Source organism: Bidens hawaiensis, unplaced genomic scaffold (assembly GCF_021521415.1).
Source record: "Bidens hawaiensis isolate Kalapana, Puna unplaced genomic scaffold, B.hawaiensis_p1.1 tig00005523_1, whole genome shotgun sequence".
NCBI lineage: Eukaryota > Viridiplantae > Streptophyta > Magnoliopsida > Asterales > Asteraceae > Bidens > Bidens hawaiensis.
In genome coordinates, this window is record NW_027491356.1 from 658,988 (window position 1) to 731,076 (window position 72,089).

The window sequence follows — 72,089 nt, forward strand, 5'->3', positions numbered from 1 at the left end:
AATTATTCCAATTCTACCAGCTTCTTTGTGACCAGCTATATGGATAACTTTCTTATTCGGTGTTAGTATATCGATGGCTTTCTCGTCGTATAAAATACAGGCTTGGTTGGCAGAAAGCCAATCCATTCCTAAAATTACATCAAAACCTACTAAATCCATGGGTAACAGTTGTACTAGTATATCGTACCCAGCTAAGGATATATAACCTTAAAACTTTGGATATTTTGATTAAGTTTCCGTTAGCAGTTTCTACTTCATAGTGATTGTTTAATAGCTAGAGGTTCGTTTAAAAGACTACAAAACGTATAATCTATAAACCTCTGATTGGCTCCTAAATCAAATAAAACTCTAGTATAAACGTTATTAATAGGAAACGTACCAGTGATCACGTCTGGTAATTCTCCCACCTTCTGAGTATTCAGCATAAAAGCTTGGGCGTTCCCTTTCCTTCCGTCATTCTTGGAACCACTTCAACTGGTGCCGCTAGCTGTCGGTTTCTTCTTAGTGCATTCAGCACTAAAGTGCCCTCTCTCACCACAATCAAAACAGGCTATCAATATCTTCCTGCAATCCTCTTCTTTGTGACCAGACCTCTTATAGAAATTGCAAGTTTAAAATGGATCAAACTTGCGAATGTCAATTTTAAGTGTAGGCCTCAAACATCTCCCTTCATGTCTTATCCTGTAGTTTTTACACATTGGTCGGTTAAATGCAACCGACCCTTCTTTCCCCTTCTCAAACTTCTTTCTTCCATCACCTTCTCGCTTCTTATCACTCACATTCTTTCTCTTTTATTCCCGATTTCTTATTATACTCTCCATAAGATACCCTGCGAGTTCAATCGCAAATTCAGTTATAGATGACATATGTGATCGCACGTGATCGCGAATTTCCTTGGGTAACCCATAGATGTTCGGGTCACCTACTCAAGGGTAACCAGATGAGGTACTAATCTATAGTACTCAAGAAATTTGGTATTGTATTCCCTGAGATTTGTGCCAATTACTTTATGATTCTAGAGTTTTGTTTGGAACTGATCAATTTCATGTACTAGACAAAACTTTTGCTTGATTAATTCTTTGAAAGTTCTCCACTCAAGATTATATAAATTTTTCCTCCATTTCACCTCGATCAAGGTGTTCCACCATTCCAAAGCTTCACCTTTAAATAGTTGGGAAGTATACTATATGCTTTCCTCCTCCGTGCGCTTACTGATTACGACAATAGATTCCATCTCCTCCAGCCATCGGAGAGTAACTATTGCCCCTTTATCCCCATAAAACTCTTTCGGCTTATACACTTGAAAATCTTTAAATGTACAACCCGTGCTGACTTTTATTCTTTTCACTTTGCTTGGTACATGGTCAATAGTTGAAATTTCATACCCGTCATCTTTCTTGTCTTTTACTTATTTTGTCAATTTAGTTTCCTTCTTCGAATGAACAGAAATACTTTGACTCGTTTGTGCATGTTTGGACGATCTTGCAATACTTTTCGAATTTGCAGTATTATCTTGTATCATTTTAATTATAGGTGTAACTGCTTCTTTAATCAGAGGTGTAACCGCTTCTTTTATCATTTCACGGATTCCACCAACATACTCTTCAGGTATGACTTTGTTATTTTCAAGAATCTTTGTTTGTTTATTAGCTTGACTCCCTTGACTCTCTTGATTTTTTTGTTCAGACATTCTATAGTTCAATAAAATACACAGATTTAAAACACAATATACACGTTGCTTGTATATTACATTATTTATATTACATAGGGATATAAATAAAAACATGATCAAACAACATATATTCCTAACCACTAGTCCATTTCTTAACAAGATTTTTCATCTTGTCACATTTCTTAATAATCTTATCGCTTATATTCTTTTTCTTGATTCTTTCATTCCTTAACTCGTCCATCACCGCGTTTGGTTGGTTTGGATACCCCACAAGTGCGGATGCTGACGGAAAAAGATAAGCGGTTTCTTTTGAATACAGATGTCGATTCGCCACAGAGGCCTTTATTTCCTCATCGGGATTATTTGTTGTGTAGAATTCCTCTGCCAGTCAGGTTTCCTCCAGAATTTCATTTGCCTGTTCATATATTTTCGGTATAGGACCTTGGTACGGTGGGAAGTGAGGAACTTCAGAATAATGGGTCGGTCCATAACTCGGTCCTGCTACAGTGTGTGGATTTTGATAGCCTGGGGTGGCGACCTGAAGTGTCACATGCTCTTGTCAGATTGGCATTTCATCCAACTGGATAAAGTTGTACTAGTTTCTTGCTAGATTATACTTTGAACTCCACCTCATCAGACGGATGGTAGGTCGGAGCTTCGGACAGATAATATTGCGGAATGCTCTTAGAAGTATCGCCTGATATTTCTATCAGCATTTGCGGACTACCAGGAGTATATATCGGTTGGCTTCCATAAGTCAAATAAGGATTTATTTGATCTATCAGATTCATCAGGTTTGTCAGATTTTTCAGTTCAGCCAGATTTATTGGAATCACCGGATTCATTGGATCAGTCAAATTTATTGGATTTGTCAGATCAGTCGGTTGCTTGTGACCAAAGTTACAGTTATTGCTGGCCATATCAAATGGCTCATGTTCAGGTGCAGGTTTAGATCGTCTTGCTACCCGGCACCTTTGCCCGTAGTAGTTTGTATACGACAACGGCACAGATTATTACATAGGGATAGTAGAATACCAATCATAGCTTATCCCTACGTATCAAATAAATGGTTAAAGCTTAGGTACTAATATGATAATACCTAGTTCGCTGAAACCGATTGCTATGATACCAACCTGTCACAACCCGAATCAGGGCCTAGGAACGCGACTACCCGGTTTGTACCTGTTTTGTAAATATATGAGAGTAGCGGGTTCATTTTACGGAAGTATTTTTATAAAATATTAATTTACAATGAAAATGCACTGGAGAATTAAAAACCCGAGTATTCGGTTACAAAATATTGTTGTATTATTATTACAAGGATTTTATTCAAAAATGGGCCATCTTGAGCGATCTTCCATTTTCATGACTCCTAATCCTTGTCTATCGATATCAGCACTTAATTACCTTCAAGGGTTGGAAAAATACATCGGCTATGTGCTGGTAAAACGTTGACTCGATAAAATAATTTATAACAGTCGTTAAATATAAACATAGTTCTTTGTTTCACAATCTCAACAGGAACGCCTATCATTCCCGGGATTTATACCACTTCCCTGCACACACAATTCAAAGGTTCCCCGAGTTACATAACCCCTGTTCGAACGAATTCTTTCCCTAAGGCTATGTGACCCTGTTGGAGAACTGGTTATGACTGACTTGGTTTTGTATGCCAATTATCAGTTACGTATGGATCCAGACACATATGTATTCGGTCTGAGTTGCTTTTTATTATCTATTTCGTATTATAACGATTTTAGAGACAATTAATCTCATGTAAACATTTATCAGACTCTTTGCAATAAACAACATGTTTATTACAAGAGTAAAATAAGTTCATTTGGTAAAAGGTTTAACGTATTCACCTGTTGTTGTCAGTTCAGTGTCGTTCAGAACCTTTTCCTTTCAGTATGCTATTAACCTATATTTGTAACAGGTTTGCATAAGTACCTTGATGGTGTTTCTTGATTAATCAACAAACTTTAAGTCTGATTTAACTCAGCAGACCTTAAGTCTGACCTAACCTTAATAGAGTTATAGTCGTTCTATGAAAATATACTTGTATTTACGTAAGACGTTTGGGATATCATGCTTTGGCTTAATAGGTTATATCACTTTGGCAAACTTATCCAGGTAAGTAAACGGGTCCCGCGTTTGATTGGGATTTGTACAAATTGCTTACCTTAGGGAAGAAGAATCTACTAATGATATCCCCCCTTACAGTTACTACATGCCCGTCACAATATATAGTTTTGATAACATTTCTTCATTTAAAAGTAACGTCATTACTTTACTAAAAACATAGTTTGGAAATCATTTATAGTTTAGCGACTATAATCTTAACTAGGTTCTACATAGCTATGTAATCCCTACCTTAAGCGATTACTCGAGAATAAGAACAATAATAGATTAGCTACTCGCCAATGGAACTTCACTTATCAAGAAGGCTGGTCGTTAATAGGGCTTCAGAACCTCGTTTCTTGAAGAATCTTCACAAAAACAAGCCGTTGGAACATCGGGAAACGCGGGGGACGTATTTCTAGGTTAAGTGTGTGTTTTAGAAGGTGTTTTGGGATGAGATGGTTCAAACCCGAAGCTGCCCTATCTGGTCATTCGCATCACGCAAAGCAGTGGTCTGACATGTTAGGCCACGTAGCTTACCGGAATGTGCCACGTGTTAACACTTACTTGGACATGTGTATCAGATTACATAACGAGGTTTCGCATAGCGTGAAGTACTCCTTCGCATAGCGCGCAACAACTTCTTCCTTGATTTCAGTTCCAGCTACTTCGCGTAGCGCGAAGTAGTTTCAGTTCAGCTTCGCGTCGTGCGAAGATTTATGAAAGCTAGAATTTTCATTTTAGTACTTTATATTTCAGAATTGACATATTTAGCCCAAAATTAGATGGGGTATTTTCATAGTGTTATACTTTTATTTATACTAGGTTTTTAATACTCGACTGAGTTGGTTGATAATACGCAAGGCGTAAAGATCATATTCTATCGAATGTGGATCCCGCGCCATGGGAATCTCAGAAGTCGAATCCTAGACGAGGCTCATAAGTCTCGATATACGATTCATCCGGGATCTAACAAGATGTATCAAGACTTGAAGAAAGACTACTGGTGGCCGGTTATGAAGAATGAGGTAGTTGATTATGTCAGGAAGTGCTTGACCTGCCTACAATTTAAAGCAGAACACCATAAACCGTATGGGAAGCTATAGCCACTAGAGATACCCGAGTGGAAATGAGAACACATCACCATGGATTTCATAACCAAGCTACCGCGCGTACAGCTAAGAATCATGATACCATCTGGGTGATTGTGGACCGTTTGACTAAGAGTGCTCACTTTCTGCCTATACGAGAGGCCATCTCGTCAGAAACGTTAGCGAATGTGTTCATTTAAGAAGTGGTGACTAAGCATGGGGTGCCGTTGTCGATCGTATTCGACAAAGATACCCGTTTTACTTCCCGATTCTGGAAGAGGTTCCATGAAGCTATGGGAACACGATTGAACATCAGCACAACGTATCATCCTCAAATAGATGGGCAGTCTGAGCGGACTATCCAAACCCTTAAGGATATGCTACGTGCATGCGTGTTAGATTTTGGTGGAAGTTGGGATGATCATCTTCATCTAGCAGAGTTCTCGTACAATAACAGCTATCATTCTAGCATTGGAATGCCTCCTTTCGAAATGTTGTATGGTAGACGTTGTAGAACTCCTGTATGCTGGGGAGAGATTGGTCAGAAAGAGATTGGTAGTCTGGAAGTTGTGCAAGAAACCTCCTCGAAGTTTGATCAAATCAAGGCAAGGATGAAAGCTGCTCAAGATCGTCAAAAGTCTTATGCCGATAAATGACGACGACCGATCGAGTTTAACGTTGGCGACAACGTGATGCTTAAGGTCTCGCCATGGAAAGGCATCATTCATTTTAGAAAGAGAGGAAAGTTGAGTCCAAGGTATATTGTACCGTTTAAGATTATCTCTCGTGTAGGAGAAGTGGCGTATAAGCTCGATATACCTGCAGAACTGGAAGGCATTCACTCTACCTTTCACGTTTCTCACTTGAGGAAATGTCTCGCTGACGACACCTCTCACGTGCCATTGATGGACATAGAAGTTGATGAGCGATTGAATTATGTTGAGCAGCTAGTCAAAATTGTTGACCGTAAGAATAAGCAACTTCGTTAAAAGGTTATCCCCTTAGTTAAGGTAATCTGGAAACATCGCAAGGAATCCGATGCGACATGGGAACCAGAGGAGGAGATGCGTAAGTCCTACCCGCAATTGTATATGTAATAGGCAGGTTTCAGGGACGAAACCCTTTTAAGGGGGAGAGACTTGTAACGTCCTCGTTTTATAAATAAATAAAATATTCCGGATTCATTTTAGTGGACGTGTCGAGATGTGTCAATTTAATTAATTAAATAATAGGTGGAATATGGATAGGATTAGGAGATATTAATGGACTTGGGTATGATTATGGGCCTAAAAGCCTTTGGGCTTAGCCTGTTTAAACCCCTAAAACCCTAATTTATCTCTATCATTTCACCATCACCATCCCAATCATTGGCACACATACACACAACATAAATCTCCTGTACACCAAAAGTTTCCAATCCAAGTTCATCCATCCTAGATCTAGCTCAAACACACCAAAAGGTAACAATTTATATTCGTTCTCGTTTCATTTCTTGAGAAAGTTCGATAACAAACGAGCCAAAGATTAAAAGCAAATGAGCTCGAGCCAAAGCAAACCGACATAAACAAATCTAATACAAACAACATTAAATATGAGATTTGACAAAATAATACAATTAATAAATATATGATGAAATTGGGATTAGGTAGATACGTGTATATCGGTGTGTGTGTATATATATATATAACTATATATACATGTATGTGTATATATATATATACACATATGTATATATGGAGGTGCGAGTACATACATACATAGGTATATACATATATATACGAATATGTATTCAGTCACGGGAAGTTAATGGATTGAGAGTCCGGCGAGACCCGAATCCCGTCAGCTCAGCCCAATTTAAGACCCGAATCTGAGTTTCGGCAAGCCATGTCTCCGGTGAATGGCAGATCTACACAAAACCTGAGGTAAACCCGGAATGAAGCCCGAACCAAATCCGCCTCCAGTAGGCGCATGAGAAACCCTCTATGAGAAATTGTGAGTTTCGCGTCTCAAGCGAAACCTCCGTGCGAAAATCTTAAGCGAAACCGGTCGCGAAAAAGCTATGCGAAAAAGATCCAAGCGAAAAAGCTATGCGAAAAAGATCCAAGTGAAATCTTTGTGCGAATTCCTTCTGTGCGAAAGGTTTGGGGCTGGAGCTATGGAAGAGGGGAGGTGACGACGGTGGTGGGGTGGTGTTAGTGGCCAGCGCCGGTGGCCGGATTTCTTGTGGCGGCTCCGGTGAGAGAGAGAGGAAGTGAGTGTGAGGAAGAAGATGGGTTGGGTGGGTTGGGGTTGGTTTTATAATAATAATAATAATAATAACAACAACAACAACAACAACAACAACAACAATAATAATAATAATAATGATGTAAGTTGGACATGAAAACTTAAGCGAGACCCGAACCCGAAACCCGACTCGTCTAACGAACCCGAACCCACTTAAGGACGTTAACTTATTGACACGAGATGAATATGAACTATAACAAAACAAGAATAATATATATGTAAATAATGATAATAAATAAGGATTAAAATATATTAAATTAATACCAACGGTTAAGGAATGTTACATGTCGGCTCGATTAACTTAAAAGGGTATCCCCGTTAACTTTAAAAATTAACGAGAAATTATAGAGGATTAACACATGTACGTTATTAACAGTTAGTCGAGCGCAGTTGAAGAAAGGAATTACTATTAACGGAGAGCGTAACCGAATCCAAGTGAGTTCTAGCCCCCTTTTATGTGTTATGTTTTCGGGGCTGTGTGCATACTACGATGTGTTTAGATTTATACACTTAACTTAAATGGTAAGTGTATATTAGATATATGTTTGTGTATGAATGTGAACGTCATGGATTGATTAATTAGTATGCACGTAATGTTATATTAGTTATGATTGAAGGAATTAGAAGGAAATGAAATGAAGTTAGAATGGTATGGTATGTTAGAGGGCACCGGGCCCAAATAATAACCGAGGTATGTAGGGCACCGGGCCCTTATAATATCCAAGGTAAGTAGGGACTGGACTCTGTGGAGATCCAAGGTATGAAGGACACCGGCTCCTTATAAATTCTGAGGTATGTAGGGCACTGGACCCTTATAATATCCAAGGTAAGTGAGGACCGGATCTTTATAATATCCGAGGTATGTTGTCAGTAAGAAGTATGAATGTATGTACGTATGTATTATTGAATGATTGACGAACATGTAAGTATTAATACGTATTTTCGGATGCGTATTGGTAAGCAAGTGAATGTATTGTATGTTAATTAACTAGAACTCACTCCGCGTAGCTGACTTTTAGTATGCACGCAACCAAGTAGAATGAGACAAGTTGCTTGATGAGGACACGTGGTAAATAAAAGGAAGACTGGCATCGCTATGAAAAAGACACCGTGTCGTTTTATGTTTTATGTTTATGGATTTATGTTATGATATTTTAAGATAAGAAGGTTATGTTATGAATGAATGAATGACTTTTGTTTCCGCGAAATGTTTAATTAACTCTGATTTTACGAATTATGTGAATGAGTAAATCCAACCAGCGAGAAAGTAGGGTTCCCGGGTAGGGGGCTTTACACGCACTTTGCACTTCGTACGCTCCCATCACCGCGAGCCGCATAAGGGCCATTTTAGTATTTTTGGAAAATGGAAGTATGATCAAGAAATGACAAGTTATCAAAGACGAGGGACTAAAAATGGAAATATGAGTTTTGAAACCCATCGCGCTACGCGATGAGCCCGAACTCAAGACTATCACGCTACGCGACGGTCCATGATGACGCAGCAACACGTGTCGCGTTAGGGGGACACGTGGCAGACGCTAGGGCTGAGTCATCATGACACGCGTCAACTCCTGACATCTCGCTACGCGATGCCCTATGTGAAGGGGCCATCGCGCTACGCAATGGTGCCCAAAATCAGCTATAAAAAGGAGGGGTCACGGCATTCATAACTCACACCTCCAACACACATTTTCACACACTATCACAGGTACACTAGTCTCGGTTTACGTGCCGACCTCATGAAACGTGCCAAGCTCCAAAACTCTGACGGTTTAAGGTGTGGTACGCAGTATAGAGTAGAAGTACCGCTCGATCAATCGTAGATAACCAAATACCCGTACGAGGTAGGGGTTCTGATTAAGTTATTATTTTATTATTATTATAATAGCTTAGACCATAGTCAGAGGTATAGCCTGAACCTTGATTACTGATAAGCATAATATAACTTTTCATAAGCAAGGGTTATAGTTAAATTATTGTTTCTTCACGATTAAGAAACATAATCATTTACATGCAAAGGTTATAGTTAAATAGTATTCTTAATGATTAAGAAAGATACTATTCATTCACACAGGTTATAGTTAAAGTGATGTTTCTTCTTAAAGAAGAAACCTGGTATAAATATTTCTTCCTGAAAAAGAAACCTAATATATAATTAACAAACAAAAGGGACTAAAAAGTCCAAATGTTTTATACAAACAAATGATTTGTCAAGGTTAAAGCTATACAAAACAGACTACGGGGTCTGAAGCTAGATCGTTGATCTAGATATTTATATAAATATTAATCTTGTACTATAGGTTCGGGATAACAATCAATCAATCAATCAGAAAGCTGAAAACAGAAACAGGAATCAGTAACAGAAACTGATTTACATACAGGGGTAAGTAGCAGAAACTGATCAATATACCGGAATCAGTGTCAGAAACTGATTTACAATCATAAAAGGTGAATACGCCCTAAACTTTTACAACTCTTTTAGAGTCTGAACTGTTTGCATGGGATTTACGGATCCTTAAAACTTTGTGTTACAATAATGAGAAACGGGCATACTCAGATTAAGAGTATACATGTGTCTGGATCCATACATACATGGTGACTCGGAGTTCCCCGAAGCCATGCTTATCATCTAACATGCCTCTGGAAGTCTACAGGACTGTTTAGAGAAAGGATATTGTGTATATGATTAATTGTACATGTACTTAGGGTAATTTTAACCCAATTGAGTTGAGTGCCTAATGAGTATTGTCACAAAGGTATTATTATTGTTTATGCAATGGTATTATTGAGTCAGCGTCATTCACCGGCTGTGTGCTGACGTATTTTCCCCCACGTTTCAGGGAACTGTAAAGAATAGAACTGACAGGCAAGACTGATAGAAGATTGGAGACATAGTCATTAAAGGTGATCTGATGGCTCAGATATTTTATTCGGAATATTATTAATAAATTATATTTTCAAAAGACAGTTAATTGAAATATCTAACGGGTATTCTGGCCCGACGTTTTATAAATGAATATCATATTTTAAAAAGATTTCCGCTAATAACCCGCAACTCTGATATATTTTCAAAACTGGATACCAGCTAACGGGTGTCGCACCCAGGCCCTAAGTCGGGGTGTGACATTTCCAATACTCGAAACCGGGTTTATCAAATACCCGATCTATACCCGAAAAATACATTAAAAAGACCCCAAAAAGTACCCCTAAAAAATGCAACCCTCTTAAAAAACTCAATCTATACCCGGAAAAGAGTCCGAAAAAACCCGAAAATAGGGTTTTTTCAATACCCGGAAATAGGGTATTCACAACCCGGTTTTAGAATACTCGGTTCTATACCCGACCCGAACCCAATGCATAGGGTATAGTTTTTAGAGGCAATACCCGGACCCGAGCCCGACTTAGGTATTGTCAATACCTGATTTTCCAATACCCGGTCATACACGAGCCCGGTTCCATAACCGGAACCGGGTATTTAAATTCTGATTTGTGCACCTCTAATTGTGAGAACATTTGTATTAATATATATTGTGTGTATATTTTGAGGGAGTAGAAGACAACCTGTTTTCAAGAAATGAGAAAGGCTTTCAATTTATAAAGAAATATTTATATTAAGTTGGTTAACCTATTTATATTAGGCCCATTTAAATGGGGCTGATTTGTTGGACTTTGACACACTTACGGGTGTAACTCATCAATAATAGTAAATAATTAGTAAATAAAATGACAAAACCAACAAAAAAAATCTAAGGTAAACAAACGTGTTGGAGTTTATTCATATTAGTTAGTTAGAATTTGTTATCAATTACTTAGAATTACTTGGTTAGAGTTTGTCTATAAATACTAGTTTGTAATCACATTTACAATTTGAATGAGAATCATGATTTGAATTTTACATGGTATCAGAGTATCTTGCTCGGTCCGATTCCGCATCATCTTCGGTTCATCATTTGATCTCGGTTCTCATTCCATTTGATCTCATTTCTTTGTGATCATCTTATCATCTTCATTTGATCTCATTTCTTTAGTGATCATCTTATCATCTTCATCATTTGATCTCATATTTTGGGATCATCTTATCATTTTCTTCTCGATTCTTGAATCGAATTCACTTCATTCATTCCGATTTCGGTTTGAATGTCAAAATCACCATCATCAACAAAATCTATTCTGATTTCATTAATTTATTTTTCATTTTCATTATCGTTTTCTCTTGATTTAGCGTTTCAAATTTAGAGATTTCGAATTTTCAGTTCGGTTCATTAAATCGAAATTCACCTCATTCAATCCTCTTTGGTTCGAATTTTCATTATTTCAGATTGAATTTCGATCGATTCAGATGTTAATGGGTTGTTGTTTGACGTCTACGATTGTTTATGATTCATCTACGAGTGATTGCGAGTCTGAATCTGTGATCAATTTGATATCCGATGTGTTTTTTGTGTTTTCCGGTGAGAAAACCGTTTTACCGGCGAGTAACTGAATTTTCCGGCTAAGTATTCCGGCTAAAAACGGTTTTCCGGCTACTATAACCGTTTTTCCGGAGACTAACTAATTTCTCCGATCATGGATACTTTGATGATGATATCACACGCATAAAATTCAGATTTATTCACGTTCAATTTGGGTGATCAGATCATGATTTTTCAAGTTTGTTATAATTCGTGATGTCATTTCCCAGAACCTCGTCGCTCCATCACCACAGTCATAATTTGCATATTGTTCATATTAGTTGTAATCAATGATTGGAATTGTGTTTTATTGTGATGTTTTCTGGTGATCAAAGTCGTTTCCATGGTTTGTTCACCAAAACCTTATGCATACACACCTATTATTAATATTGCTAGTTTATATTCTCTGCAAGTTGATTAATTAGTATTTGAAAACAACTACTTACAATTGTGGGAGCATAGGTAAAATCAAACTCCATAGTGGTTTTTGTTAGTTCTGTAGAGTGAACATATCATTCACTGGTCGTATTCTTGTTTCAATTCAATTGCAGTTTTTATTTTTAATTTTTGCCTAATGATTTGTGCTTTTAAATACTATGTTAGATTAGTTAATTGATTCCAGGAAAAAAAATTGGTAGACCATTATTTCTTTTATTAGCACAATGTTTAAGAGAGACCTACGGTCAAGAAATAAAACGTTCATTTAATCTGCATTGTTGAAGCTGATGCAAGAGTATGCATTTTAGTAACTATCAATCACCTGGAGATACAGATGCACAAATATATAATGAATATTCAACACAAATAGAATATAGTATAAATGCCACAAATTTGATTGTTGAAATTAAAATTGATTGTTAAAGGATTGAAGCTACGATTTTGTTATTGCGGTCGTTAAAACTTAAATTTGATTTGTACGATATTGTTTGTTACCGCGGTTGTTGAAGCTACGGTGTCACTTTATTATTGTATCGTATTTTTATTATGTGATTAATCGAGCAATCAAATCAACTCGAACCGACCTGAATTTTTTTATTATTATTATTATCTGACTCTATGAAATTGGAGAATCTAAAAACAGTGCACCCTCCGTGAAAAAAATTCGTGGATCCGTCACTGCCCCCCCCCCCCCCCACTCACTCGTAATATATCTATAATTTTCTCACTTATATCTTCTTTCGTCCTCAGTCACTCATATTATTTTTAGATTTCCACCGACAACTTGTAACTATATATTTGTTTTAAAACCAAATAATTTTGTAGGAGAATGTCCGAAAGAAATAAGAATGACTAAACTCGTAAGAGTAGACTTTGACGATGTCATACAAGCGTCTACTCCTTTCCTACACTGCTTCCTTTTGGTGGTCTGACCGTGTAATAGTGTTCTCTATAAAAATAAGTAGCACCGTATATCTATCTATCTATCTATCTATCTTATGATCCAAATTCCATATGGGCGATGTGCATTCCAACAAACCAACTCCTTCAACGACATCCGCTATAACCAACAACACTTCATACCCCAACCAGCAATCCACTGACAATCCTAAGGCTGGTGATACTGTTGCCGTTGACCAAAGTCCTCCGGTCAACCGTGGGTTAGGTAACTCCGGAGAGAGTGTGCAACCGCCGTCTTTTAACGCTGTGAGAGCATTGGTGCCTTCTCAACCTTCCGGAGGCGGCGATCTTTATAATAATAATAATAATAATAATGGTGGTCAGTCACCACCGTTGTTTAATGATGTAGCTCCACGAGAAAGATCTCAAGCAAGCACATCTTCTAGCACTGGAGTTCAGATGTCTAATCCGCAAGCAGTAGCCGGGATGAGTTTGACCGGAAATAATTTCAGAAAGTTTACATTCAAGGATTAAGATCACATCACATATGAGAGTTGACTTTGAAATTTTATATTTTGTTTGGATGTGTTAAATAATGTGAGTTCGGAATTTTTGTCAATGTTTCCTTTCTTTCCTTCTTACTTATTTTTTTCAATAAATGTAATATATTTCAGTTTCATCACTCATCAGGCTTTTTCCATTGGTATTGTGATCTGATTTTGTTATGTATCAAGCAAACTCCCTAAAACTAAAAATAAATAAAAATTAATTATACATATGGGTGGGATAATATACAAATTAGAGAGTTAGAGTTAGGGTGTGAAGTGCGAATCAAAGGAAAAAAAAAAGCGACACGGTGGCAATTGTGTAATTTGAGGTGGTTAGTTCCCAAAATATTGATAAAATCATCAATAGATTGGAAAAGCAAATACAAAATTTAAAGATAAATGGGATGGGAATTCAGCATATCGGGATAGGAAGAACACTCAAGATCTAAACAATCATCATATCCATTCTCTCTATCTCTATTGCCTTTATATTCTTTGACACAATCCAGCAAATCTTCTCTCTTATTGGGCACCTTAAATGGGATATTAGGTTGGAAATATATCGCATGGCCCAATCTAATAGCCCATTAATCAAGGAGTCTGACAAAAGAGAACATTTCTGAGATTGTCTCACGTATTATAAAGCCAATAGAGATCGAAGAATGGATATGATGATTGTTTAGAATACTAAGTATTCTTCCCACCCAAATTGTTGAGCCCAATGCCTAGATAAAAGTCCAAAGCTCTTTAAATCACGAACTTGATTTAAAGAGTTTTGGACTTGTAGCTAGCTAGACCTTATTGGAATTTAAAATATCCATTATATATTTTGGGATATTCTCTATTATTCTTGGCTCAATCCTTTCCTTTCTTTTGGCCTAATCATAAGCTCAACATTTATTTCTTTCCTTATTTTTGCTTCCTGCTTATTTTATATATTTGGTTGTTCATCGTTAATGATTAATGAGAAATATGAATTACTTTGACCATGGCTTTTCTTATGGTATCAAATCGGTTCATACATAAATCATAAACCTAATCAACGACCATCACCATGGCTGGTGATGAAACAAACGAAAGCAAGAACAACCGGAGCTGCTGTGTTCAAGACAGTTCTACCGGGTCGACACAATAATAGCAAGAGCCAACGACAAAATAAAGCTGCACCAAAAGAACAGAAAAGTGGAGACATGACTGAAGGGGAACCAAAGACTGCTAATATTGGTTCTTATACAAGTCCTGCTTCAGATAAAAGGGGTTGGGAGAACGAATGGATCGTGGACTCAGGTGCCACGAAACACATAACTCATGATGAAACAATCCTCCATAACAGAATTGTTTATTCAAATGAGGCACCGGTCATCATCCCTGACGGAAGTGCCATTCCCGTAAGAGGAAGGGACGAATGCACCCTAGAAGGCAGGGAAAAACTAAAAGGGGTTCTCTATATTCCCGATTTTAAATGTAATCTCTTATCTTTTAGTCGATTAAATAACAGCCTTCAGTGCTCCATGACTTTTTTTTCCAAACTTTTGTGTCATGCAGAAGCTTCACACGAGAAACTTGATTGGTGCGGGTAAATGTAAGAAAGGTCTTTACCAGATGGGGTTGTTCAACGGTGGGAGAAGAGCTATAATGACTGTCGGCAATGACGGGAATGTCTGGCATAAAAGGTTAGGACATGCTTCTGAAGATAAGCTTGCTGCAATTGATTTTCTTAAAGGTATTTCCTTAAATAAACTTTGTGACTCCTGTTCCAAGGCCAAACATACTAGGCTTCCATTTTCGAATAGTTTCATAAAGACAAATGCTTGCTTTGATTTGGTGCATTGCGACATTTGGGGAAAGTACCGGACTTTGTCTTTCTCAGGGGCAAGTTACTTTTTAACTATTGTAGATGATTACAGTAGGGCCTCATGGGTGTTTCTCTTAAAGTTCAAACATGAAGCAAGTAAGTGTTTGAGGTTTTTTTGCAATACGGTAAAAACTCAATTTGGAAGGTTTGTCAAGAGAATTAGATGTGACAACCGGGGGGGGGGGGGGGGGTTCACATCCAATTATATAATTAATTTTTATAATGAAAGGGGGATTTTGCTTTAAACCACTTGCCCCCACACACCCCAACAAAATGGAGTTGTCGATCGAAAGCACCGACACTTACTTGAAGTTGCTCGGTCTCTAAGATTTGAAGCAAACTTACATAAGAGGTTTTGGGGTGAATTCATCTTGACCGTCACCCACATCATTAACCGATTTCCATCCAAGATAATTGATAACAAAACCCCTTTTGAGTTGTTATTCGACCAAAAACCAGATTATGATAATATGAAGGTTTTTGGTTGTTTGGTGTACTATCGAAACACTGACACCAAATGAGACAAATTTGAAGAAAGGGGGAGGCCTGGGGTGTTTGTTGGCTACCCTCAAGGAACAAAAGGTTACAAAATTCTTGACATCAAAAGTGGCAAAATCATTATTTCTAGGGACACTAGATTTTTTGAAGAAAAATTCCCTTTCAAAAATGATGTGTTATAATTTATGAGGAAGTTGATGCTCTTGACCAATTAAACAAACCAATATGTGATGAAAGTGAAAGCCTAGGGAGGTCCAATGAGCACATTGTTGTTGAGCCCACCGAAAATACAGAGTCCATTGAAAATAATGATCAAAATCAAGTCAATATTGAACCAATAGCCAAGGAGACTATTGAAATAAATGACGTGGACCATACTTCAAATAATGAAGGAACATGCTCACTTCCTCATGAAGAAGCCACCGAGAATATTGAAGCCCCACCAGAAACTATCGAGCCCACTAGAATCAAAAGAACAAGGTCTCAACCAGTTCACTTAAATGACTATCAAGTGAAGCTTCCCCATAGGTTGATCATGCAAAACCTGCATCAAGTCAAGCGTCCTCAACGGTACATCCCTTATCTAACTTTGTTTCCTACGAAAAATTTTCTAAGTCTCACAAAGCTTTTTTAGCGGCCATTAGCTCCAACAATGAGCCGAAAAATTTTAACCAGGCTGTCCAAAACGAACGTTGCGTAGAAGCCATGAAAAAAGAAATAAGAGCTCTTGAAGAAAATGACACGTGGACGTTAGTTTACCTACCAAATGGAAAACGCGTTGTCGATTCAAAATGGGTATATAAAATAAAGTATAAACTAAACGGAGAGGTGGAGCGTTTCAAGGTTCGCCTCGTTGCAAAGGGGTTCACACAAATGGAGGGCGTCGATTATCATGATACATTCGCTCCAGTCGCAAAATTAGTGACGGTTAGAACGCTTCTAGCTGTTGCTATCAAGAAAAATTGGGTCATCAATCAACTTGATGTTAATAATGCTTTCCTTCATAGAGACCTAAATGAAGAAGTTTACATGAAGTTGCCACAATGATTCGCGAAGGAAAATGACACGAGAGTTTGTAGGTTAAACAAATCCATCTATGGCTTAAAACAGACATCTCGTAATTGGTACCAAAAGTTCACCTCATCTCTTCTTGAGCTCGGTTTCAAGCAGTGCAAGGCAGATTATTCTCTCTTTTTGTGGCAGCTCTTATCTATGTAGATAATGTCATTATGGTAGGGAATGACTTGGGTAAAATACAGCATACAAAGGATGAACTTAACAAACGCTTCAGCATAAAAGACTTGGGTACCCTAAAGTATTTTCTCGGTATAGAAGTTGCACATACGCCGGAAGGTCTAGTTCTAAGCCAAAGAAAGGATGTTCTCGGTATCCTTGAAGATTGTGGGTTACAAGGATGCAAGCCAAGTCCTTTCCCTTTTGAACAAAACCTAAAGTTGGATAAAGGAAGTAAAGAACCTAGGGGGTGTTTGGTACAGAGAATGGAAATGGAGAGAAAATAGAAATGGAAATGGAATTGTAGAGAAAGAGAATTGGTATGGAGAATGAGAATCATTTCTCTTGTTTGGTACACGAGAAAATAAACAGAGAACTCTACCATACCCAACCCCACCTCCACCCAACCTGACACCACTCACCACCGCAGCCCCACCACCACAGCCACACCACCACCAGCACCACCACCACAGCACCACCACCACAGCCCCACCACCACCACTAGCCCCACACCACCAGCACCACCACCACAGCCCTTTATTCAACCACAGCCCACCACCACCGGCTGCCGCCACCAAACCCCTTTCTTTAACCACAGTACACAAGAAATTAAAAAGATTCAAATTTTTGGAACATAAGATATAGAAAAAGGAGGCTCAGATCTGTCATCACTGCCTCTTTGGAGATTTTGTGGTGGTGGTTGTGGTGGCGATGATGATAATGATAATCAGAAGCCACCTGCAACCACCGCCGATTTCCACCACCACTGTCACCCACCTGCGACCACAATCAACCGGTTACCATCTCTATGTTCACCACTGCGAACGGCGGAGACGGGGTGGTGGTTGCAGACTTGGAGACGAGGTAGCGGTTGCAGACTTGGAGACGAGGACCGAGGTGGCGGCCGGAGACGAGGTGGTGGCCGGAGACGGGGTGGTGGCCGGAGACGAGGTGGTGGTCGGAGACGAGGTGGTGGCCGGAGACGAGGTGGTGACATGCAATGAGGAGGCTGCTGAGAAATGGATTTCTCTTTGTTTTAAAGAGAAATGGAATTCTCTAGTTTTAGAGAAATAGAAAGAGAAATAGAAATGAAAAGTGGAAAACAAACAAAAGAAATATTTCTAATTCCATTTCTCCCCAATCAAATCCCTCTACCAAACACCCCCCTAAAGTTGATGCTAACCGGTACCGCCACTTGGTAGGAAGACTACTATACCTACAGGCCACTAGACCTGACATTGCTTATTCGGTGAATGTTCTAAGCCAATTTGTGGCTGACCCTAGACAGAGCCATATGAACGCGGCACACCGAGTCTTATGATACTTAAAAGGAACAGCTGGATAAGGCATTCTCTTGCCTCGAGATGGTGGATGCAATCTCACCGCTTATTGTGACTCCGATTGGCTCGGATGCCCTTTTTCAAAGAGATCTAGAACATGATACATTCTTCTCCTTGGAGGAGCCTCCGTTTCCTGGAAGACAAAAAAACAGTCTGTGGTTTCTCGGTCCTCTGCAGAAGCGGAATATCGATCTACGGCCTTCACGGTTAGTGAAATTTTATGGATGAGATGGCTCCTCAAGGAGCTAGACATCATTTTGAGTGAACCGACCCCCTTATTCTGCGACAATCAAGTGGCTAGGCACATCGCTCAAAACCCCGTATTTCATGAACGAACCAAACACGTAGAAATGGATTGCTTCTTTGTCCGCGAACGAGTCGAGTCTCAAGAAGTTCAAACCTTACGTATTGATACTCGAATGCAAATCGCCGATTTACTCACAAAAGGCTTAGGCACTCAACAACTTCGGTTCTTACTTGACAAGTTGGGCACTAGAAGCCTACATGCTCCAACTTGAGGGGGAGTATTGGAATTTAAAATATCCATTATATATTTTGGGATATTCTCTATTATTCTTGGCTCAATACTTTCCTTTCTTTTGGCCTAACCATAAGCTTAACATTTATTTCTTTCCTTATTTTTGCTTCCTGCTTGTTTTATATATTTGGTTGTTCATCGTTAATGATTAATGAGAAATATGAATTACTTTGACCATGGCTTTTCTTACCTTGGGCTTGTAACAGATTGGAGCAGGCTAGTAGATGGGTTTTGGGCTCAAAGCATATAGGGATCGACAATCTTAATTATCGGTTTGAAAGAATTAGTAAAGAACATATTTAGATAGGAGGCCAAAAAATGGATGTGAGGTTGATGTGTAAACATTCACTTGAACCGTTATTACACTATATATTGTCGTCTTTATATTGTGATATCTCTGTACTCTTTACACCTTGCTTATGGTTGTGAAAATGATAATTTTTTTTCACTTGAATTACTTTCGCAGCATACAAACAGGAGGATTTAACCCTCTTGGGACCCCAATCAAAGTGAAAAATTGTGGTATTTCCCCAAGTTTCGAAGTTTGTCATAAAAAAGTTAGAACGAGTAAGGATCGTTGCCGGTGATGATTTTATTAAGGTGAAAATCCAGAAAGTTGATGTTAAAGTAAACATTTTAAAGCTTACATGTTCTAGCTACAATATGTTGAATATCGACTGAAAATGGAAGTGGGAGTTGATGGTTTGACTCTGCGCAGTTTTTATTAGTTCTTCAACTTTAGTATAAAGAATGAAGAGATCTGGAACTACCATTTTATTCATGGTGCTTTTTAAACATGTGCATCAAGATGTTTGGGATATGGTGAGCTTTTGAAAATATATGATTCATATAATTAATATAGAGTTTTGTTACTTATTTTCTTTTGAGAATAGTGTTATGTATGGAAAATCAATTAAAATTTAAAAGGGTTTGACTGTAGTAAACTCTACTCTTCATTCTTGCTGAAGCCTCTTGCCATCTGGGTTTCACGGCATTAAGAAGTTCATTGATCTTGATTTGCGTTTTTGTGTTGGATGCTCCGATCGAAAAGAAATCAGTGGGCCATGCCGGTATTACTGAATATGCGTTAGAAAGGTCAATCCCTACCCTACGACACAAAAAAAGCAGGCCAAACTTCTAGCAGCCATTTGGGCCATTAGAGAATGAGTTGATGGGGCACCACTCTTCACTCCCGTGATCTTTTTAAAGAAAAAGCCACTTACCATGATGGGACGTTTTTCCCCAAAAGGCTCTCCGTCATCTGTGGAGAAACGACATTGGGGGCGCATGTATGGACCCCATTTGCCTAATCAAACAATAACAAACTCCCGTTTCACCTTTTTTAACTTATTAATAATTTATTTGTTTTAAGTATTATTTTAGCTATATATACTGAATGCGTGAAATTATCACGTATATTCATGTGGGTTGTTTTTCATCTACGTGACAGTGATTTGGCTAGTCGTTTTTTCACTAGCACTACGGATCCCTTATAGAAGTAGTTAAACTTGTTTAAGTTTTCCTTATAATATGGATGATGGCAGATAGGAATATGAAAGCTTGTAAAAATGAGTAGGGTCGTCTCAATCTTATTTGTGGAGGTCTAAAGTGCATAATAAAATAAATGCCTTTTCATGCAAAAATGGTGTCGCCCTGTTACTCGCATGTCATTTTGTGTATGTATAAGTATAAACTACAAACTCTATTGTCAAGCAATTCAAAACCAGAAATCGCCCAAAATCGACCCACTGTACTTAGTCTTATAATGCAATATTGCAATTGGAAAAAGAAAAATTTGCAAACAAAACTCTGTGAATTCAAAGTAAAATCCTATGTTTCCTAGCACATTATTACGGAAGCTAACATTCAATAACTTTAGAATGAAGTCACCAACGAAACACAATTTTAATATTACATTACTCATTACACGTATATATTATGCAAGAGTCAACTGTTTTAGGATTTGAAGTAGGAAGTTGGTCACTGGCCACATTTAGTGACCACATTGACACATAGAAACCTTATTGTTCAAAGGCATCAAACTACCCCAACCCCCAAACCAAACTCGTTCTTTTAATGTGGGAAAAGATATCGAATGATTGACAGCAAATTGCTTTCTTAAAACTAATGCATTATTTTATTAAGTTACGTATCTTGTTATGTATTGGCAGTTTTTAATTAGTTGGACTCGGGTTCAAAGATATTGCACACATAAATCTAGTATAGAGGTGTCTGCATGATGTAGCGGGATACACAAAGACTGATAATCATGTAACATGTTACTAATTTTTTAATAAAGAATAACTGTAGAGATAGCATATCCAAACTAAAGAGAATAAAATAAAAGTTTTTTAGGTGACTTTTTTTTTAACATTGATGTATGAAAAAGTTATTGTTTTAAATGTGGGGTGTGGGGTAACTTGATTTAAGAATGAAACTAAAAGAAATATAGAAGGAAAGATAAGGAGAAAAAACATAAGCAGTCTTTAAATTTTCTCTTACAATTCTAATAAACAAAAATAATGATGCTTAGGTGTCATAACCATATTCAATATTGGCTTAAATTTATTTCTTAATTCTCTAATCTCTTCTCTCATGCATCCTAGCTATCCATGAGTCATGGATTAAAACCATTTTTGACAAAAGGGTTATAAATTAAAGAATTAAGAGAAAAATTAGGCCTTGAGTGTAAATCTAAATAAATTCATTTTATCATATTTGTTATTTTATCTAGCTCTAGAACCATGTATAAATGAGATTTGTTAATATATAAATTAATAAAATGAACTATCTGAAAGAAAAAAAAAGATACAAAATAAAAACATAAAATAAAATACGTTGTTTGTGTTTATAGTCCTAAAATATTCAATAACACCTACTTATGATAAAATTATTAATGCCATGTATAAAATATAAAGAGATTTTCTAAACTTTTTAAAATTGAGATTCCAAACTTATTACTGTTTTTACTATATATTTCAATTCTTTTTATCTATAATTTGTGTCTTATTTCAAATAATGAATCTTATTAATTTTTACCATTTGACAAATCTCATGTAATACACGGGTTCAAAAGTTAGTAGGGTAAATATAAGGAGGCAAAATTGTAAGTGCCTAAATGACACATATACACTTAAACGGTCAGGCCCGACCGTTTAAGTGTATATGTGTCAAGATGTGGTTGGTTCAAAAACGAATTAGTGTCAAAAAATCCGTCAGGTGTTAGTTCTATTATGGTGGATTCTACCGTTAGAAAATGACCATTTTAGGTATTTTTTTTAGTTTAGGGGGCTAATCGTAAAATTGGTTTGATCAAATGCACTATTTTGAATTTTTGATCATTTTCCCTAAACATCAATAGTTGTATTACTTTAAATTATGAATCTAAAAAATCATCATTTATAACATCCCATGAGCATCAAAAGAAGAAAAATTATTCGAAGAGAGATCAGATTTATTTTATTGTTATTTGATTTAAGCTATAGATAGAATCGAAAGTGACCTCTAGCCTGTGGAGACATATGTATTATAAGATTTGATTGAATAAAGAAGACAAAAATATTATTTAATCTTATTTAATCGTAAGAAGAAAGTACACTAATTAAATAATGTTTTTTTATACACTTATTATTATCTTTTATATAAATTTTCTCTATCTTTAAATTCAAAATTATAAAAAAAATCATTATATTTTTTCTCTCTTATTCAATTAAATAATACTTTGTTGTGCCTTTATTATTACATTTTCTATTTTCTCTACTCGCAACAACTTTCAACAAATATTAAAAAATTATAAAGGGTGAACAGTAGTTTTCAAATATATAGAAAAATCACTGTATTTTATCCCTCCTCTACTTACAACATTCTAAATCACTCCCTTCATTATAAAAACCAATGTTTTCATAACCAGACCAGACATCGAACCAGACGGCCAACCAGTTCATCGGTCGAACAACTTTGGTCAAAAAATGACGGGTAGGGCTGGAAAAATGTTTTTTCGAAAAAAAATAAATTAATTTTATAGTAAACTGGTTCAATCGGTCCAGTTTTTCGGTCCAATCAGCCGAACTATTTCGGACCGACAGGTTCTCTAAAAGCCGAGTGAACTAAATAAAACCGGACCGGTCTCCGGTCAGTGAACCGGTCCGACCAACCGGTTCGGTCCGGTCACAACAACATTGATAAAAAACCTACCTCAAAAAATAGAATATAATGTGAATGCTCTTAATCTCAATAGATATAAATTCACTATTTCATCTCTTTAAAAAAAGTATATTTTAATCATTTCGAATTGTATTTCTAGCATGAAAGAAAAAAGAATTATATAATAATAATAATAATAATAATAATAATAATAATAATAATCTATCTATAATATATATAAACGAAAGCCTTTAAAAGCTCTCTGGTTGTTCCCTAAATTTTCTCAAGCTACCAGATTGCTTTATTTGTAAATGAAGGTTTTTCATGCATTTGACCCGAATTTACGGGTATGGGTCTCACCAAACTCAGATAGCTCTTAAACGGGTTATAACAAATCATTAAATTAAAAATTAATCTTACCAAATATTTGATGTGAAAATCCTATAAAATAGGGATATACTAAAATTTATTATCTGATTAAAAAAATATTATTTATAATTAAGAAACAATTTTATAGTAAAAAAATAAACGGGTAATGGGTCACCAAATCCAGATAGCTTTTAAACGGATTATAACATATCATTTATTTGTGAAACTCTTTAATCGTCAAACCCTAATGGGGTGTTTGGGATTCCTTATTTTTTGCTTCTTGTAACTTATTAACTTTTATAAGTTAAAAAGGTGTTGGGTAATATGACTTTTTTTAAGTTTTTAAAGAAGGAAAAAGAAGGTTTTGATAAGTTTGGAGGTAGTAACTTATCAGAAACAACTTATATAAGTCAAAAGAAGGTGCAAATAAGGAATCCTTAACATGGCCTAAGTATATTATTAACTTTCTTAAAATAAAAAAATTTAAAATCCAAAAAATAAATATTAAAAAACAAAAAATGTAAAACAGCCCCCGTAATACGGGGGATAAAACCTAGTAATATATATAAACGAAACCCCTAAAATCCTACGTGTCGTGTGGTCGCTCCCCCCTTTTATGGAAGCCACCAGATTGCTTAATTTTTAAATGGAGACCTCTCATTGATTTAACCCAAATTCAAGGGTATGGGTCTTACCAAAACCAGATAGCCCTTAAACGGGTTATAACACCTCATTAAATTAAAAATTAATCTTGCCAATTATTTGATATGAAAATCCTATAAAATAGGGATATACTAAAATTTAATATCCAAAAGAAAAAGATATTATTTATAATTAATAAACAATTTTATAGTAAAAAACATAAGATGGTCATCGGTCACCAAATCCAGATAGCTTTTAAACGGGTTATAACATATCATTTATTTATGAAACCTTTTCATCTTCAAATCCTAAGTATATTATTAACTTTCATACAATAAAGAAAATTAAAATTCAAAAAATAAATATTAAAAAACGAAAAATGTAAAACAACCATTTTCTCAAGCCATCATATTGCTTTATTTGTAAATGAAGACTTCTCACGCATTTAACCCGAATTCACGGGTAAAAGTCTCACCAAACCCAGATAGCTCTTAAACGGGTTATAACATCTCATTATATTATAAATTAATCTAATCAAATATTTGATATGAAAATACTATAAAATAGGGATATACTAAAAATTAATATTCTATTTTATTTAAATATATATATATATATATTATTTATAATTAAGAAACAATTTTATAATAAAGAAAATAAACGGCTAATGGGTATCACCAAACCTAGATAATTTTAAATCGAATTATAACGTATCATTTATTTGTGAAACCATTTAATCATCAAAGCTCAAGTATATTAACTATTAACTTTCTTACAATAAATAAAATTAAAATCCAAATTTACATATATAAATATTAAAAACGAATAATATAAAATAACCCCCGTAATACGGAGGATAAAATCTAGTAATAATATAAAGATAGATGATGAATAGGATACGAGGGTTAAACAAAATTTAGAAAAAATGAGATTCTAAAGTAAATGCTCTAATCAGAAAACAAATCAAAATAAGTCATCATTATAAAACTTATTAACTTAAAATGGGTATAAATATAAATGTACTAGCATGCACCACTTATGACATTGTTTTTCTCTAGTGTCATTGTCGCCACTACATGCCACCACATATATATCGTTGTTATTCCCACTGACACCATTGCGATATCGCCACCTTCACTCAGCTACTAACTCCCATAAAACAATAATAGCGGGCATAAATTTTTGGTACTTTTTTCTGAAACGACTATTTACAACTCAAGTCTATTTTGATCCGAAACAAACTATTACATTTTTTTACAAATGCTTGTCTTGACCCAACTTCATTTTACTGAAGCCCGTATTAACATAACTTGTTTTGAAATAACAAATTTACTACATATATTTTTAATAGCAAATTACACTACATCTAAACTATACCATTTATTTTTTTAATGTATATTAATCTCAAATTTCTTTAATTATTTGTTTAAATTAAGATTATTTTGTATAGGCCGGGAGAACACGTTAATGTAAAATCATAATTTATTCTCAAAATAAGTTTGAATGCCATTTTGTCTAATGCATTTCTTTTCTATAAATGTCCCATGCAAAACCTATATTTTCTTCAATATCATCCATCGTCTTCTCCACTACATTACATATACAAATGTTACATGATTAAGATCATAGAGTCAGAAAACAAAAAACTTCAACAATGAGCGTGTTAACGCGTGATAACCTCAAAGTACTACTATGGTTATCTTGTTTCATCCTCATTAATCATGCATTCATCGCAGGTTCATCTCCTGTTGGTTCGTTAATCGGTCTTGCAGCTCATGATCACCACTTTCACATACGAAAGTTGCAAGAATTTAAGTCTAATTTCTTGCCACAAAGACATGTTTCCCTTTCTTCATCTTCATCTCCATCTTCAGGAGTGTATTCTGTGATCGAGTATGGTGCGGATCCTACAGGGAAGAACGACAGCACGGATGCAATCCTTGCAGCAATATCTGAGGCGGTTTCGGTTACTGGTGACGGGTTTCTGATGCAAGGTATTACCAATCTTGGCGGAGTACGGATAAGTCTAGAAGGAGGGATTTACAAGATCAGCCGTCCGATAAAACTGCCGGGCGCCGGCCTAGGGAACATCATGGTACGTATATCTTAAAATCTTAGTTTCTTTAATACCATATCTCCGATACTTACAGAGAAATCTGTAACCCAACGATCGAGTGACAAGTCATGAGACCTGATATGAAATATAATTGTACAATGAGGTATCATTAGTCAAGAATGGCTAAACGTATTCGGAGTCCTAAACCTAACTAAATTGATGTTGATGTCTTTTTATTTTATTATTATTATTATTATTATTATTTTATGTGTACAGCAGTAGAGATTATCCAAAAACTATGAAATATTGATGATATACAGTGATAATTAATTAATGGATATGAGATGCTCCTCTTTTCTTGTAGTCCATCAATAAGTTATTAATTCTAAAAAATTCTACTTTCAAAAACCCATAATACATAATCCTTATAGACGAAGGTAGTATAAAACTGGACACCTAAATTGTTGGCTTGATTTATCTTACAAGACGGTCATGTCATTAATAACTCACTGTATATGTTTATATTGATATAAATATTTGTATGTGTTTACAAGCAATCTAGAAAAAAAAAAAAGGAAATCAAGTTGGTTCACCTGAAAGTTTGTATGATATCTATCTAAAGTGCATTTTCTATTTGGTCATGTAGATTTAGTCCATGGTTGGTGTCTTTCATAACCACTCCAACCATCACAGAAATCTTTAATCTTCTATTTCTATTAGATAATATTTATCGAAACTTGATACATTATTTTGCGTATTGTTAATACGAGATTCAGATCACTAAGATCAACGAAAATTAATTTAGGATTAAGAAATGCAAACAGTCAGTAATCATATAAGTATAAACCAATGTCTCTACATTTCGACATCCGTATATTCACTTCATTTTCTTTTGGGTGTACTACGTCATCTTTGAAATATATAAGACAAATAACATTGTTTGAAACTATATAAATGTCACCAAAATTCTTATATATGTATAAACAAATGCAAAAAAATTTGTTAGCATTACACAACACGATTCACATACCATACATCCAACCTTGTTTTCCCTAGTATTGTACTAAGAGTCTCCGTTGTGGTGGGGTAGCGTCCCATGCCACCTCACCCAAAACCTTAGTTAAACATCAAAACATGGTCGTAAAGGGGTGCCAAGAGAGGATGCGTGACCATGTTTGTGCCCTTTAACAAAAAGAATTGGGGTCCACACCTCTACCACCCTCATCAACCACATGGACACACACACATTCATCTTTTTTTAAATATTTTTCTCTTATTTATTTATATTTTGGTAATTAGTTATGCGTTTTTAAAAGGTGAGTTGGTTAAAGCTTAGTGTTATTTTAATTTTTAGTTAAACCACACATATATAGTCTAATATTAGGTCCATCACGTACGTACATACGAAGTCAATTGCCATATATAACTAACGAACCTTATTTATCCCTAACAGATATTCGGAGGAACGCTAAAAGCATCTGACAATTTTACAACCGACAGCTATTTACTAGACTTATCATCCTCATCATCTTCCACAAATCATGATTACAAATACGAGTTCATAACAATTAAAGACCTAATGTTTGATTGCAACTTCAAGGGAGGTGGTATTCAAGTAGATGACTCACTTAGAACAACCATAGACAATTGTTACATCGTCCATTTCACCACAATAGGCATCCTAGTACAACAAGGTCACGAGACATACATCCGCAACTCGTTCCTAGGACAACATATAACTGCTGGCAATGACCCTAACGAACGCAACTTCACGGGCACAGCTATTGACCTACAAGGAAACGACAACGCCGTCACGGATGTTGTCATTTTCTCGGCCCAAGTGGGGATAATGGTTTTGGGTCAAGCTAACATTATCACCGGCGTACATTGTTACAATAAGGCGTATGGATTTGGTGGGACCGGGGTGTATATAAAGGTGCCCAGGATAACACAAACCCGAATTGTTAACTCTTACTTTGATTACACGGGGATAGTGGCTGAAGATCCAATACAACTTCATGTTTCGGGTTGTTTTTTTCTTGGAGACGCATTTATTGTTTTGAAGTCAGTTCGTGGGGTCGTGCATGGAGTAAACATTGTGAATAACATGTTTTCTGGTTCAAACAAAGGTGTGGATATCGTTCAGTTGGATCAAACAACTAAAGAGTTTAATGAGATCGGTCAGGTTGTGGTTGAAAATAATGTTGTGAACGGGATGAACATGAAGGCGACCGTTGCTAATGGTGTGACGCGGGTCAATGGGACCTCTTGGACGATCGATTTTAACAGTATACTTCTTTTTCCTAGACGAATAAAATTTGTTCAACATGCGTTGATGAGTAATGGAAGTAATTTGTTTCCCAAAACTATATTGAGGAATGTGTCAAATAATCAAGTGTTTATTGAGTCAGATGTGATGGTTGAAGGAAGTGCGTCCGTTACTGTTGATCAAAGTCTAGCGCTATCGAGCTAACTTTTAAATATTTGGTTATTTGTTTATTTGTTTTTTGTATTAAAACGTCCAAAACAAATGGATATCTTGATTAAAAGATTCAAAGAAATTTTAATTTAAAATATTTATATTTAATGTTCTATATTTATTATTATTATTATTGACGACTTAATTTCTTTTACATTTGAGATTTTTTATTTATCTATGTGTGTACTCGTCTATGATACAGCTGATCCTAGACTCCCCATCAATTCGGTGATATGGCATGCCATGGCCCATGGTGGATGTATGCTTAGTTGTCACCTAGATAGATCCACCATATAAGACTACGGAACACCTAGTTTCAGTTAAGTGATAATATCAGAAACCTAGAACCGTTTATCTTTCTTTCTTTCTTTTTTTTTTTTAATCCCCTAGACTGCCAAAAAAATCTTGTCCCTCCCAAGTCCCACATACCCTCTCCTCTAAAAAGACTCTCAAAAGACTCCACCCTCAAACACTCCTACTGTGGCTGTGGCTGTGGCTGTGGCTGTGGCTGTGGCTGTGGCTGTGGATGAATATTGCAACCCGTAAACCAACTTAACTATAAATATATAAAAACATGTAACATTTCTAACGTTTACTCTACAGTTATTTCCAGTATACTAGTAAGTCTAGGTTTTCTATACCGTCTCAGAAGCAGAGAAGAGCAAACAACACTTACAGATGAGAGCGCCATGCACGCACCCGCCACCCACGGTGGCAACTTCAACTTCAACCACGGGAACAGAATACCAGCCGATACGGGGATCGCAATAACATTGTAGGCCATGGCAAACACGTAATTTATACAAATGCGCTCAAATGTCTTTCGCGAAAGATCAATGGCCGTGATCACATCTTCCAAATTGTTCTTCATTAATACATAGTCAGCAGCCTCTATTGCAATATCTGTACCCGCCCCGATTGCCATGCCGACGTCTGCTGCAGCCAAGGCAGGCGAGTCGTTGATCCCGTCACCCACCATTGCCACTATGCTCCCGTCTTTTTGAAACGAACGGATGACGTCAGCTTTGCCAGCTGGCAACACCTCTGCCCGCACGTCTTGAATGCCAGCCTACAGACCAAAATGAGATTTCAATTTTCAACCCGCTATGGTTAAGTTTTATCTCTAAGGGGTTAAACGGGTCAAACCTCGTTGGCAACAGCTTTAGCCGTACGCCAATTGTCTCCAGTAACCATGATGGATCTGACACCCATTTTGAAAAGGCTTTCAACAACAACAGCTGCTTCTCTCTTTAACGGATCTGCAATACCCACAACGCCTATGAGTTGAGAATCATATGCCACCAAGATCCCGGTCTTTGCGGTTTCTTCAAGATCCACCACCACATTTTCAATATGGCTTGGAATATCAACTCCTTTATCATTCAGCAAACTTCTGTTTCCAACCTGTTCAAAATAATTGCATAATCTTCATTTAACAGTGTTATTCTTGAACATGATAGTTTCCGAGTCTAACCAAAATCTGCTTCTGATTGATGTAACACTGAATGCCTTTTCCGGGAATCGCACAGAAATCAACCGCATCAAGAAGCCATCCAGTCATTTTTGCATCATTGATCTCATTTTGAGAATCTTTGGTTACATTAGGATCCTCAAAGTAATGAAAATGGCAAGCATATTCCATTATTGCTTTTGATAAAGGATGCTCGCTGTTAGCCTGAGATAATTACACGATTTATTAAGTAATGTGTGTATAGTGATAGTTATAAATACATATGTAAGTAGGATTAACAGTTTGAGTTATACCTCAGCAGATGCGACCAATGTTAAGAACTCTCCATGGTCCATTCCCGTGAACACTTTGACGGTGGTAACTGTAGCTTTACTCTGAGTAAGAGTCCCGGTTTTATCAAATATCACATAACGAACCTTTTGAGCCCGTTCTAATGCATCTCCTCCTTTGATCAGAACACCATTATTGGCTCCGACCCCAGTGGCAACCATGACAGCAGTTGGTGTGGCAAGACCAAGTGCACAAGGACATGCAACAACCACCACTGAAATCGAGAACATAAGAGCAAAATCAAAGTAGGTGCCGTTTAGAGGTAGCCAGTCTCGTGGGTAAGCTCCAACAACTCCAGTAAAAAACCTGCACTTGAATTACATAATATTGTTAAAATATTTATTATTTAGTGCTACTTTAGTTTAACGAGTCATCAGTTGCATACCACACCATGAATGTTGCCATTGACAACACAACAACTGTAGGGACAAAAATGCTTGCAACCTGAAACATACCAATAAAGGCACAGATGAGTATAGGCTTGTAAACGAACTGAACTGAGCATGTTTGTGTTTGTTCGTTCAACTTTAATTGAACAAACGATCAAACACTAAAAATTAAATGAACAAGGTTTTGCTCCTGTTCATTCGTTAACAAAATGAACATATTTGTCTTCACTTATATTCATTCGTTAACAGTATAAACAGACAGTTCACGAACGTAAACAAATAAACATAACTGAAGAGGGAGCATACATGAATGAACATAACTGAGCTAACCAGATAAAAATAATGTGAAGAACAATGTATTCGGCCTAATAAGTTACTAAAACTAGACTAATTCAGTAATTTGTAATAGATCAAAAAGAATTTAAATGGATATATTAACAAATGAACTTAAATAAACGTAAACTAATGAACATAAATGAATATAAACGAATAAAAATGAGCATACGCTCGTGAACATAAGTGAAAGAATGAGACATTTGTTCATGTTCGTTAGTTTAACTAAATACAAAAATTTTGGTTCGAGTTTGTTTGTTTATTAAATAAACAACTTCCAGTCGAACGGTTCACAAACGATGCAGTGAACTTTCGGTTTGTTTACATGTCTAGATGAGTACCCTACATGCATCAAGTGTAATAATGTTTAAAATGTGTGCATACAAAGTCAGCAAACTTCTGAATCGGAGCTTTTGCCATTTGTGCAGTCTCAACCAATGAAATTATCTGGCTCAAAACGGTGTCAGAACCTATTTTTGTAGCTTGAACATGGAGGGAGCCATGTAAGTTTATTGTACCTCCAATCACTAAGCAATTAGCCTCCTTCAAAACAGGTGCTGACTCACCAGTAACCATACTCTCATCCACATAACTTGAACCCGAGACAATTAGACCGTCAACTGGAACCTTTGAACCAGGAGCAATCTTTAATAAGTCACCAGGTTGGATCAGTAATGCATCTATTTCCCTTTCTCCAATTACACTTCCATCTGCAAGAAACTCAAAACTTAAAATATAGAGAAAAGCTCCCCAAATGATCCGTGTGGTTTGATCATTTTGCAATTTTGGTCTCAGATTTAAAATTAGCCAACATTTGTAAGAAACTGAGAGATTGCACATTTAGTTTCCACCGTTAATCCCGTTTAGTCTCTAAGTGAAAAGTGATTTCCTGTGAGGATAATTGTGTTTTTTCTAATTTGAAACCCTGATAAAATACTCTTTCAAACCCCAAAACTCTTCATGCCGACTTCATCACCTTCGGTTTTTCAAACTAAACCTTAGATTTGGCGCTAACCTTCAAAATCATCACGTTCAACAAACATCAACAGGTGGAAATCGTCGCTTACAACAATTCCGATCTTTAAATATTATGTTTTAAACAAATAAATGAAAGAGAACATGTCAAATGAAATCCTTTTATTAAAATGTAAAACAAAAAATATACCCTCATAACATTTAAACTAACTTGGATTAACAGGGGGGACTAAACGTGCAACTCTTCCACAAATATTTGGACTAAGTTTGCAATTCTTAAAAAGAGACCAAACTTGCAAAATGGTCAAACCACAGGGACCGTTTATGCAATTTTCTCTAAAATATAATAAAACTTAATTTCCTAAACGTTTTGTAGCGTTGTGTACCTTTGTTTTGGATAAGCAGTAAAGCTGTTGAAGGTGTAAGTTCAACTAACTTCTTTATAGCATCTGATGTTTTCCCTTTTGCTATAGTTTCCAAATACTTCCCAAACACGACAAAAGTTATTAACATGGGACTTGTTTCAAAATATGTTTGAAACCAGAACCCTGTAATTGCACCATACAAAAGTGCATAAACAGAATAGAAGTATGCAGCTGAGGTTCCCAGTGCCACCAAAACATCCATGTTTGTTGCACGATTTCGTAGTGCTCTGAAAGCCGCAAGATAAAACCGCTTCCCAGTAACAAACTGAATGAGGCCTACCAACACCACACACAACCAATCACCAATTTGGAACGGTCCAATTTGCGAGAGCAATATGGAGTTAAGAAAGGGTATGTATGGACATATGAACCGCATTGCAAAGATGGGAATCTGTCATCCGGTAAAGAAAAGGCTAGAAAAGATTATACACTTCAAATGGACCAACATACCCTCAGCTAAGCTTCCCATGATCCTTATCAAACTATATTGTACTACGTAACTCATGAATGGTATTAGGCCTGTAAACGGACCGAACATTCAGTGAACCGTTCAGTGGGAAGTTTTTTTATGTTCGTTTATTTTATAAACGAACGAATATGAATGAAACTTTTTGTTCATTATTTAACGAACGAACATGAACACATGTCTCGTTCTTTCAATTATGTTCGTCGACGTTCGTTTATGTTCGTTCATTTATGTTTTTTTAGTACATTTGTTTATATATTCATTTAAACTTTTTTGGGTCCATTACAATTAAGTCTAATTTTCTGAATTAAAAGTATCACCTATTACAATTCAGTCAGGTTTCATTATTTTTTTTGGCCAAACAGATTGATGTTCACGTTTACTTTTAAGTGGTGTTCCCTTGGTTAAGTTTGTTCATCTCTGTTCAGTTAGTTTGTTCGCTTGTGTTAGTTTTAGTTCGTTAATCGTACATTCATATCTTAACACACGAACATTAACGAACACGGACATTAAGAAAACTCCGTTAGTTTAATTGCTTGTGTTAGGGCACTTGTTCATTTAACTTAAACGAACGGACACACCTCGTTCGTGTTCGTTCGGTTAGTTTACAAGCCTAAATTGTATGATAATCAGGTCTGCAAAAGGGACAAGACATTATAAACCACCAAGTCATTAATATAAGTTAATTTACTTACACCAAGAAACAAACTGAATAGAAAGTGGCGCCACATCTGTGAAGATTCTTCTATATTTTGAGTAACCATCCTCATATGAGGGTTCTTTACACGTACTTCAAAATCCCCGGAGTTTTCTTCATTAATTGCATCAACTAAGGCTCTAAGACCAACAACCTCAGTATCAAATAAAACATCTAACTCGTTTGACGTCTTGTTAAAACTGAATTGTTTCACTCCTTTCATATTACATAGTTTTTCTTTTAACATGTGTACATCCAACTCATTGGATATCCTTGTAACTCCTAACATGATTCGATCTTGTCCACTGCTTTCTGCAAGTGAAGCTTCAAAACCAGCATCTTCGATTGCATTTACAATTTCGTCCTTGCTGATTATTGAAGGGTCATACTCTACTTCGCCTAGTGAAGTAGCGAGTGCAACTATAGCTCGTTTAACACCAGGAAGCTTTCTTAATATGCCTTCAAGAGAATTAACACAAGCTGCACATGTCATTCCTCCAATTGTAAACTGGCCTACTAGAGTTGCATGCGACTTTGACTTTGTGGTGGGATGTTCTTGTAGAATTTCTGCTTCAAATCCTGCATCTTCTATGGCATTCTTAATATCATCATCCTGAATAATCAACAAACCCAAGGTGGAGAAACGTAAACAGTAAACAACATACACTTTGTCCGGAGATGAAATATAAATACTTATTGCAATGTACGAGCAATCCTGGTAACGTTTATACTCTCTAAATATGAAATGAGGACAACAAAGACCTAAATTCAAGTAAATGTTAAGAGCATGTGGCATATCATTAACCTGCAGTATCTAAGACCCAAATTCAAGCAACTGATTTTAAGGCTCCAAAGCAGAACCTTAGAAGGCAGTGGACCAAAAAACTGCTGCTACCACAATCTATTTTATATTTTTATACATTTAACTAAGAAAAGGATGGCAGATTCGGTGATAAACATGAAATGTGTAATATCATGTTCAAGCTGTGTACCATATAAACTACCCCCAATACCCGAGTGAGCCTTCCTGAGACCGAATGCCAACCGTCCATGCTGATTTTGACGCTCCAAGCCTGACTCACTCTAGAACACCATCATGGAGGAAAACCCCCCTTGAGTCAGGTTTCGAACTTGAGACCATAAGATCCCAAGTCTTAACCATCACCCCATGCCATTGGACCAGAGGGTCAATGGCACTGAGCAATTAAAACTATCGATGAAAGTACAATTAAAACAGTTTACATTACTAGAAACCAAACATATATTGATATTTGAAGTGCAATGGATTACGGACCTCATGTTACTACAAACTCAACCACCTAATCTAATTTAGTTCACGATATAATAAAACTCTAATTCCTAAAACTGCATAAAATGGGGAAATAAAGCACATCTGGTACCATTTTTTGATATAAATTTGGGGCAATGTAATGTCTCACAAAGCTTACAGTCACATGAACATTAAACTTAACCTAATGAATGGCTTAAAGTAATAAAATAAAGTACCAAAAAATGAAACTCACATTGACCAAATTGGAATAAAAAAGGACGTCAGCTTTGTTCTGCAACAAAGCTACGGAGGCGGTGAGGACGCCATCGAGACTATTAATCGCTGCTTCGACGGAATTGGAACAGGCTGCACACGTCATCCCGGTGACTCTGACCTGAATTCTGGTAACGCTTCCGTTGTCATGATCATCCCTGCTTTTATCATCATCCTCGTAATTATTTAAGAGCCTGACGTCCTCTAGGTTAACGCCTGCGTCGATCGCCGACGAATCACGAACCTCCGTCAGTTGGAGGTCTTTGAAGGTCGGCGCCATTGATAATAATAATAATAATAATAATAATATCCTGTGTGTATATGGATTGAGAGAAACGCTAGCCTATTTACATATACATGTTATATTATGGCGGAGAGCAACAACGGGGAATTAAAGGTTGACGGAAACGAGCACCATCACGTTCACAGCCATGACGACAGATCTTTTTAATTTTCTACACTTACGTCCCTTGTATTCTTCGCTTTCTAATAGCCAACCGGATAAAACAAAAATTAAGAGGTTTGTTTTGCAACTTTAGCATAGGTAGGTGCTGAATTTATAAAATGTCTTAATGGTTAAAAGTGTTAAGTATGATGACGTGGTTGTGGGTCAAGAAGGTGGTGCGGGAATAGAAGACTGAGGGTTATGAACATATGTAAAAAACGAAGTGGTAAGATTTCCGTTTAGCATCATTTTAAAGCTTAATAGATAAAATGTTTGCTGACTGTTTCAGATGTGTCTTTCTGCTAACCAGTAAAAGGTCTGACTGGTTAAGGGGATTTGAGCCCGTAAGTATTGTTTGGTTAGACATCTTAATGGATGTACAGAATAATCATTTTATCCCTTAGAATTATTTTGTGATAAATGATATGTATCTATTTGGTCAGACACTCAATAATATTTGCTTTAGTCCCAAAATAAGGAATTAACAACGTCATTAAAATATCAAAAGAAGGGTTAGGTTATAATATGAAGTATAGTTTTTGTAGGAAGGATAAAAAGTAATCTTGTCCATTGATTTTGAATATAGAGGGTTGAGATTAGTTTAGGGGGGAATCAAGTATGAACACAAGGTAAAGGGCATAAAAGGAATAACACATTTGTTGGCTTTCTCTCTCCACATGCAAGACACATGTCAAATTCTCTCATCGTTTTAAAACGTCCATAACTTTTTTTTACGATGTTTTTATTGAAAAACAAATTCACTGTAATAACGAGTGTCTTTTTATCTTTCATATGAGTACCATATTGTAATATAAAATTTTAAAAAAATTAGTGGGTTTTTTACAAATTGTGTTTTATAAAATTGTATTATACAATAGTATTTTTCGTTGTGTTTTTTCTTTCATTGTGTTTTTTCATTGTATTTTTTACATTGTGACATACAATTGTGTTTTTTTCATTGTGTTTTTTTTTTTCATTGTGTTTTTTCCATTGTGTTTTTTACATTGTGTTTTTCATAGTGTTTTCTATTGTGTTTTTCCGAACTTTTCCGGCGAGGTGGTGGCGGCGGGTGACGGTTGTGGTGGCGGTGGAGTGGTGGTGGTTGTAGAGAGTAAATATGTAATTGAGTTTTATGTAAGTAGGTTTTTGAAATTAATGTAAGTGGGTTTTTGAAATTAAATTAAATGGATTTTGATATTTAAGTGTTAGACTAAAATACCTTCCTTCCTAACCTTCTTAGGAAAATCAAACTTTTTATGTGAACCTAACCCATCAAAACATCATAAATCCCATGAAACACAACACTTAAACTATTATGTACAAAAGTTTTGGGTTTCCCGTTCGTTGTGACGTGATAAACTGTAAAAACAAAAAAAAAAATTAGTTTTAGTAACATTACAAAATCATAAAAATTGACACAACATTCTATTAAGTGGCTAATTTAAAAAAATGCAGCATCAAAATACTAAAACATGGACCTTGTTAATATTTTCATCAAGACAGATGTAAAATACTTAGAGCAACACTTTATCATATCATTTATTTAAAAGTTAAATAGTTATTTCATTTAAGGCATTTTATCAAATACCTTATGTGCATCATAATTTTGTTCACATATTCATCTCAATAAACCCAAATACCTTGCCATATTTGTATTAGGCCACGGTACTATGGTCCTCTTTATCATTCAGTTTCAAATATAATTTAACCAATTTAGAGGTTTATTTAGCTATTCAAATGAGATTTTTGAACAAGTCAAACACTTCATGGCCTGACCGAATCAGATTTAAGAGCTAAATAGGGTCATTCAGACCCAAACAAACACCCTCATAATGCTGATTAATTAAGAGAGAGTCTCTTAATAAAATCATTAAGAGACTACTAAACAGTCCTTAAAACAATGTGTAGTGATGCCTCTGGGCAGCGCCCATTTAGACAACCACTACACATGGTCTAAGGGTGATGGGAGTGGAAGAAAGATGGAGGCTTGGGATAATGTGCCACATAGTTGGAAGAGAGAAGCTTGGGGTGAGTAGCTTAGCCAACAAGATCGCGGAGAAAAGAAGAAGTGGATCGGGATGGTGGGAGCATCACTCCCCTTATTGCAGTATCGAGATTAAATTCCATCCTGAAGATTGCATCACGCACCCACTCCGTTTAAACCATAAATGCCGATATTAGCATGTCACTTGATTAGATTAAGAAGAACAAATAAGTTTGTTTAGATTAGAGAATGAGTTTTTATTTACCTAAAAGATTAACTATACAAAGCCAGCTGAAATGGTTTTGTTTTGCTAACCACTACAAGTTAAGTGAACAAAAGGCTTTGGTTTCAGTTTCAATAGATTGATTACACCAAAGTTCTTTTGGATTAACTATCTAGACTTGATTCAAAGCAAAAAAATATTTATTCATAAATCACGATAATCTATAAATCCTATAACTAGAGTCGATGTTAAGAGAAAGTTAGGTTCATAAATCAAGATAATCTACAAATGCATAACCATAGGAAAGGACTTGCTATTATTATTCAACATCTTTGATGATCAAACAACATGGTTTTTTTACTCTTCACAATGAGATAAAACTGGCTTTAGAACTTCACTATTTCATTTGGAAACTTAACATATGCTTCAGGGTTGTAATTAAGAAATCTAAAATTAAGCAATTCTCTTACTAAAAAGGAGGTGATTTGAACATAACATGTTTCATTCATCCACCATTAAGGAACATCTAGTCGAGCCCGATGACTTCAAGAAACACACAAAGCATTGCACGATCAATAAACATCCCCAGACAAGTTACAAACATAGTTGACAACAGCAAAAACACCACGCAAATAACATCTTGAAAGTTGCAACAAGGATAGCAATTATTGTAACAAAGAGCGCTTGCTCGGATGCGTAATAATACACGCTATATACTATAGCTAACTGGCAAATCGGTCTCTATCATGAGGTGCAAGGTAGTCGATATTTGGGCCAAACGGGATGATTCCATACGGGTTGATGGAAGGATGACTTCCATAATAATGGTTCTTGATATGTTCCATGTTAACAGTGCTACTCACACCTGGAATTTGGAACAAGTCTTTTGTGTAGTTGAACAGATTTGGATACTCGCGTAGCAGTTTCTTGTTGCACTTAAAGTGAACGGCATAAACCTGCATATATACTGAATTAACCAATTTAATATAATGCTAATACACATTACAAATGATGCCTAAGATCAAATAACTAAATTGTTTAGGGCTAAATATATAGATTTTGAAGAAGATTTTACAAGTCATTGCAGCAAGACTGATTTTTGAGGGAGAAAGTAAAACCATCCATCTCTAATCTAACTACTTTCTCACAGTTTATCATAATCTGATTCTGATCTTTAAAGTTCCAATAATCACTTTGAAAGTGCGCATCTAAACACCTATAAGCAGGTTAACCCCTTGTGCGTACGGGTGCTAAACGAGTCGTGTTCGTGGGTTGGCGGGTCAAACATAGACAAACCCAAAAACTTGAAATGAACCTGAAAATCGTGTCAAACACGTGAACCAGAACCCAATACACACATGTTTGCCAATTGATATGGACCCAACCCGTATAACCCAAAAAAGTTTTTATTTTTCACATTTGCAAATTAATACTCTAAAATTATACATCTACGAGAAAAATACAAATGTATATAAAACAATTACGTTTAAATTATAAAAGTCGATGTCAGCTTTTGTTTTATTTTTTAAAGTTTTGCATAAATTACCCAACCACAAAAAGTTGTGACATAAAGACACACTATAAAAATATAAACAGGTTACTCGTTTAACCCACCAGGTCAACCCGAACCCAACCCATTTAGCTAATAGTGTTTACAGGTCGACCTAAAATTGACACAAACCTGTTTAGACTAAAACCTAAAACCATGAATATCATGTGAACAATGCAAACCTCATCAAACCGTATGAGGGTAACAAACAACCGAATATCTGCCTCGGTTAACGAGTTCCCGCATAAGTACCGCTGTTTTCCAAGTATTTCTTCACATTTGTCTAGAGCTTCATATAACTGTGTAACAGCCTACATACCCAGCACAAAAACAAATAATAAAAATACATTATACTTATAAACTAACCGCATAATTTAGAAATTAGAATAATACCTCCTCATAAGGCCCTTGCTTCTTAGCAAATCCACATTTGTAAACCCCATTGTTTATCCCGCTGTAAATCCACTCATTTAACTCATTAATTTGGGCTTGTAAATGAGAAGGGTAAAGATCCAATGACGGGTTCTCTGCTATGTCATTGAATTCAGTATTCAACATGCGAATGATCTCTTCACTCTCATTATTTACAATAGTCTTTTGTTTCTTATCCCATAAAACCTATAACCAATCATCATAATTCATAAGTACATAAAAAGTTATTAACACTCATATAAGTCGGTATACATACAGGAACGGTATATTTTCCAGAGTAGTTTGCACTAGCCAGCTCATATAATGCGCGTACGGTTTTTTCTCCATTAATATGGTCCGGAGCAGCCCACGGTTGCTCAGTTTCGGTGTCGGGAAACACCCATCCCATGTGCTCGTCACTTTCCTTTGTTCTCTCCCATATGGGTTTAACTGACTGAAATTTAAACAAGTACTAAAACTCAATTGCTAAAGATTGAAGGTTTTACAAATAATTTAACTGGCTGAGTTATTTGCATGGATGGTCCCATATTGTTCACTCAAACGTAAGATGGACGTTACGTTTTGAGGATATAATATTAAAAATACCCAAAACACCTTGCATTTAAATTTAAAAATAATCTTTTTTAACTCAACCCTCCTCGGGCGTCTTGCATTCTGATCACGCAATATGGGAAACCACAGGGACCATCCGTGAAATGTTACAATGATTCAAAAACTGTAAAGTTACCGTGAAACTAATGGCCTTGTCAAGTCCTTTGATCTTCAAGTAGGCAAGGCAGCGAGAGGCCCAAGGGCATGCATAAGACACATATAAATGGTATCTTCCAGGCTCGGCTGGAAATTTGGCGTTTGGATCTCGTGAGATCAAACTACGAAACGTTGAAGGAGTTCTAATAAAGGCACCGGTTTTAGACATTTCATCCAATGCAGAACTAGCCATTCGAATGATCAGCTGCACAAACAGGCCAAAATTAAACTCTGATGTCCGGATAATCTAGAATCCAACAATTAATCCCTTGTTTTGTTAATGATCAACATTGGATAACAGAATCCAGTATCCAAAATCCGGATATCCGACAAAGAACATCACTTGTAAAGAAAAACAAAGGGGTGTTAAGTGTTTGGATGTGGGATTAACCAATTTTGACTATGATATTCTGGTTAATTAGGTTACATATAATCATGTGATTATCTATCCCTAAATTTAAAAAACTAAATATCTGATGATTATGTCACTATGATTCTCTAGCTTCAATAATCAATTTGAAAACAAACATGCATCCAAACAACCTGCAAGGCAACTGGCACCTAATTGTATCATCGCAAAGTGATTAGTGTCTCCAGTGTAATCCAATTAGGTCAAAATTAGTTGATTGAACTATAATAATCCTGTATGTATGGGAGAAATTTAGGTTGATGAATGCTCTAAATCTCATAATTAATATAATTCTGTAAAAATAGACAGATGAAGCAACGAAGCAATCGATATTACGAAATCAAGTGGTAAAGCAAAATCAAGAGCTGTGTTGCAGTGTAATGAAATGGTGTAGAAAAAGAAAATGATGATCTAACCAGGAATTGAATTGAATTGAATTGAATTGATGATACATACCTGGATAAAACAGTGATGATGAGATGGTTGGAAGCAACTACTTTGATTTTGAGTGTGAATTACGGACTATCGAGATCATGATTTATAGTTTATATATATGCATCGGTCATCACCTTCGTCACGGTCCACTTCGGCTGCTAACTGCACCGTTTGCTATATTATTAGTTAACCCTTTTCTTTTTAATTAAAAAAAATTAAAAACTAGATATAAAATCTTGAAATTAAAATAGATGCATGATAATTTAATAAATACTAATCAGAGTAGTTTTTGATAATTGAACTAATGGAAATAAAGAAGAGAACGATTTTGATTTGGGTTTGTTCAAAAATAGTCAAAGTTAGCAGAACTGGTATGGACTCGGCTGGTGAAAATACGAGTCGAGCACTTTAGCTCGCTTCTTGTGCTTTGACTCAACGAGTCACGTGTTTAAACAACAGCCTTTCGAGCATTAATTTTGAGTCGCGTCTTGTGTCTGCAAAGACAATCGAATTAAAATCAGCTATAAAGTTACATTGGCGTGTTCATAGTATAAATACAGAGTTCGAGTAGCATGGGTCGAAGACGCCTCATTTACAGGTAAACAAAATAAAGATAAGATGAATGCGATACCAATGTTAATACTAAGGTGCTAGAACCGGAAAAGCTATGAGAAAATGATGGAAACTTGTTACACGCAGTAAAATTTGAAACATTGAACTGGTATATAAGTAGAAGTCTTTTTTATATATTGTTTTCTTAGCTGTACGGAATAAGTAGGGCCATAGATGGTGCTTTAGCCCCTTACGCATGTGTGCGTTAACGCAATGTGACATTTGACTGCGCACTTTACAATTGTAAAGATTTCATCTTCAGAATTTTTATGAAGTTTAATAAAATTTCTCAACATAATAGATTATTTTATACAAAATCCATCATATAGAACTCTTTGAGTTCACAAAAACTTATTTTTTTAACTTTGGGTTTTCAAGTTATTTGATCTTTTATGAATCTTGAATTATCAAACAAAATTGTTGTTCTACCTTTCACAGTAAGGTAAAACTTACTATACAACTCCATTATATCATTTGGAAAAATATATACTTAAAAGGGTTGTAACTAAGAAATTCAAATTAAGCAAAAAGGAGGTGATTTGAACAAAGCATGTTTTATTCATCCACAATCAAGGAGCATCTAGTCATACATCAATGACTTTAAGATCAATAATTGTCCCCGAACTAGTTACAAACATAGTTTTACAACAAAAGAAACACAACCCTCGAACTCTCCATTCCCCACATAACAAAAAAACAAGTCATGCAAGTTGCAACAAAGATAACAATTATTGTAACAAAGAGAGCTTGGGTACATAATAATATACTGTAGTTAATTAGCAGAACGGTCTCTATCATGAGGTGCAAGATAGTCGATATTCGTGCCAAGAGGGATGATTCCGTACCGGTTAATGGGAGGAAGACTTCCATCATGTTTCTTAATAAGTTCCATGTTAACAATGCTGCTTATACATGAGATTTGAAACAAGTCTTTTACGTAGTTGAACATATTTGGATACTAGTGTATCAGTTTCTTGTTGCATTTAAAATGAATAGAAAGAACCTGCGTATATACTAATGTAAATAACAAAACATAGCTGATACCGACCAAATGCAACGACTTTGTTTTACCGACCGAATAAGTGTTGTTTTAAATATGTGAAATTTTTGTACCATATACTATACGGGCATCACTACTATTCTAAGTATTTACTAATTTGTGTTTTGAGTTTAATGTATATACGGATACGAACTTAGCTAATACCAACAACATACGTGTCCATCGTCGTGTTGAGTAGCTCCCTAGTTAAAAACAAAAATCTAGCTTCAGTTTATTTACCTTTTCACCAAAATTTTAGAATTACTTTAAACTTAAGCTCTTCAAAAGTATTATTATTTTTATATACAACAATTAGGAGTTTTAACCCCTTGCTGGTGCAGTTTATTTTTTTATTTATTTATATTTTTTAGTTCTGGTCATAACAAATGTAACGAAAATCGACTAAATGTCAATACTTTTTTGTTTTATTTTGTTTTGTTTTAGTGCTGGTATCGTAACGAACTTGGTTGAAACCAACCGAATCACGTAGACTCATTGAGTTTTATTTTAGTTCCGTTATCATAACGAAAACCGACCGAATACCATTTTTTTGTTGTTGTAGTTCAGCGACCTAATGATGATTTTTTTGTTTGGTAAAACACTAGTTATAAAACTTATAACATAATTCAGTTCTTAAACTTTATATTATGGACGAAACCTTACAATATATTTCAGTTCTTAAACTTATAATAACGTCATTGTAAACGTTATACATAGGATAGGATACTTAAAGGACTACATTAATACTTAAAGGACTATATTAGTAACCATAGTTATCAAAAGCGGTAGAGGCGCTCGCCTAGGCGCAATTTCAGAGAGAAGCGAAGGTTTAGCGACTAGTGTTGGTCGAGGCAAAAGCGAACATTTGGGAGAAATTTGCTATTTTTTTCTGATTTCTTTTGATTTATCAATAACTAATAAATAAGGATTCCCTGAAAAATAGTTAAATTTATGTAAATCAATAACTAATTACCTAAAAAAAGGCATATTTACATAATTTACTCTTAGCATCATCCATAATTCTTGTTTCTGCATCATATTTATTTTATTTATTCTTAGATTTATATAAATATCATTATTTTAAAAGGTTTTAAATTTATGTATTTGCTAGATGTTTTTAATTGCCAATTGTATTTTTTTTAAGTATATTTAGGGAGTAATTTTTGTGTTTATATTCATTTTATGTATTCTAATTAAGCTACATTTATATAAATATTATTGTTATATAATAAGGTTTTAATTATTTTTGTTTCTTATTTCTTCTGCATTTTCTGTTTCTTGTTTCTTGTCTAAGTTTAATATTTCGATCAGCAAGTGGCTTCTCAGTCTCAATTTGATATTGGAACCTCACAATTCACCAGACTAGATCTGGGCTGGAAGTACAATTTTCTTATTAAGATGTTCTAGTTTAGTTAAATTTAGTTTTTTTAATGTGCGCTTTTTTTTTTTTTTAAATCCGGCGCTTTTTTTGCGCTTTGGAGCGCTTCTCGCGGACCTTCATCGCTTTGGAGCGCTTCTCGCATTTGATAACTACGTTACTAACGTTGCTTTATAAAATAGAACTAGGTCAAAACCCTGTAGAAAAACCCTTTCTTTCTCTTCTCTTCTTCATTCATCCATCGATGTCGATCCCGCCTTCCACCGCCGCCGCCGTCAGCTCCGCCGTGGACACGTTACTGAAATGGAAGACCAAGCAAACCGACTCCCACAACCCACAACTCTTACCTTCAGACGACTTCATCTACCTCAACTTCACCCTCAAAAAACTCCCACAGAAACGAACAAACCCTAACAAAATCCCACTTCCTCATCCAATCATATCCTCTGATTCATCCGAACTCTGTTTGATAATCGACGACAGAACCACTTCCAATCTCACCTCACAAGCCGCTAAACAGAAGATTAAAGCAGACGGGATTGGGGTTAGTAAAGTTATTAAGCTTTCCAAGCTCAGAACAGATTACAAGCCGTTTGAATCGAAGCGGAAGCTGTGTGACTCGTACGATATGTTCTTTGCGGATAAACGGGTGATTCATCTTTTGCCTAAGCTGTTAGGGAAGCAGTTTTTAAGGAAGAAGAAGTTGCCGTTGGGTGTGGATTTGGGGCATAAGAATTGGAAGGAGCAGATTGAGAGAGGATGTGGTTCCGGGTTGTTGTTTTTCGGGTCCGGGACGTGTAGTATGGTCAAGGTTGCGAAAGTTTCGATGTCGAGGGATGAGATTGTGGAGAATGTGATGGCAGCGATCGAAGGGGGTGTCGGGTTTGTGGGGAAGAAGATGGGTGGTGTGAGGTCTTTCCATTTGAAGTTTGCGGATTCGGTGGCGTTGCCGGTGTATCAGGCGTTGCCGGATATTAAGTTGAAGATTCAGGGTGTCAATGAAAAATGTGAACTTGAGGAAGGAGGGGAGCTCATAGAGTCGAAAGACGGTGGGGTTCTTGAAATGAGTCTTGATGGTGATGATGAGGAGGTTGAAAATGTTGATTTGGTTAGCGGTGAATTGGTTGTTGATGATGATGGTGGTTCGGATAAGAAGAAGAGGAAAGGGGATGAAGTTGAAGCGGGAGAGAAGAAAAGATCGAAAAAGGGGAAGATTGGTGAGATTAGTGACGATTTGCGTGTGAAATCGGCTAAAAAGAGTGTTAGTGATGAAGTTGAAGTGGGAAAGAAGACACGATCAACAAAGGAGAAGGTTGATGACGTTAGTGATGATTCACATGTGAAACCGGCGAAAAAGAATAAAAGGAAGGCGGTTGAAGAAAGTGATGTTAAGACCAAGTCTAGTGATAAACTAGCCAAGAAAAGTGGGAAGAAGCCGAGTGTGGATTCTGGTAAGAAGGAGAAGAAGAAAGCAAGGTCAGTTTCAAGAGATTAAAGTTTTTGTTTTGTTGACAGTATCTTATAGAATTTGATTAATATGTTGCAATTCTGCATTTTTGTTATGATAACTTGTTTTGGATTATGGTATTAGTGCAATGTTTTGCTACATTATTAGTTTGGGAGTTTGCGGTACACTCTTGAAGATTTTTGTTGTGAGTGTGTGTTGAATTAAGTGTTTTTGTTTGGAAACTATGGTTTTCTTGTTAAGATTGAATGAAACCGTAGCAAGGAATTTAGTTTTTGAATATTGAAGGTGCTTTTAGAATCAGTTTTGCAGTTTGTTCTTGTTGATGATTTATAATTTAAAATAAACTTTGTATGAAAAGCATGCTGTGTTCTTATTAAGTTTGAATTAAAACTGAATTGGAGTTGTAAATAAACGAGCCGAGCTGGTCCAGTTGGATTGTGCATTAAGGGGATGTGACAAAGATGGTTGCATGAAGGTTTGAATGTTTTTGCAATCTCTTTTTTAGGTGTTAGTTTATACATATGCTTCAATTGACAATAGCTATTTTCGAAATATGAAGTTGATTTGAATCCCATTTGAGGTGATATTGAACTGTGTTATGTAGAGTAATTCTAGCTATTTTCGCCCGTACTGCTTAATGTTGATAATAATGATAATGAAGTCTCATGCTGGACTCACACCCCTTTATATTGTTATTGCTTTCACAATTATGAGTAGTCATTTATTTAAAAAAAATGAAAATGGGCAAAACTGTGTTTGCAGCTCTACGCAGCCAGTTTTTTACCCGCACTTTTAAAATGGCATGTTTCAACCCAAGTTTGTTTTGACCCGTTACCCAGCCCGTCTTACTAACTTATCTTGTTACCTCTTGTTAATATTTTATTTTCAGAAATTATGTACTCATGGACACTGAAGTAATTTACTCAGACCACATAATCCACTTCATAACAATGACAAGTTGTCTTCAATATATTATTGTGATTCATATTTTACTATTATTTCGTTGGGAACATGGTGCATTTTTATCTCTAGCGGGCAAACGAGTAAAATCAAAATGCTAGCTTAAAAGGAGATATGTTTTAGTTGAAACTGACTGAAACCAGCAACATGATCCAACTCAACAGTTGCTGGTAGCTTGTGCACAAAAAGAGCACCAGCTCATCAACTAAATTCCAATTTTCATTTGGAATTTATTTTTTAGGGTCGGGGCTAAACTAGAGGTGTACATAACCGGTGTTTTCCCAAACCGGTTCGGTTTCTATACCGGACTGGTTCTGTCAAGCTTTTTTCAAAGCCGGTTTGGGAAGCGGTTTCAGTGATCAAGAACCCGGACTGGTCCTAACTGGTTAGGGTCGGGCCTAAACCGGTTCAGTCTTAAACCTTTTTTTTTAATTCTTGAGCTTATTAGAGTGGACTGCAGCAAGTGGGCTTACCCGGTAGGTTACACATTTGACCCTTTCTGGTATATTATTTATTTATATATTTTTTAAGGCACCTTAATACATGTTTTTCTTCGATCATCGGTGTTCAATGCATGATTTTGGATAACTTTTCAGGTGTTGTTCGTAGACAAAGATGGGACAATAGTCAACTACTTATGAACACAGTTTTCATGTAGGGTTCAAAGGGGATCATTAATACATTTGTTGATCAATGAAACAATGCATAAGTGGTTAGGTGGAAACTTTCGTTACAAAACTCACCCGAGCAAAGATTGGCGAATATATCATTTGTTGATCAATGAAACAATGCATAAGTGGTTAGGTGGAAACTTTCGTTACAAAACTCACCCGAGCATGATCCCCTTTGAACCCTACATGAAAACTGTGTTCATAAGTAGTTGACTATTGTCCCATCTTTGTCTACGAACAACACCTGAAAAGTTATCCAAAATCATGCATTGAACACCGATGATCGAAGAAAAACATGTATTAAGGTGCCTTAAAAAATATATAAATAAATAATATACCAGAAAGGGTCAAATGTGTAACCTACCGGGAAAAAAAAATCATTTTTCTGTTATTCTTACACTTGTTATTGGCTGTCTTCTATTTCACACTTGATGCTCAACTCACTGCCGCCAAGTTTTAGGGGGTAAATTAGAGACATCAACAAAAATAATTGTGGATTAAAGCTAGTTACAAATATCAACATCTAATATGTGTATCTCAAATGGTTTAAGTTATGGAGCCAGTTACCCGAATTTCAACTCGGGTTGTTCGAGCAGGCTCAGTCCATCTTTTGGTGAACCAGAGATCACTATTGTCTCAGACACTGGTGCAGCAGGGACCTGCAACATATTATCCAACTAATATTGCATCTACAAAAACAATCACAATGACACTTAACATATGCGTACCCTTTTATGGCAACCATAGATCATTCTGTATGCTCGTCTACTGGTGTTTTGAAAATCGAACTGAGCCGGCTGGGCCAGCTAAACCATTAGTTTAACAGTAACCAGACGAAGAGTGAGTTTGGCTGGTTGACATCAGTCCTCTCATGGTTGACCAAATGGTCACGTAAAAAGTGGGTTGACCCGGGACATGAAGTGACGACCGACAACTGATGATTACTAGAAAATAAATGAATACTTAATTTTTAAAATTTAAACAAGGTGTGGAGAAAACTAACCCATTAAACCCAAATGCCATCATCAAGAAACCATTAATTTTTTCTTGTTTTTATAACAATGTTAAGAGAAACATAACTTTCATGATAAGGTCGCTTATCAGGCTCAACTAGTAACTATTAGTTATTCATAGGATTTGAATTCATTATATTATATAGTTATACACCTTATACGAAGCTTTTTCATGTAATTATCTTTGGAATTCTCTATTTAAATGACGATACTTAAAAAGTCAATGGACACCAATGACGATACTTAAAATAATGTCGATCAAGCTTCTTGTAGTTGCGAAGAAAAACCGAACATCATATAGAGGATTGAAAAAAGATTGAGAATGTGTAAACACCAGCATGTTCAACGCATTGTTGACACGCTACAAACCATTAGAAAAGATATGTTAGTTGGATGAGAGAGGACTCTTCATAGAGATGAAGTTATACATGGAGAACTTTTGGCCACTGGCTCCATTTTTATTGTTGTTATGTAATGCAGTCTTTAAGTACTTAAAGAAGGTTAGACAAACACAACCACTAGAAAGGCATGACGGAATCCATATTTAGATCGAATTTCTAATTCGAATTTGAATTTAAATATCTCAAAGCGATTCAAATAGAATAACACACATTATTTTTATATAACATATGGATTTTTAGGTTCTACTAAGGGGGTGTTTGGTACAGAGAAAAAGAATGGGAAGAAATGGAAATAGAAATGGGAGAGAAATGAAATTGGAGAGAAATAGAAATGGGTGGAGAATTGACAATCATTTCCTTTGTTTGGTACAATAGAGAAATGGGTGGAGAAACGGGAGCAGAGACGTGATTAGGGTTCCGCCTCGGCATCATCATGGTGGAGAAATGGTGGCTCAGAGACGCGTCGCAACACCGCGAACGGAGTAGAGCGTCATCATCATCGCCGCGCAACATCAACACCGCGATTTAGGGTTCCGCCTCACAACACCGCCTCGCGATTTAGGGTTTCGTTTTGGCTCAGAGACGCGAACGGACGTGGCTGCGGCGTCGGCCGCCGTGCCGGACGTCGGCATCATCATCACCATCGCCGGTCGGAGCATCATCATCATCATACGCGAACGGAGTAGAGCAGAGACGCGATTTAGAAGCAGAGAGAATTCCATTTCTCTTCCAAATGGAGAGAATTGGATTTCTCTACTTTTTGCCTACACCCAATTCTCAGAGAAAACCAATTCTCCGCCTAATTCTCCCAAACAAGAGAAACCTAATTCTCCACCCTCAAATCTCTCTACCAAACACCCCCTAAAAGTATTATTTATATCTACATATAAATAGATATTAGTTTAGAGATGTATATTCTTTAACTTAAAAAAAATAATTTTTAATTTGGTTTATTCGAATAGACCAACAACAGATTCTGTGAAAGGTTGGTTTAATATGCCTATTTGCCGTAACTTCTATTTAGAGAAAATTGTAATAAAAGGAAAAAAAAAGTAAATAAAAAAACATAAGAAAAAAGGAATTGGTATTGTAAAGGGTGGCGGTGTGGACGGAGTAAAAACTTAGTGCGGTACTGTGTTTTCAACTTGTTGTGAGATTGGGGAAGAAGAGTGAGGGGATCAAAATCCACAGCAATCACATCTTCAAATAAAATAAAATCAAAGAAGGCAGAATGAGCAGCAGCAGCAGCAGCAGCGAAGAGGAAGACGATTTTCCGTGTATCGAATCCGTCACTCCACAGTCTAAGATCGACACTATCTATCAATCCAAAACTGAGAAGGCACTTACTAATCCAATCACACTCTTTGATTCTTCATTTTCACTGTGTTTATTATTATTATTATTATATCTTCTAACCTTTAAATCTCTAGGAATTGTAACTGTCACATGCATTAATTAATTATAATAAATCACCAACGGATACCTAATTATGGAGAAACTCTATGCCTGCTCTTTGAATTTTGGAATTTAGGGTTTAGTTTCAAGTCGCATTATGTTTCTGCATCACTTGTTTTAAGGATTGATAGTTGTTTTGCATATGAACTATTGCTATTATTATTATTATTATTATAACATATGTGTATCTACAATTTGTGAGTAAGTTTGTTTGAGGAAGTGAACTATATGGCATTGTACTGAATTAGTTCCACTTTTACCTCAGAATGGCTTTATGTGTGTAAATAACTTTCTTGACTGTTTATTAGACAACATATATTATTGATTAGCTGAAAACAAATCTGGTTAAGGGGATGATTACCTATAACTAAGTATGTACGCTTTATGTTTGCAAGACTCTTTGAATGTTGCTTGAAATGTCTATTCAGATATGTAACATGTATGAATCATGTTATCTAAAGCAATAACTTTTTGTTTCTATGAATTATTGTGGCTTCCAATTTACATTTTCCAACTAGATTGTCACTTTCATCTAACAAACAGTTCATGCTCCATCTTATAAATGTGGTTATGTGGATTATAGTTTGGTAATTTAACACCTCATTCTTTGTTTATAGGGCATCAGAAAGCTTTGCTTTGAGCTTCTTGATTTGAAGGATGCAGTTGAGAATTTGTGTAGCAACACTCGGACCAAATACTTAGCTTTTCTGAGGTAATCCTCTCTTTTGCTTCGGCTCTTTTCTTTTCACAAACATCAAAAAGTGATTCTAATTTTTATTGTGCATTATTATATCAATTTATTAAAAGGTTATCAGAAGAGGTTGTGGAAACGGAGCACGAGTTGAATGAGCTAAGAAAGAATATCTCTACACAACGAATTTTAGTACAGGACTTACTGAGTGGTGTCTATCATGAATTGAGCGAGTGGAGCCGAGCCAACCCAGACCTCATGAATCCTGAACAACTTAAGAAAGAAGACAAAAACGGCATTTTAGTTTCGAATAAAGCAGAAGATGAGATAAAATCACATCTAGCAAATCTTGATGTTCTTCTCGCTGAACATAAAGTAGAAGAAGCTATAAATGCAATAGAAGCAATAGAAGCAGAAGAAAGAAAACACCAGTTATCAAATGAATTCTCATCATCGTTTAAATCCGCTTTTCTGAAACAGAAAACGTTACTCGAGAGTCAACTCGTTGAAATGACGGATCAAACATTAATTAGTGCTACTGAGTTAAAAACCGTGGTTAATGGTTTAGTAAAGCTTGGAAAAGGTCATCTAGCACATCAACTTTTTCTGAAAGCAAAAGGCGCACGTTTACAAAAAAATATTAATCTCTTTCTTTCATCATGTGCTTGTTACCCTGAAACATTTCCCGCTACATTATCTAACCTTATATTTTCCACAATTTTATCAACAACGAACGAGATGAGTTCAGTGTTTGGAGATGATATGGTTTACAGTAACAAAGCTGTTCAATGGGCCGAATGGCAGATTGAGCTGTTTGTACGGGTGGTTAAAGAGAATGCACCTTCTTCTGAGACAGTTTCAGCTTTACATGCTGCAAGTGTTTGTGTTCAAGCCAGTCTTAACCACTGTTCTGGCCTGGAATCACAGGGATTGAAGCTTTCAAAGGTGCTTTTAGTGCTTTTGCAGCCATATATTGAAGAGGTTTTGGAATTGAATTTCAGAAGGGCTAGGAAACTTGTTTTTGATTTTTCTGGAATTGATGAGATCATGCCATTGTCGCCCCGACTTGCTTCACCGTTGTCTACGTTTGCTATATCTTCTGATGGCCTGCTTGTTGATAGTGGCACGAGGTTCATTTTCATGGTCAAAGTGAGTAAACTTCTTTTACCTATGAACATATTACATCAGTAGTTTACAACTATCATCATATGTAGTAATAGTATTGTATTTATTAGACAATTGATGTTTGAAACATGATTAGAAAATTTTTAATATTACTTTTATAGTGCGTAAGTGTAAAGAAAACAATTTAGGAATTTGGACACATTTGAATACACTTTAGGCGGATTTCGATCGCTCCAACCTTTTGATCCGTTTTCTTTTTATTTAATTTTATTTTCCATTTTGTCTTTTTGATCCTGTATTGATATATTACAACTCGAATTGGCCCATTTTCTTATGAATTGATTTGCAGTTGGGTGTCTTGGTCTTCTTAAGTGGTAATAATACATATTTTCCAACATATATAATATGTAACGTTAGGTTCTCTTCAGTTTCAAAAAGGTTGTTAAGAACTCCTAACAACTATACATTTTATATATTTATTTTATACATTTAGTATTATTTGAGTGTAGTTTTATCATTTATTCTATGTAATTTCGTGATTGCATATATGTAATTACAAGTTTACATATGTGTAATAACCCAGTTACATCTATGTGTAATAACTAATTTACGCGTGTAACATAGTTACACATGTGTATTCATAAAGTTGCATATAATAAATGACAAAACTACCCTCAAATAATATTAAAATATATATAAAATAAATGAATAAATAAATAAAATGATTGGTTATTAAGAGCTCTTAAAGTTCTTAAATTATTTAAAAGTTCTGAAATGAAATATATAGGGGAGGGTTCCAACGACACTCCACCTTTAACTTGAAAACCCGTGAAAACCAAAAAGAAATAAAAAAAACAGATCGTGAAAGTATAAAACACGATAGTAAGTTTTATTTCAAATAGTATGTAACATGATATAATGTATGTATTTTGGGCAGGATATAGTGGATCAGTTAACTCGTCTAGTAATTTTGCACTTTGGAGGAAATGTGTTGACTAGAATTTTGCAACTCTTTGATCAGTACATTGATGAACTAATAAAAGCTTTACCAGAACCATCAGAAGACGATAGTTTAGTGGAGTTAAAAGAATCCGTGCCGTTTAGAGCCGAAACAGATTCCCAACAACTCGCCCTTTTGGGGACCGCATTCACCATTGCTGAGGAGCTATTACCAATGGTTATGTCCAAAATTTGGAGCATTTTAAACGAAAGCAAAGAAGCAGCAGCAAACGATAACTCTGTAGTCGCCCCGTTAGCGAACAATATGATAGATTATAAAGATTGGAGAAAGCAGCTTCAGTATTCACTTGATAAGCTTAGAGATCATTTCTGTCGACAGTATGTTTTGAATTTCATTTATTCGAGAGACGGTAAAACGCGCCCCGATGCAAACATTTATTTAAGTGGCGAAAGTGACGATCTTAACTGGAATTCTGATCCTTTGCCTTCATTGCCCTTTCAGGTTAACAATCTTACTAATTGGAATAGGATTAGGGTTTGTGTTATAGGTTCATGTAGGGCATACCCCTAATTGGTCACGGCACAACGTGTTTGGGCCTAACACATAGAAGCCTATCAAAACTTCCAACTAGGGGTATACTCTAAGCTTGCAAACGATTTAACTTTTAGGGCCCGTTCGTTTCATGGACTTTTTTAAAGGATTTAGAATTGGAATGGAATGGAATGTTTGAGAATCCCTTTCATGTGTTTGGTTGGTTAATATGTATTGGAATTGGAATCTTCTTCATTCTCGGGTTTTTTTTTTTTTTTTTTTTTTTGAAGAACGAGGACAACGAAGGAAACGTTTTAGTTTTTTTACATTTTTCGTTTTTGATTTATATTTTGAGTTATGATTTTTTTATTAATTTTTTTGAATTTTTTTGGAGGGGTTTTTATTTTCCATAACAATCCTTTAAAATAGGTGGGATTTTGAAATCCCATGAAATGTGGGATTTGATGGGATTTAGTTTCCATTCCCATTCTTTCATTTAATGAAACGAACATATCAATTCATGGGTTTAAAATCTCATTTCTTAGAATTCCTTCCAAATCCTTGAAACGGACAGGACCTACTGAACAAACGATCGAACACGAACTGTTAATCGAACAAGGTTTTCTTGTTCGTGTTATTTGTTAAGAAAATGAATGTGTTCGTGTTCTTTTATGTTTGTCTGCTAACAGACTAACAGTTTAAACGAACAGTTAACGAATGTAAACAACTGAACATAACCGAACACAGACGAACGAACATAATTGAGCTAAAACCAATTAAGAAAAAATGTGAACAACAAAGTGTTTTGCTTAAAAAGTTGTTAAAACTAGAGTACTAGACTATATGGTAACGGGCCTAAAAGACTTTAAATGAATATATTAATGAACGCAACTAACGAAAATAAACTAACATAAATGAACTAACATTCGCGAACATAAATGAAAGAACGAGACATGTGTTCATGTTTGTTTGTTTTTACTAAATGAACAAAAAGTTTTGTTCATGTTTCTTCGTTTATTAAATATGCGAACATAAACGAAATGCAGTTTGTTTACAAGCCTTGTATACTCTATAAATCACAATATTGGGGAAATTCCGGTTATGCCCTTTTGACCTTTTACTGAGCTTACAGGCACTATTTGGGAAGCTGCAACAGTTAGCAACGGTTGCTGGGGATGTGTTACTCGGTAAAGAAAAGATACAAAAAGTGTTGCTTGCGAGGCTAACCGAGACTGTAGTTTTATGGTTGATGTCTAATGATGAGGATTTTTGGGGCGTTTTAGAGAATCAAGTGTCAAATCTTCAACCGCAAGGGTTGCAACAGGTAAACTTATTCTTTTAAGAATAACTTGATGAAATTATTTGTTTCTTGCTTTTGTAATTGACTAATTGTATTGTATCAAAACTTGTATTAAACCTGTGTGTGTCAGCGAGCTAAATCACGAAAAAGTTAACGTACCCAAAACTTTATTAAATACTATAAAAAACACAGCGTCAACGACATGTACATAGGTGCGACGACTTGTACATTACCCCGTACAATCCCGTTTAAACAAAACTTACAAGAAAAAACGTTGGTAAAAAAAAGCACGTCGCAACAATATATTTGGAGTTTTATAAAACATCATATTTCAAAAGTTACAAACAGAAAACTTAAAAAATGCCTATAAAGTATAAATAGGACCCTTGTCAATCTATGATTTGCCCCAAAAAAAAAGGAAAAAAATATGAAGAAGTCCAGGGTTTAAATAATAGGTTTAAGAGGGGCTAAAATGTAACTTTGAAAAACTTGCATTATGTGCTTCTAACTTATGCATAACTAGTTGTAGGTTTAACTAAAGAGGAAGGGCATGCTTTGTAATTTTAGAGGGTCTTTAATATAACTTTTAAAACCTTGCATTATATGCTTGTAGCTTATACATAAATGCTTGTTCAAAGTGTAGTGATTTGTGTTTCTTCCATTAGTCAAATGGGCAAACCTTTTATCTGGTCTGACCTGGCCCGACCTAATATTTGTTGCAGTTAATTCTTGATATGCACTTCACGGTTGAAATCGCGCGGTTTGCTGGTTACCCTTCTAGAAACGTGCAGCAGACCGCATCATCCATAATTGCTCGTGCTATCAGAACATTTTCAGGCAGAGGTCTAAATCAACAAAGGTAAATAAATCAATTAATATAGATTAGAATTACAAAAACCATTATTAAAATAATTGATTTCAGTGTGCTTCCGGAGGATGAATGGTTTGTTGAAACGGCTAAGGCTGCAATCAATAAGTTGTTGGGAGGTGATGAGGTGTCGGAAGGTTCTGAAATTGATGAAGACCATATAATCTTGCATGACGACGATGATGATGACGAAGATGATGACATATTACATGATGAAGTGATATCAGATTCTGAGGGATCACCGTCTTCTCTGTCAACGATTACCACATCCGAGTCGTTTGCTTCTGCAGAAAGTCAAATGCTGGATAGCCTCTCGGATTTTGCAGATGATTCTTGATATGTTGCGTCCTGGACCGTGCGTCACAGTTGTCTACTCTCGGGTTACTGAAAGTGGTCCTTGTGTTATATTTTACTAAAATAGGAACTGCTTTTGTAGTTAAGCCGATTTCTGGGTCGGTGTATTTGTTGTCTGTAGAACAATCAGGTGAGGGATTATGGCAAGAAGATTGTTACATGATGTTAATTTGGTGAATTTGTAGTTGGTCAATATGTAGCAGAGCATCACATTAGCAGAATTTAACGGCCTTGGTAAATTTGATAGGTATCACAGAAAAATAACTAATCACTCACAAACTAGTTTATAAAATTATAAAAGCCCACGAAATATTTGTAAATAGCTAAAGTTGTATGAGAGAATCCAAATTTTATAAAATTCAGTCAAAAGAAAAAATAAGTTTTTCACAATCAAGATTTAGTAAAATACGGGTTGATCAATTTGGAGAATGCCATAGACTTTACTCTTTTCTTTTTGGGGGGTAATATGTGTTGCATTTTAAACAAAGATTCGCTCTTCATATTGGTTGATGGTTGGTCAAATTGCAAGCTGACTGGTTTTATTCGGTGTTATAGTTCTAGATAAAGGAACAATACAATAATCTCTTATCGTACATTATGTATGTGACACCATCACACCCTTAATTTTAAAAAACCACGTGGTGACAGATTTGTAAATTAGCTCAATTCGTTTCCATCCTAATTAATCGTTACGCCGATTCAACCATCATCACCGATGCCATTTGCAGACACCACTTCAGTTGAATTGAAAATTGGGAATTGTTTTCAATTGATAAAAGTTTAAATGCGTTCCATATTTGTTCATATGTTGGAATCAATGATCAAATCGATGGCTGATTGATGATTACGAGATTATATGAAGTGATTTCAATGTTCAATTCCTTGTTACAGAAAGTTTAATTTCAAATATGAGCTTCTGAAAGTTTAAAGCCCTTTTGTTTTCTGAGTGTTTAATTTTTTGATCTAAACTTCTTAATTTTTATTCTGAACTTCTTAAAATTTGTTCTGAACTTCTTAATTTTTGTTTTGAACTTCTTAGTTTTAAGTTTTGTTCTGAACTTAAGATTTTTGTTCTGAACGTTTTAAGTGCGTTCGTTTTGGTTAGAAATTTGTTATGAATGTTTCTAGATATTTGCTTTGAACGTTTAAAGTATGTAATTTGTGTTTGGTCAGAATTTTGTTTTGAGTGTTTTTCACGCTCTGTTTCAAGAGTTAATTTTTTAATACGCAATCGACCAATTGATTTGCTGGAAGACATAATTGAGCAATTTTGAATATCAGATTGAATTTCAGAGTTCTCACGTTGCCAATCAAATTACTTTCGACATCTGCTTTTGCAATTGATTTGATATGCAGATTTGTATACGGTTGATGAATTAGTTTGTAATCGATGAAGATCGTGGAAATAGGTTTTAGGTTTAATTACAAATTTGTCACCACGTGAAATTGAAATCGATGCTCTGGAGTGTCGCGTACGTAATGTACGATAAACCCACCGAAAGTAGAGAAATCGAAAGAGCGCCTGCCTATTGTGTGGTTGATGAGAACCCACCCCCCAATCATTCTAAATATAGCTTTATAACAGTTTGATGAAGTAAAAAATCGGTGTTAAGATAATTGTTACAAATATGACATTACAATGGATAAGACTTGTATCATATGCCATAAAACGTCTACAATTTAAAAATGCTTACCATTTATTTATCTCTAGTTTTATTTCTACATCGATATACAAATTCCTTTAGTAATTTAAATAATCGGTAGGACACTCTTATTATACACACATATTTCCCAAAAATATACAGCAAATAATTTTTTTTAAACTTTTATTAAAAATGACAAGTAGCAAGATGTTAGAGCCGCAAACTGTAATATGTTTTATGACGTTAGAAATGCACCAATCATTTCAACGAAGAGGTTTACACGATGACCTATTTTAATCCAAAGAACCTCTAAAACTTGATATCCTCCCTAATTTTAGTCTCCATTGTAACCGTGCTTTCAACAATGACCTCATTCTTGCCTTCCAAATGCACCAACAAGCCGTTAATATAATACTATGAAGCACTTTCTTCTTCTCCTTACCCAATCCAATGGAGTCATTTTATGGATTTCTGAGAAGATCCCAGACCGAAAATGTGAAATTAGGGGTATGTGACATTGACACCATGAGCTAATGAAGCTCCAAACTCGATTTGCGATTTGGCAAGAAGTGAGTAAAGGGTTTGCCGTCTCCTGAAGATCCTCACAAAGACTACACTTGATCGAGTCTACCAGTATGAATAGTTGAAGAAGGTCAACCCTTGTCGATACATGTCCTTCTCCACTTTCCAAATGAACACTTTTTTTTTTTTTGAAACCTAAGTATTGCACTCTAATATAAGGAATAGTTGACCCTGTTGCGTTAAAAATAGCCCACTTCATTGAGCCGATGGAGAACATTCTGGATCTGTCCTCAGTGTATATCCACCTATCCGTACCATCATTTAAAGATACTTGTTTGAAGCATAATGGTGAGGTCCTCCAATTCTCCCAATTCAGTTGAGTTCAGAGACCTATGTTTCCACTTCCAAAACCAAGACTGAGATTTACTATTGAAGTAATTAGAAACCAACCAATTTTTTTTTGATTCGTCTTTATCTTATCTTACAATGCTAATAAAAAAAAATGTTGAATCTTAGGTGTCAAGTCTACATTTCTCCTAATTTCTAATATCTTATTTCATTCATTCTAGCTATCCATAGGTCATGGATCAAAATCATTTTGTCAAGCAGGTTATAATATAGTGTGGATTTTATAACATAGAGTCATTTTCATACCTGAAGTTTGACCAACTACTCAACTTTAGCACATTTTTTAAATTTCTTGCCAATTCACACCCGACGTTTCCAAAACCATGCTATTTTAGTAATTTTCGTTAACCCATTTGTTTTTCCTTTAAGTTTACATTAAATTAATTCATAAGTATTTTGAGAATCACAATTGAAATAAAAGACCTTTTTTATTTTTATCGTTTGATAAATTCCGTGTAATACACGGGTTCAAAAGCTAGTTATCTAATATAGGTAAAAGTGATGGCCGACGCCGCCAACCATTTTGTTTTATTTTTTTTAGTTTTGATAGGTCATTTTGTTTTGTTTTGTATCATTTGTCTAATATAAGTAAAAGTGATGGCCGGCGTTGCCAGCCATTTTGTTTTGTTTTTTTTTTATTTTTTATTTTAGTTTTAGTAGGCCATTTTATTTTGTTTTGTTTTTTTTTGTTTTGGTACCATTTATCTAATATAAGTAAAAGGGGGATGGCTGGCACCGGCAACCATTTTGTTTTGTTTTATTTTTTATTTTGTTTAGTTTTGGTAGGCTATTTTGTTTTGTTTTTTTTTTTTTTTTGTTTTGGTACCATAATAAACGTAACGTTAACCGACCAAATTCTTTTGTTTTAGTTTTAGTACCATAACTATATATAAGTAAAAGTTTAGCTGGCGCCGCAGCCGGCCATTTTGTTTGGTTTTTGTTTTTTCTTAGTTTTGGTAGGACATTTTGTTTTGTTTTATTAGTTTTGGTACCATAATAAACGTAACGCTAACTGATCGTACTCCTTTTGTTTTAGTTTCGGTACCGTAATGAATGTGACGGAACCGACCGAAATGTAACGTTAACCGACCAAACTATTTTGTTTTAGTTTCGGTGTCGTAATGAATGTGACGGAACCGACCGAATTTACGTTGACTCACCGCCTCAACTCCTGAGTTTGACCAACGTCACCCAATTGGCCCACCTCAATTTATATCTATTTCTTGTTTTAGTTATGGTACCGTAACGAACATCATGGAAATTGACCAAATTCACGTAGACTCGCCCGCCTCAACGCCTGAGACCGACATTGCTCGGGTTTTACCAACATCCGATTTTACCGACCGACGCCACCTTATAGGCCCGCATCAATATTTATATTGTTTGTGTTTTTGTGTTTGTTTTTGTTCTGTCACCGTAACAAATGTAACCATTAGCGTAATGAATATGCCGGAAACTGACCAACTTTGCATAGACTCATTGCCTCAACGCCTGAGTTTGACCAACGTCTGGCTTTTATTGACCGACGTCATCTCATTGGCTCACCTCAATTTATATATATATTTTTGTTTTACTTCTGGCACCGTAACGAACGTAACCAATATATTTTTATTTCTAGTCCCGTAACGAACATCATGGAAATAGACCAAATTTGCGTAGACTCACTCATTTCAACGCCCGGGACCGACATTGCTTGGGTTTTACCAACACCTGATTTTACCGATTGACACCACCTTATTGGCCTGCCTCACTATTTATATTGTTTGTGTTTTTTTGTTTGCTTTTGTTCCGTCACCGTAACAAATGTAACCAAAAGCGTAATAAACATAACGGAAACCGACCAAATTTGCATAGACTCACCGCCTCAACGCATGGGACCGATAACGCTTGGGTTTAACCAACGTCAGAGTTTTACCTACCGACATCACCCCATTGGTCCTCTTCGATTTATATATATTTTTTTGTTTTTGTTTTTGTTTATTTTCTGGTAGCGTAATGAATGTAACCGAAACTGACCGAATTCATGTCGAGTTAACACCTAACTCCCGGAAGCCGCACAATGCGCGGGTAAATTACTAGTTTACAAAAAGATTGAGAAACACATCATTAAGCGGGTTTGAGGAAAGCCATGAATCGATCCAAAATAGAATACTATTATCATTACCAACTTTCCCCTTTATTCAAGTTTCCTGTGTCGAGATTAGAAACCGCAAGATGGTTTTCCAACTTTGCAATTAAATTCCAAATACTCATAATCTTCTTTCCGTGAGGTCAAATATGCCAAGTTCTCACCGAATGATGAATAAATAACATAATGAACAATACTAGAATCCCGTAAAGGTGCAACACTAACACCTCCCGCCTCAATCGGAATGGTTATCTTGTCCCAACTTACCCAGCAAATTTTATTATTTTTTGAGTCATCCTAGAAAGTTTTTTTTTTTCTTTTACCTCAAGTTGATCAAGAATTTTTTTCGAGGCTTTATACAAAAAAGGAAAAAAAAAAGGGGGGGGGGGGGGGGCGTAACCGTTTCAATTACTGATTTCAACAAGGTAAACGACCCCTTGCTAAAATAGATAAGTTTCAAGATTTCCACACACTTGAGTAGTTGAGGACGTGGCAAAGGAAAAATACATTAACTTCGTGTTATTCAGATTAACCATTTATTTACGCTTTATGACAATTTGAAGATGAAATATTATTATCTTATCTTACGATACTAATAAAAGAAAATTTTAAATTTTATGTGTCAAGCCTTTATTTCTTCTAATTCTTACATCTTCTAATTCTTACACTTTGTCAGAAAAGAAAGGAAAATAGGAGAGAAAGGAAAGGAAAAGATATGATTTTTTTGTGGTGTTTCCCGGTTTAATAAAAGAAAAGAAAAGTTTACACTTTATGTTAGGGATGAGTTCGGTACCGTACCGGTACCGACCGGTATCGGTACCGAAATTACCGATCCCGAAAATCGCCAATTCTTGGTATCGGTACCGAAATATTCGGTTCGGTATCGGGACGGAACCGGTATTGAAGGTAAAAATTCGGGAAATACCGGTACCGTACCGATCCCGAAACTCAAAACTTTGGTACCGATTCGGTACCGTGGTACCGGTACCAAGTACCAAATGCTCATCCCTACTTTATGTGTTCCCTGGTTATGAGGAAAGGAAAAAAATTTTCAATTTTACCATTATACCCTTAGTTTACTCCCAAATGTCCATTACGAGTTTCTCTAAACCATCTCTACCTTTCTAGTCTTAAACGAGTCTCCACGCTTAAACATGATGAAACCTCATTCTTCCTTCCTTCAACAATTAAATTTAACTATGTTCTTACCTGCGCATTGCCGTATATGGATTAACATCTACAAAATATAACCTATGTTGGGTTCGTAGGCCTTGTTGGCCCGGTTTATTATATGAAGTCAAAAGAGGAGACGGGTGTGGGCGGTCGGGCCCAAGCCCGGCCCGGTTTAGATTTCTTACATAATAATTTACTAACCCTAGTTCAGTCTCTATATAAACAACATTATGTACTTGTAATATTTGGTCACTCAATAAAGATATACCTAGTTGCCACCCGTGGACGTAGGTCAGTTTAGACCAAACCACGTTAAATCCTCGTGTTCGTTTACTGCTTTCGTGTCGTGTTCAGTTCGTGTGTGCGTTTAATCCTAACAAGTGGTATCTAGAGCTTAGGTTCGAGATCACACGTAGAACCGTCCAGCCGTTGACGACAGCAAACAGTTCGTTTTAGGGTTTCGCGGCAGACAATTGCCGCCGCAACACTAGTTTCGTCTCAGCCGCTTTCAGGTTATGTTATTTTTTGAAAGCAATTTTATCATCGCGTTATCACCGTGGCCCGGCACTAGAGACATATCTGTTATTTTTTGAAGGCGTGAGCAGATCTGTAAGTTTGTTGACTTTTGGGCAATTTTTTTTGTTTCGTCAAAAGGAGCAATGGCCAGTGGGGTTTGATTTATATTGGCAGATCATGTTTCCTTCTTTTGGGCTTTAAACAAGGATAGTAGCCCATTGTAAGTCTAGATCAAATTTGTTATATTTTTGTGGGCTGTTTCTTTTGGGCCGAATTACAAAGAGCAGTAGGCTCAGTTTGTTAATTTTGTGGGCCAAAAATCTTGTGGGCTTTAACCAGTTTCGGTTTGGCGAGAACGAGTCAAGAACGTGTCAATCAAGACCCTATTTTTTTGTTGAAGAACAGTCGTCCATCAGAAGAAATTGTTTAACGAAACGGAGAACCAGTGTTAACCGCGCTTGACAGGTTTTATCGTTTCAGTTTAAAGTTTCAGTTTCTGATTTTCAGTTCGATATTCCGCTGCGTATAAATAGGTTGATTTTTTAACAGAGTTCAGTAGAACAATCGTTAAGTTCAGGCTCGTGTTGCTATGTCTGTCTCTGTTTTATCCAGTTTTTCGTTTTAGTCATTGCCATGGCAGAAGACGGAAAGGTTTCGATACAGAAGTTTGACGGACAGAAGTTCGGTTGGTGGAAGATGCAGATTGAGGCACTACTTTGTCAGAAAGACTTGGATGTAGTGTTCGAGGATGAAAAACCAGAAAAGATGTCAGAAGCAGATTGGAAGAAGTTAGACAAGAAAGCTAGGGCTTGTATTACTTTGTCGTTGTCGGAAGATGTGGCGTTTAACATCATGAAAGAAACCACAGCCCGTGGTATGATGGACGCACTATCCAACATATATGAGAAGCCTTCGGCAGCGAATAAGGTCTATCTTATCAGAGAGCTAGTGACAACTCGAATGAAAGAGGGTGGGTCAGTTATAACGCATATTAATAATCTTAACTCGAATTTCTCCCGCTTAGTGTCAGTCGGCATTAAGTTTGATGATGAAGTTCAAGGCCTCTTGTTATTATCCTCTTTGCCCGACAGTTGGTCGCAAACAGTGACTGCAGTTTGTAGTTCGTCTACAAATATTACTTTCGATGGGATTCGAGATCTGATTCTGGGAGAAGATTCAAGACGCAGAAGTTCAGGTGAATCATCAGGCAATATGCTAGTCACAGAAGGTAGAGGTAGGGGAAAACAGCGAGGCAGTGGGAGCAGGAAGAGGAGTCAGTCTAAGACTCGTAAGGATATTGAATGTTGGGGTTGTAAAGAGAAAGGACACTTCAGGAATCAGTGTCCGAATGGTAAGAAAGAGGTGAACGTTACAGAAGACGACACAGATGACGGGGTCAGTAGTGATGAGGCTTTGGTTTGTAGTGTTGAGAGTAGCGTTGATGCTTGGGTGATGGATTCTGGTGCATCGTTTCATGCCACTCACTGTAGTGAAACGATGAAGAATCTTAAATTTGGGGATTTTGGAAAGGTTCGACTAGCGAATGATGATATTTTAGAGGTTACGGGTATGGGAGACGTTGATTTGATAACTTCAGCCGGTACTTCTTGGACTTTGAAAGACGTGAGGGTTATTCCAAGTTTGAAGAAACGTTTGATTTCAGTTGGGCAGTTGGATGACCAGGGGCACGATGTTAAGTTCAGGAATGGGCAGTGGAAAGTAGTCAAAGGGAATCTCGTGGTTGCTCGTGGCAAGAAAATGGGTTCGTTGTATATGGTCGATATGTCACCGAAAGGAGTGGATCCAGTTTTGGTGAAAGACAAAGTCCGGTTCACAGAATCTCGTGGGCAGAAGAAGGTTCGTTTTGCAAGTAACAAACCCAGAGCCAAAGTGAAGATTCAGGATGAACGAGCTAGGAAGGTTAAATCAGTTGGGGGACATCGTGACAGTGGGAGCACAGGTCGTGTTTCAGTTACAGTTCCAGGTCGACAGTGGATTAAGAAAACCAGTATTCCAGCTGTAAAAGTCTCTCCAATGAATTACTTGCTGAATATGGAGAGTGTTTGTTCTCAGGTTATCTCAGGATCCGGTAGTTCGTTACAGTGGGAGCCGGTAGGGACAGAGAATGGGTCAGGGGCAGTTTCAGCCGTGACTGACGTGTTGGAGCTCCGGGGAGCTTCAACGGGCCTTCTGGTTAATTGATGAGAAGGCGGTGGCAACTAGAAGAAGTTTAATGTTCAGATTACAGAAGTACAATCAGGAGTGCAGACGAGAGTACTCAAGGCCTCCGAGTGGGAGATTGTTGGGTTCGTAGGCCTTGTTGGCCCGGTTTATTATATGAAGTCAAAAGAGGAGACGGGTGTGGGCGGTCGGGCCCAAGCCCGGCCCGGTTTAGATTTCTTGCATAATAATTTACTAACCCTAGTTCAGTCTCTATATAAACAACATTATGTACTTGTAATATTTGGTCACTCAATAAAGATATACCTAGTTGCCACCCGTGGACGTAGGTCAGTTTAGACCGAACCACGTTAAATCCTCGTGTTCGTTTACTGCTTTCGTGTCGTGTTCAGTTCGTGTGTGCGTTTAATCCTAACAACCTACTGCCTTAGTATATGGCTTCCCTACAAATGACATATGCACCTTTTAATTAATGGTGCAACTAATTATATGGCATGTAGCTAGTTATATCTATATGGCATGGAGTTTAATAAATTGTTCTAATATGCTCCATTAAACAGTTTTACATACAAGCCAAATAGTTCTACAGGGAATCAATTAATAGTGCAGCTAAAGATTTAACTTTTGATTATTACATTGTTAGTTATGTATACTTAACTAGGGATGAGCAAAAATCGGTACCGATTTGGTACCGTCGTTACCGAATTAGTACCAAGGTTTTGAGTTTTCGGGACTGGTACGGTACAATACCTGTATTTCTCGAATTTTACCTTAAATACCGGTACCGGTACCAAAATTTACGATTTTCGGGATCGAGATTTTCGATACCGGTACCGGTACGGTACCGAGCTCATCCCTATACTTAACATTGAATTTCAAGTTATATAATTCAAAAGGCTAACAACTTAACAAACAACATAGCATGCAACTTCATCAACTACTACATGTTTGGTGGGTCTTATTTGACAATTACTTATAGATATGATGCATACCATTGCTGTCGTTTACATCAGAGTTCTTATTGCATAATTAATTATCTCAAGAGAAACTATATTAATTCTTCCTTGATTGGTCACTACATCCCTAATTGAATAAGATGTAAAATCAAAACAAAGTGAGATTAACTTTAGAATACCTGATAAAAGAAGAACATGCGCTTAAGTAGGTGTATGCTTGGGGCGTCGGAGTACTTGAAAAGAAGAACATTGTTTCCTTCCTAACTCCTCCCCCTTTTTTTTTCCTTTCCCCTCTTAACTCAACTCTGGAAAGAGAGTGTTAATCTCCATCTCATTCATTTTATGAGCTAGACCTATTTTGTCAAGTGGGTTATAACATAGTATGGATTTTATACATTATTTAATTAAGTGTCATTTTCATACCTGAGATTTAACTAACTACGCAACTTTAGTACATTTTTTAAAATTTTTTACAAATCAACACGTGATATTTCTATTACAATCATGTTATTTAAGTACTTTTTGTTAACCCCGTTGTCTTTTCCGTTAAATCTACATTTTAGTCATGATCACATATCTACATTAACTAAATTATAAGTATTTTGATAATGAGAATTAAAATAATGGATCATATCTTAACATTTGTCCACGGATTCAAAAGGTAGTTAAGATTTTAATGCAAAATAAAAACTGAACTGATTACAATGGAAGAACAACCACACAAAAAAACGCGAGGAAGAGAAGGAGGATGCTAATGCTAAGGCTAAGCTACGGCGCGTCTACGTCCACTTTCCGTATCGTAACCTCTCGTTACCACAATCCTACCACTACACATACTGAATCGGATCCAGTGGTTACCAGACGAGCTTTGCCTCTGCTCGCAATCGCAACGGCGTCGGTGTTTTCAGTTTGTAACTCCTCCGTTCAAGTTTCCGCTGCACCTACTCCTCGATTTACCGAACTGCCTGAATCTGGAGGTGTTAAGGCGTTGGATCTTCGCGTCGGCGATGGTGAATCCCCGGCCATTGGCGATCAGGTTTTGATGCGCTTATCTCTTTCAGTTTGTATAGAAAATTAGTAATTATAATTATAGAGTTTGTTAACGGCAGAGAATTGGATAAATTTACTTCGAATTCTAGAAACAGTATTTGATTAGAGTTTATTACGTCTTAAATTTACGTCGCACTAATGATTTGTTCCAACAGAAATTACGCGAACTTCATCTCACAAGTTCCTGCTGAATTTTTACTTCTTTTATACCTAAAATTACGCACTCTAAAACACTGATGTTGCTAACACTGTAAACAGACAGAACTCAACAGAACTGAACCGAATGAAGCCTTGTTCGTTCGTTTAGCTTTAAAACTGTTCATGGACGGTTCATGAACGCTAAGCTAACCAAACGAAAAACTTGTTTGCGCTAGTTCGCTAAGAACATGTACTACTTAAGAAAAAAAGACAATATTCTTAATCCAAAATATTAGACATAATCACCTTACGGTCCTTACCTAAATATAAAGTTGAACACCTAAGATGATAATAATCATAAACATAATCATCGCCCAATCGGCGGTTTTATTCTTATAATGTCAACAAAGCACACGTTAGATTTGGTATTGTTAAAGCAAGACTTTATAAAACAAACCATTAACGAAACGAACATAAACAATAAAATTATAAAATTTACATGTTATGTTGGTTATTACAAATAAAATATTGTAAAATATAAAACAAACCTTTATCTAACGAACATAAACAAACAAATGTAAACGAACATAAATGAACACATTAGTCATTACCGAACGTTTACGAACACAAATGAACGGATGCAACCTTTGTTCACGTTCGTTCATTTAACTAAACGAACAAAATTTCTTCTTCATATTTGTTCGTTTATTAAACGAACGAATGTAGACGAACTTTCAGCCGTACGATTCACGAGCTGTTCGCTGAACGTTCGGTTCGTTTACAGTCCTAGATGTTTGTATTTGAAATTATCATAGTTACAAAAGCAAAATGGATATAGGAAAGGTGGTTTTGAAATTAAATTTCCCTATCTGAGTTTGTATCTTACCTAAATTCAAAAATCATGAAAAGAAAAAAAATTTATTTTTAACCTAGTTTCAGATTCTTTGTTTAAATCGGGATACATATGTGAATTTTTTTGTTCTGGTTTTGATTGCAGTAATAACTGCAATTTGATGCACAAATTGTGAACTTTATGCGTATGTTTTTAGTGTTGTTGATTGTGTAATTTTGAGGTTAAAAATTGATTTAGATTCTATACATTGAGGATGAATAGTTTAGGATATTACTGAAAATGTATACAATATGTTACTATGTAATCTGTGTTGTTCATATATACGCATTTGCATCTGTGTACTGCACAGGTTGCCATTCACTACTACGGTCGGTTAGCTGCAAAGCAAGGATGGCGCTTTGATTCGACATACGATCACAAAGATGAAACTGGTGAACCCATTCCATTTGTCTTCCTTCTTGGTTCTGGCAAAGTAAGTGTTTAATTCCTACCAGTTGTGTGTTTGACAAGTTATGTATATAAGTAATTTATAGAAAATTTAAGGCTATTTACACCTGATGTAAGATATTAAAATACTGTTTTTTGATCCACTATGAGAGCATTTGTTTCATTTTTTAATGTAGTTCAGGTGATAGCAGGGATCCAAGCAGCTGTTAGATCAATGAAAGTGGGAGGTATTCGTCGAGTCATCATCCCGTCATCTCAAGGATATCAAAACATGGATCAAGAGCCCGTTCCACCAAACGTAAGCTCTCCAAACTATCAAATGGTCCCTTTGTTTCCTCAGTTTGTTTTGTGGGACCCATCTTCATTTGTGGTTTTGACAGTATTTTGACAGGCAAAGGCTGTTCACTACCATTTTCAATCCTACACGCCTTGCGAACGGAGAAGGCTCGACCTTGGGGATTGTCATATTTGACATTGAATTGGTCAGCGTGAAACACCTCTAAATTTCGAATTTTGTCTTGTGCATAATCTAGAACATGACCAGATATATTTGCATCCATACATAATTGTGGATACCACTTAAATATAGATATCATTTTTTTTTGTATCCGAGTAACACGATTTATTTCTCTAATTCATTATACCGTTGGATGTTTGTATGATCTTCAAACGTTATTCATCATGGCAATTCCTGTTGCTATCTTCTAGTGGATCGATTTTCAGTTGGGGAGTGACTTCCGATCCTTGGATACTAATTTTTAACTACTGCAGACAATCGTGTGGGACTACCGATTGGAATGAACGATCACTTAAAATTTTTATAAAACTTTTCCATTATTTTGTCTAGATTGTTAGAAAAAGTGTGATTCTTAAAGCTTATGTTACACAATAGCTGTAAAGAATGAAGCAAATGGGTCAAATCAAACCGGTTGATTCACTGAGTTGAATTTTGCAGTAAAAGTATAATTTTTTTTTAAAACTAAAATGCTGTTACTGTTGGTTATGAATGTTTACTTCTGTTAATTTTGCTTTACACTTTCACTGTGACTGTGTTTCCTGTTTTTGAACGGCTGTAATTTGTGATCATCTTATCTTCTTGTAGTGTTAATATCACCATAAGGCATAAATAGCTGCTGAAACTATGTAGGACTGTAAAGAGAGTTCTAACCCTTTTCAAAACCACCGTATTTGTTTCCGTCAACACCCATTCTGACCCAAAAAAGAGGAACGCCATGGTTCTAACCAAAACTTAACCTCACCCAACACCTTGCCCAACCCGACCTGCCCGTTTTACCAGACATAACACAAACCGTGCTGAAAACAACCTATAAACAATGAAATATACCATTTTTAAAGTAATCTTATAAATCAATTATGTGTTACTTATTTCATATTGTAACATTATATTATGCTTCTAAACATTACAAACTTCATCATATAGATATAGCATATAATATAAGCTAACATACAGAAAATCAACTTAAGTACAACAATTTTAAAAGGTGAAGTTACATAATCAGGTTATCAAAAAGACACAAAAACATAGCCTCTTTTGTTACAAATTACACCCAACCGGTTAATCACATCTCGAGTTTCATCATCATTGTGTCGAACCACCCAACCGGTTCAACGCATCTCGAGCCACACCACACTCAGGATCAATCCTAACCGCACGCTCATACGCACCAACCGCCTCATCCACCATCGCCTTCTTCTCGTAACACTCTCCCAACAACCGATACGGCGTCGCATTATCCCCTTTCAATTTCACCGATTCCACCAGGTCCTCAATCGTCGAGTCAACTCGGCCTCGCTTACTCCCTTTCACCTTAATCTGCGCTCTCTTCAACAACGCATCCGCTCGTTCCGCGTAACTCAACGACTTCACCGTCACAGGCGACAACGCCACGTCAAGCGCCTCCACCGCTGACGTGGCGAAACCCTGGGCGTCGAGAGCTAGGGCTTTGAGGATGTGCGATGCGGCGTCGTTTGGATCGAGCGCGATGGACTTGTCGGCTTCGTCGGCGGCTTGCTTGGCGAGTTTGATGGAAGCCGTGTGGTTGGTTGTGGATCTGGATTTGGCTAGGAGCTGAGCGCCGACGATGAAATGGCGTTTGGCGGCGTGGCTTGAACGGTTTTTGTGACGGAATTTGGTTAGGAGGTTTTGAGGTGTTCTTTGCATAAACAGGAAGATGAAGATTGTGATGAGAATGAAAGCAGCTTGCATCGCTAGATCGGTGGTTATCATTTTGATCGGAGAATTGGGGATTTGATGTTTTCTAATGAAGAAAGTGTTACAAGGCAGCCTAAAATGACCTAAATGACAAATTGATCCCTTTATTAACCACATGAAATAACCGCTTTCGTTTCTAAGGCTTTTTTTTTTTAAAGAATTTAAAATTGGATTTGGATTTGGATTTGGATTGGGATTTGGAATTTGAATGGAATACAATATTTGAGAATCTCTATCATTTGGTTGGTTGGTTAACATGTATTGGAATTGGAATCTTCTTCATTCTCCGTGTTTTTTTGAAGAACGAGAGAAACGTTTTAGTTTTTTCATATTTTTCGTTTTTGATTTATATTTTGAGTTATGATTTTTTTATTAATTTTTTGAATTTTTTTTAGGGGTTTTTATTTTCCATAACAATTATTATAAAATAGGTGGGATTTTAAAATCCCATGAAATGTGGGATTTAATGGGATTTAGTTTCAATTCTCATTTTTTCATTTAATGAAACGAACATATCAATTCATGGGATTTAAAATCTCATTCCTTAAAATTCCTTCCAAATCCTTGAAACGAACAAGACCTAAACGTTTGGTATATAGTAATGACACGGGGAATGGAGATTCGGGAATGAAAAAAGTGATATTTGGTTGCTCAATAGAATGGAAACATCCATCACACATGGAATCCCATTCCATCAAAACCATTCCTTCCCACACCCATTATTTTTTCTAATTCCATTCCTCCTTCACCCCTACTTTCTCAACAACATCACCACTTAACAACAACAACCACCACTACCATCGCCACCACCATCACCACCTGCTGACCGCCACCACCAACACCGCCGCTACTATCATCGTTGCGGTAACCACCGCAACCATTGTCATCGCCTTCGCTTGGCCATCACCGCCACTACCACTGTCGCTGCTTAACCACCACCACCTGACCGCCACCACCGTTGCCGCTACCTTACCATCACTACCAATGCTACCACCGGTTGACCACCGCCACCGCTACCACCATTATCGTCACTGGAGCTACCACCACCACCACTGTCGCCAATGCTGTTTTTTTATATTAGTAAAAAAATTATTTTGAGATAGGAATGTTTTTATTATTTATATTTCATTCCTACAATTTTTTTGGATTCCAAACAACATAAAGTAATAATTCATTTCATTCATATAGGTTAACCAAACAAGAAAAAGTATTGGTAATGATCCATTTCATTCCCTTGTCCATTCCATTCTTTCTCCCATTCCACTCCGTTCATTCCATTACCTCCAACCAAACATACCCTTATAACTATAGTTATTGTATTAAGTTGGTTATCTTCAATTCCGGTGCCCGGAAAATCAAAATAACCAGGGTGGGCAGAGGTAGGTAACCTATGGGGGGGGGGGGCACTTACTCATTGTTTTACTAACACATACTTGTAAACACGGAACTCAGGTAGGTGGACTGTGGGCAAGGCCCCCTAGCCAAGCTCTAAATCCACCTA

At 36.2% G+C, this 72,089-nt stretch overlaps 7 protein-coding genes across 7 annotated transcripts; 4 read left to right on the forward strand and 3 right to left on the reverse strand.

Moving 5' to 3' along the window:
- The first annotated feature begins 25,779 nt into the window (after positions 1-25,779).
- LOC143630072 (polygalacturonase QRT3-like) lies at positions 25,780-28,654 on the forward strand. The gene is made up of 2 exons (XM_077099170.1): positions 25,780-26,220; positions 27,635-28,654. Exons 1-2 carry the CDS (start codon positions 25,780-25,782, stop codon positions 28,652-28,654), a joined length of 1,461 nt encoding a protein of 486 aa, XP_076955285.1.
- A 586-nt stretch (positions 28,655-29,240) lies between these two features.
- Positions 29,241-35,569, reverse strand: LOC143630073 (copper-transporting ATPase RAN1-like). The gene is made up of 9 exons (XM_077099171.1): positions 35,270-35,569; positions 33,745-34,359; positions 32,545-32,974; positions 31,568-31,893; positions 30,847-30,905; positions 30,425-30,767; positions 30,135-30,335; positions 29,807-30,064; positions 29,241-29,729 (listed from the first exon to the last, which is right to left on the reverse strand). The coding sequence occupies exons 1-9, from the start codon at positions 35,567-35,569 to the stop codon at positions 29,253-29,255; spliced, it is 3,009 nt and encodes a 1,002-aa protein (XP_076955286.1). The 3' UTR covers positions 29,241-29,252.
- Positions 35,570-38,633: 3,064 nt separating this feature from the next.
- Positions 38,634-40,876, reverse strand: LOC143630075 (uncharacterized). Its single transcript, XM_077099172.1, has 5 exons — positions 40,650-40,876; positions 40,179-40,355; positions 39,884-40,108; positions 39,673-39,801; positions 38,634-38,897 (listed from the first exon to the last, which is right to left on the reverse strand). Exons 1-5 carry the CDS (start codon positions 40,860-40,862, stop codon positions 38,664-38,666), a joined length of 978 nt encoding a protein of 325 aa, XP_076955287.1. The 5' UTR covers positions 40,863-40,876; the 3' UTR covers positions 38,634-38,663.
- Positions 40,877-44,778: 3,902 nt separating this feature from the next.
- LOC143630076 (uncharacterized) lies at positions 44,779-46,211 on the forward strand. The gene has a single exon (XM_077099173.1). It carries the CDS (start codon positions 44,787-44,789, stop codon positions 46,035-46,037), a length of 1,251 nt encoding a protein of 416 aa, XP_076955288.1. The 5' UTR covers positions 44,779-44,786; the 3' UTR covers positions 46,038-46,211.
- Positions 46,212-50,286: 4,075 nt separating this feature from the next.
- On the forward strand, positions 50,287-56,486 carry LOC143630044 (exocyst complex component EXO84C-like). Its single transcript, XM_077099152.1, has 7 exons — positions 50,287-50,394; positions 51,128-51,222; positions 51,318-52,350; positions 53,264-53,788; positions 54,951-55,142; positions 55,841-55,977; positions 56,041-56,486. The coding sequence occupies exons 1-7, from the start codon at positions 50,287-50,289 to the stop codon at positions 56,321-56,323; spliced, it is 2,373 nt and encodes a 790-aa protein (XP_076955267.1). The 3' UTR covers positions 56,324-56,486.
- Positions 56,487-66,621: 10,135 nt separating this feature from the next.
- Positions 66,622-68,970, forward strand: LOC143630046 (peptidyl-prolyl cis-trans isomerase FKBP17-1, chloroplastic-like). Its single transcript, XM_077099153.1, has 4 exons — positions 66,622-66,903; positions 68,258-68,380; positions 68,537-68,653; positions 68,736-68,970. The coding sequence occupies exons 1-4, from the start codon at positions 66,622-66,624 to the stop codon at positions 68,856-68,858; spliced, it is 645 nt and encodes a 214-aa protein (XP_076955268.1). The 3' UTR covers positions 68,859-68,970.
- A 985-nt stretch (positions 68,971-69,955) lies between these two features.
- LOC143630047 (uncharacterized) lies at positions 69,956-70,603 on the reverse strand. Its single transcript, XM_077099154.1, has one exon. The coding sequence runs from the start codon at positions 70,601-70,603 to the stop codon at positions 69,956-69,958; it is 648 nt and encodes a 215-aa protein (XP_076955269.1).
- Between the last annotated feature and the right edge of the window lie 1,486 nt (positions 70,604-72,089).

Coding starts and splice junctions, on each gene's coding strand:
- LOC143630072 (XM_077099170.1), top strand. CDS start 25,780: ATGAGCGTGTTAACGCGTGATAACCTCAAAGTACTACTATGGTTATCT. Junction 26,221..27,634: donor CCGGCCTAGGGAACATCATG/GTACGTATATCT, acceptor TATCCCTAACAG/ATATTCGGAGGAACGCTAAA.
- LOC143630073 (XM_077099171.1), bottom strand. CDS start 35,569: ATGGCGCCGACCTTCAAAGACCTCCAACTGACGGAGGTTCGTGATTCG. Junction 30,906..31,567: donor TTCAGAAGTTTGCTGACTTT/GTATGCACACAT, acceptor GGTATGTTTCAG/GTTGCAAGCATTTTTGTCCC. Junction 30,768..30,846: donor ATGGCAACATTCATGGTGTG/GTATGCAACTGA, acceptor ATTCAAGTGCAG/GTTTTTTACTGGAGTTGTTG.
- LOC143630075 (XM_077099172.1), bottom strand. CDS start 40,862: ATGGCTAGTTCTGCATTGGATGAAATGTCTAAAACCGGTGCCTTTATT. Junction 40,356..40,649: donor ACAAGGCCATTAGTTTCACG/GTAACTTTACAG, acceptor TTTAAATTTCAG/TCAGTTAAACCCATATGGGA. Junction 39,802..39,883: donor AGCAAGGGCCTTATGAGGAG/GTATTATTCTAA, acceptor CTGGGTATGTAG/GCTGTTACACAGTTATATGA.
- LOC143630076 (XM_077099173.1), top strand. CDS start 44,787: ATGTCGATCCCGCCTTCCACCGCCGCCGCCGTCAGCTCCGCCGTGGAC.
- LOC143630044 (XM_077099152.1), top strand. CDS start 50,287: ATGAGCAGCAGCAGCAGCAGCAGCGAAGAGGAAGACGATTTTCCGTGT. Junction 53,789..54,950: donor TGCCTTCATTGCCCTTTCAG/GTTAACAATCTT, acceptor CTGAGCTTACAG/GCACTATTTGGGAAGCTGCA. Junction 55,978..56,040: donor AGAGGTCTAAATCAACAAAG/GTAAATAAATCA, acceptor AATTGATTTCAG/TGTGCTTCCGGAGGATGAAT.
- LOC143630046 (XM_077099153.1), top strand. CDS start 66,622: ATGCTAAGGCTAAGCTACGGCGCGTCTACGTCCACTTTCCGTATCGTA. Junction 66,904..68,257: donor CCCCGGCCATTGGCGATCAG/GTTTTGATGCGC, acceptor TGTACTGCACAG/GTTGCCATTCACTACTACGG. Junction 68,381..68,536: donor TCCTTCTTGGTTCTGGCAAA/GTAAGTGTTTAA, acceptor AATGTAGTTCAG/GTGATAGCAGGGATCCAAGC.
- LOC143630047 (XM_077099154.1), bottom strand. CDS start 70,603: ATGATAACCACCGATCTAGCGATGCAAGCTGCTTTCATTCTCATCACA.